The sequence below is a fragment of the Coffea arabica genome, chromosome 10c (genome assembly GCF_036785885.1).
Source record: "Coffea arabica cultivar ET-39 chromosome 10c, Coffea Arabica ET-39 HiFi, whole genome shotgun sequence".
NCBI classification, from domain to species: Eukaryota; Viridiplantae; Streptophyta; class Magnoliopsida; order Gentianales; family Rubiaceae; genus Coffea; species Coffea arabica.
Genome location: NC_092329.1, coordinates 5,983,606 through 6,054,653, shown reverse-complemented (window position 1 = coordinate 6,054,653; position 71,048 = coordinate 5,983,606). Strand labels below are relative to the sequence as shown.

General features: G+C 36.5%; 6 protein-coding genes across 7 annotated transcripts; 2 read left to right on the top strand and 4 right to left on the bottom strand.

The window, feature by feature from the left end:
• The first annotated feature begins 13,357 nt into the window (after nt 1-13,357).
• LOC113714660 (uncharacterized) lies at nt 13,358-18,034 on the top strand. Of its 2 annotated transcripts, XM_027238640.2 has the most exons (13): nt 13,358-13,671; nt 14,340-14,508; nt 14,648-14,728; nt 15,178-15,260; nt 15,340-15,455; nt 15,557-15,667; nt 15,933-16,042; nt 16,143-16,452; nt 16,552-16,629; nt 16,706-16,756; nt 16,891-16,980; nt 17,347-17,424; nt 17,699-18,034. In XM_027238640.2, the coding sequence occupies exons 1-13, from the start codon at nt 13,662-13,664 to the stop codon at nt 17,744-17,746; spliced, it is 1,335 nt and encodes a 444-aa protein (XP_027094441.1). In that variant the 5' UTR covers nt 13,358-13,661; the 3' UTR covers nt 17,747-18,034. The 2 variants fall into 2 exon arrangements, with proteins under 2 accessions (XP_027094441.1, XP_071925184.1); XM_072069083.1 differs by lacking the exon at nt 16,706-16,756.
• Nucleotides 18,035-19,517: 1,483 nt separating this feature from the next.
• On the bottom strand, nt 19,518-39,509 carry LOC113715006 (uncharacterized). Its single transcript, XM_027239155.2, has 17 exons — nt 39,084-39,509; nt 37,433-38,172; nt 33,298-34,976; nt 32,128-32,339; nt 31,308-31,983; nt 31,145-31,226; nt 30,253-30,300; nt 29,582-29,783; nt 26,116-26,673; nt 25,537-25,696; nt 25,378-25,439; nt 24,906-25,000; nt 24,069-24,182; nt 23,196-23,261; nt 22,694-22,791; nt 21,226-21,665; nt 19,518-20,725 (listed from the first exon to the last, which is right to left on the bottom strand). The coding sequence occupies exons 1-17, from the start codon at nt 39,409-39,411 to the stop codon at nt 19,662-19,664; spliced, it is 6,624 nt and encodes a 2,207-aa protein (XP_027094956.1). The 5' UTR covers nt 39,412-39,509; the 3' UTR covers nt 19,518-19,661.
• Nucleotides 39,510-45,831: 6,322 nt separating this feature from the next.
• LOC113715004 (uncharacterized) lies at nt 45,832-47,475 on the bottom strand. Its single transcript, XM_027239152.2, has 5 exons — nt 46,762-47,475; nt 46,404-46,664; nt 46,228-46,293; nt 46,035-46,100; nt 45,832-45,924 (listed from the first exon to the last, which is right to left on the bottom strand). The coding sequence occupies exons 1-5, from the start codon at nt 47,392-47,394 to the stop codon at nt 45,832-45,834; spliced, it is 1,119 nt and encodes a 372-aa protein (XP_027094953.1). The 5' UTR covers nt 47,395-47,475.
• An 8,407-nt stretch (nt 47,476-55,882) lies between these two features.
• LOC113712482 (adenine phosphoribosyltransferase 1-like) lies at nt 55,883-60,600 on the bottom strand. Its single transcript, XM_072068903.1, has 5 exons — nt 60,102-60,600; nt 59,113-59,205; nt 57,748-57,897; nt 56,946-57,004; nt 55,883-56,266 (listed from the first exon to the last, which is right to left on the bottom strand). Exons 1-5 carry the CDS (start codon nt 60,562-60,564, stop codon nt 56,219-56,221), a joined length of 813 nt encoding a protein of 270 aa, XP_071925004.1. The 5' UTR covers nt 60,565-60,600; the 3' UTR covers nt 55,883-56,218.
• Nucleotides 60,601-62,701: 2,101 nt separating this feature from the next.
• On the bottom strand, nt 62,702-64,838 carry LOC113712988 (protein Asterix). The gene is made up of 3 exons (XM_027236677.2): nt 64,550-64,838; nt 64,325-64,425; nt 62,702-63,116 (listed from the first exon to the last, which is right to left on the bottom strand). Exons 1-3 carry the CDS (start codon nt 64,697-64,699, stop codon nt 63,050-63,052), a joined length of 318 nt encoding a protein of 105 aa, XP_027092478.2. The 5' UTR covers nt 64,700-64,838; the 3' UTR covers nt 62,702-63,049.
• Nucleotides 64,839-69,356: 4,518 nt separating this feature from the next.
• LOC113711139 (zinc finger protein ZAT10-like) lies at nt 69,357-70,482 on the top strand. The gene has a single exon (XM_027234312.2). The coding sequence runs from the start codon at nt 69,509-69,511 to the stop codon at nt 70,295-70,297; it is 789 nt and encodes a 262-aa protein (XP_027090113.2). The 5' UTR covers nt 69,357-69,508; the 3' UTR covers nt 70,298-70,482.
• The last annotated feature ends 566 nt before the right edge of the window (nt 70,483-71,048 follow it).

The window sequence follows — 71,048 nt, the reverse complement described above, 5'->3', positions numbered from 1 at the left end:
CGAAGGCGAGGAAAGGATGATGATTCTGGGGGCTCTGAGGCGGGCCGGAACTGCAGATACAGAGGAGGAAGTGTCGGAATGATCCGACATAAAATTGAACGAAGGAGAATGGAAGGGAGAGATGCTGTGAAAAAGGGGACTTACTGATGGCCGGAGTCGGAAGATTGAAAGAGTCGCCGGAGTCTGGGCACTGGGAGTTGGAAACCTTGGAACTTCTGGGAATGCGAAAATGCACTAAGAAAAGGAGAAATAGCAAATAGAGCGGACGGAATTCTAGTGACCCCTATTTATAGGGGGAAGAATGGGGGGAAAACGGTTGCTTGAAATCGAACCGTCCCATTTAATGCTGGTACGGAAATCGAAGAGGTGTGACAACCGAAAGGACGCGGGCGCGGCGTTCCTGTGACAGCACTGTACCAGAGGTGACGTTGGCGGAGTAGTGCGCGGCGCCGGCCTCCCACGTGACAGGGTCAGATTAGGTCTGCCTGACAGTCCTACCTAATCTAGGGGGCTAGTGCAGAGGCCCTGTCCTGGGCCCAACCACGTGGCAGCCCGGCTACGGCCGAGCTGGGCCGCGGCCTCCAGCCCTTCCACAACCGCCTTGGGCCGCCTCGCCGCTAGGGCTCCAAAGGGCTCTGGGAGAGGACCCCGGAAAGACCGGAGGAGATCCCCCATAGGTCGGGATCGGGAGCTATTCCGGGGAAGTCTCGCACCGTGCGGAGGTGGGACTCTCTTGACAAGTATAAATGGTAACTTTCACCACTCTGACACACACTACGCACTCTGACTACACTACCCCCGTGAACCCTACTCACCGGAAAACTAACTTGACCGTCGGAGTGCCCTCGGGGACCACCTCGGGGCCCCCTTTGTGAGATCACTCCTCTCTATCTTGCAGGCTTGGGACGAGCTCTTCCATCAGCACTCCGAGCTCATCAGGTCAGCTCGGTCAGGGGAAGTTCCGTGCTTCTTCAGGTGCACTTGTGTATCCACTAGCCTGTGGAAATCCCAATTCTAAAGATAAACAGCTCTAAAGATATGCCATGCATGTATTCGATTTTCCTGATTTTTTACGCACCCTTCTGTTCTTAAACCTTTGTCACTTTTTCGTATTTCTTTTTCCCTCATAGGCAACCCTTTTTCCCAATTGAAAGCTTTCATTGTCTGATTTTGCAAGGTGAGCTCTGTGGTTTATAAACAGCTCTAAAGATATGCCATGCATGTATTTGGTTTTCCTGATTTTTTACGCACCATTCTGTGCTTAAACCTTTGCCACTTTTTCGTATTTCTTTTTCCCTCACAGGCAACCCTTCTTCCCAATTGAAAGGTTTCATTGTCTCATTTTACAAGGTGAGCTCTGTGGTTTATTTCTACCTTTCCGTGGTTTTGTCCTTGTACTGAAAGGCTTAATAAGTCGAAGTGTTTACATGATTATAATAGTTTAGTGAGCCATGTTAATGAATATGTTATGGATTCTTACTGGCATATTAGACGTACAACTATCTTTCATTTGTTTATTAATTGCCTTCTACTACTAATTTGATTGGGTATGCATTTTTATTGAAATATTCTTATTTATGTATAGCTGAGCTTTTTTAATGGGTTGCCGACGGAAATATGCAAACTTAGAAGAAGCGTATACAGAGAAGAATGCAAGGAGACGGGCAATATCGTCTCTATGTTGATATATCATGCCAGAAGTAGGCCCGGGGAGGGGGGGAAGGGGACCAAAATTTTGCTCGTTCCATAACCCACTCATGGGTTTAAAGATAAGAAGAAGGATTATCCAGCTATCCCTTAAAATTTCAATTAGATACAAACCTTTTGAGGATTGTTGTTTCTTTCTGAAAACTAATATGTCGAACTATAGGACCACAATAAAAGGCCAGAGTACCAAGAATGGAATCAATTAGCAATCCTCTAAAAAATTAGGTGATTTTTCACATAAATTACCATTGCTTGACTACAACAACAGTAAAGTTTGAAGCACAAGTACAAGAATTCTGGGTCTGCTTAGCAAGAAAAATCTGCAAGCCAAATATATAAAGAAACCAGAAATTGAATACTATCTATCAATTGCTTGCAATTTTGACATACTGTAGGTCAAAGCCACATGTTTTTTTCATCAAAGTATAGTTTAATTTCCTAATCATGCAAGTACCACAAAAACTTTGAGGAAAAATACATACAAAAAAGTGGCAAAGGTTTAAAAGACTACCTCATGCAGTGAATAAGGTCTCTGAATTCCAAATCTTCTCCGAAATAAGATCAATAAGTAGTTTCCTCCAAAAAAACCAGTGAGATAGAAAGCTATGAATAGGAGCTATTCGGTTTGGTGGATAATCGAATAAGTAGTTTGGTCATTTATAAATCAATATTGAATGGTCCCTACTAAGATTAGCTGTAGATGCAGGGATACTATTGCTTTGCATTTGCGAAAATAGGGATAATACATTGCAGTGAATCTGAGTATGATATATTTCTCTAGGTTGTTCCTAGCTATTGTTTAGTAATTCCTAAGTAATTCTCCTACTAATGCATTCCCACAAATGTATCAGAAATTGGCAACAAGTCCAATCAAATACTTAGATATTTCGTAGCAAATTCAAGCGGAAATCCAGGCATCCTCACGGGATTCAAATGGTAGTTAAGGTCCAATTAGCTATTAAGGTTATAAGGTAAAATATACTACATGTTGCATGTCTCAAGATTACTATAATTTGTTCTACTTCAAAGAATGCTTGACAAAAGAAAAGAAGGAAAAGTTCATCGTCATTGATTAATGGTCTCTGCACAAAAAAAGAGATGCAAAGAAGAAAAATGATGACGATGATGTACGTGCTACACCCAAAAATTGTTGCAATGAGTGCAAGAAGTTTGGGAAGACACGTTTTATTGTAAAGATTACTACAAGAAACTACACCTGTCAATATGATATTTTTTACTACAATTACTAGAAGCATATTCGTTTTACTACATCATGAATAATTCTCAATTTCTTGACATTTTTTATTGCGTAGAAATGTGATGATTGTTCTTTTAAATTATTGATATCACCATTGTGTTTATTCACAATAAGTTTCAAGAAGGGTTTTACTTGTTTAAACTTATTTCATTCTTGACTAGATACAAATAGTGCGTGCATAATTTTAAAAGTGATCAGCGTCACCATATTTATGATATTTGTATGTAATTGTACATTTTCAAATGAATGCATCATTTATTTATAGTATCAAGAATTCGCAAAGATTTTAAGGTATTGACTGATTATCTAAGAGAAAATTACAAATCAAATGAGTAAATGAGTAACAACAATATTCAATTTACATAAAGTCAAATTCTCCACATTTATTTAACAACTATCATGTATTAATATATAAACATTTTACATTAATCCACTTGCCTTCATTTGATATTGATTAACATAGACTCAGGGCATCCTCACGCATCGCGTGAGGCTGAAAAAACTAGTAAAGGTAAAAGCCAAGGAGGAGGTTCCAATTACTAACAGTTTTCGAACATTGCGACGTGATACTGTGATAGCTAGCATGAATTTCATTTCTTTATACATATATTTAAGAGAAAGCCAGCATTGATTTGATTGTAAAAGAAAACAAGATAATCAGTCTCAGCAGAAAACAATTGGAGGGCACAATAACACGACCGGAAGTGATGTTTATTCTTTTTAGCAGAATAACTGTACATCTTAAAGGGCACATCCAACTTTTCTAAACCCACTCGAATATTTTGTTTAGTTTTCTAGGAAAAGTTCAATAGTTTGAATAAAAATTGTGTTACAAGTTACAAGCGAGACAAAATTAAAGCTGGGATTTTAATAATGGAACTTCTCCCAAATTGTTTAGGCGAAAATGCAAGATATCATTTTCAAAAAGGAAAAAACAAATATGTAAAGCCATACGAGCTGAAATTGTGCCTCTGCACTACAGGCATATGGTACCCAGATAAACATGGCGGTTCTTCTCCAACTAGAACATAGAAGCATGATGCCCACTACAAGTCTGCTGTTCCCATTTTAAAAGAGGAAGAAAGAGAAGAAGCCGGGGGCTGGGGAGGGGGGGGGGGGGTGGTGGTGGTGGTTGGGGAGAGACACCTGCAGACACTTTTCTTTGCAGAGATGTGTTTGGACGTAGATACCTAAGTTGAAGCTGATTGGATCATGTGAGATGGCACACTGATTTTTCATCTTTATTCTTATTATTAGAAGCACAGAAATTAATTAAGATTTATGAGGGAGTAAAAAGTAGAAAGATATCAAGAAAATGCGTGCGTTTGACTGAAAGAACGTTTTACAAGCAAAAAACAATCACCTCTTTGTCAGGATCATGCATGAGCCAATAATTTTTTTTTGTTTCAAAAAATTAATATACTTTTTGAATTTATTCTTCAATAGTTTTATAAATCTCTAGCATTCTTTTTGCGCATGTTCACAAACCCACTCTGTTTCATAGAATGTGCAAACCCAGGTGTATCACGAAGAAGAGATGATCAATCGACACCATGAACATGGTAAGGTAAGATGTATGTAAATATATATATGCAATGTTTTTAAACTCATATGGGAGAATGAGTTGGAAGAGGGTTGGTTTGCGGTTTGACTAGTTGGACCACTTTAGGCCTTGTTTAAAATTTATTTTAAAGATTAATCTTTCCTCCACTGATAGTGTATACACTATACACTATCAGCGTTCAATGAATGATAATTATGCAAAGTTTGAATTTAAAATTCAATTTTTGCACACATATCATGAATCCAACGATGATAGTGTATACACCGTCAGTGTAGAAAAGATTTACTCTTATTTTAATGTTAAATAATGTGAATAAAGCTGAAACATTTATTCTCAAAAATAAAAAAGTTAGTAACCCTAGTTTAATCGCCCGATTCTATTGGTTTTTATCTATTTAATTAAACTTTGGGTCAACTATTGAATCAGATCGAAAATATGACTGGTTCACGATTCAATCGATCGAATCAATCGGCCAATCCGATTTTCAGAACACTGAATATGTGCCGAGGGGATGAATTTTATGTCACGCGTTTCAGAAGAATAAAAATGAGGGATTGATTCACTAGAGTTATACAAGCTCTAAAAACCAGTAAGTTAAAAAAAGTTTGTTCAAGGCTTTATTGTTTCTTCAATCTGTCTGACGCTTCATTCCCCAGTCACTAAATTCTAACGTATATTATCTTCCATCCTTACTGTTCTTTTTTTTGGGGTGGGTAGGTAATTGTCGCAGATCTTTAGATGTTAGAGGGTGAATGTTGATGCAGGACGCAGGCACACCATTTCATACCGTGTTAGCTTACTACTTAGTGAACTTGCATTCTTAGTTGACATAACCAAATAGCTTTAAGTGGGGAAAAAAGCAAATAGTACTTGAAGAATAGAAATTTTGATCAAATCAAGCTGCTTTAGAAAATCCCGAAGAGATGCATTCAGAAAAATCCCAAAAAGAGAGAGAGAGAGAGAGAAAGACTGGCTTAGAAGTGCAAATTACAAGTTTTTTTTTCTTTTTTCATCCTCTCTTCCCTCCCTACACTTTTTCTACCCCTAACTATTAAGCTCAGAATTTAATCTCTAAGGCCCTGTACAACTATGAACCACTAATGGTGGAATGAATACTAAGGTACATTCAACAGTGACAATCGATCATTTTAGTCAATGCAGAAATACAATTGGTCTGGAATTAATAATAAATCTGTCAAAAAAAAAAGCAACTAATGAACATAAAAGACAAAATCCTTCAAAAAGAAAAGAAATATACAGAATATTAATTACGGAATAATTATGCAAAATAAATTGAGTCCATCTGTGAAAGGTGTCTGTCTGAGAATAGAAAAAAGACCCATGCAGCTTGCAGATTCGCGGGAACCCAACACTAAAAGGTTTCATAAAAGTACGCAGACAGCAGTACCAACAAAATTTATAATACATTATATAAAACAGACGAGTATGGTCTATACCTGGAAACTCGAAAAGATCGAATCATTGCTACAAAGTTTTTTTTTTTTTTTTTTTTTTTAAAGAGCGTTTCTTTCCTTCCTGCTGATGGACGGTGAATTTACTCACTTTTCATCCTTAAACTTTGTGACCAAGACACATTTGATCCCCAAACTTTTCGTTAGAACATATTGAGTACATGAATTAACGATTTTTTGCCATATTTAGTCAAAAAACGGGAATTTACTCAATTTGGACGGTGAAGACCACGTGGCCGTTAACAAATGTTCAAATATCAATTTATAACCAACACAAGTCAGCTTTTTGTGGACATTACACAATTCCTTGAACAAGTTGTCCATTTTGGTATTATTTTAAGTTCTTACTTAATGGGCATTACCTATTCAAAATACTAGCTTTTGTGGACATTTTACTCTCAAACATTCAATTTATAATAAATATATAAATATTTTTAAGTAAAATTCAAAAAGTGTTACAGTAATTTCTTTCGAAAAAAAACTAGTAGGTTATCTATTTAACATAAATTAAATATTTTTTTAAAAAAATATATCTCATAAAGTACCAACTCTTTATGGCTTTTCTCTATTACATAAACCAAGTACCAGTTTTTATGGGCATTTTATTTTGAATCATTTAATTTATGTTAAATACATAAATATTTGCAAATAAAATTCAAAAGCCGTTACACAAATATTTTTACGAAAGGAAAACTAGCATGTTTTGTATTTAATATAAATGAAGTATTTGAAAGTAAAAAAAATTGTCCATAACATACCAGTTCTTTACGAGTTTCTTTCATTATATGAATGAAGTATTAGCTATTTATGAGCATTTTACTTTGAATCATTTAATTTATATTAAATACATAAACGTTGATAAGTGAAATTCAAAAAGTGTTACACTAATATTATTACGAAAGAAAAACTAGTAGATTTTATATTTAACATAAATTAAATACGTGAAAGTAAAAAAAGAAATTGCCCACTTTTTACTAGCTCTTTACGGGTTTCTTCTATTATATGAATAAAGTACTAGCTATTTATAGGCATTTTACTCTGAATCATATAATTTATGTTAAATACATAAATGTTTGTAAGTAAAATTTAAAAAGTGATATACTAATATTTTTACGAAAGGAAAACTAGTAGGTTTTGTATTTAACATAAATTAAATACGTGAAAGTAAAAAAAAAAAATTGCCCATAACATATCAGCTCTTTATGGGTTTCCTTTATTACACGAACAAAGTAATATCTATTTATGAGCATTTTATTATGAATCATTTAATTTATATTAAATATACTGGATTGAAAAAACTTTGATGAATCACTCCATTAACTCTGCTAATCTCAAGCAGCTTTTCACTTCATTAACTCAGTGGGAAAGGGGAAACTTGGAGAAGAAAAGCAGTGGATTAGAGAAAGAGTCAAGTGTGGACTTGTGTTGGCTATAAATTGATATGTGTTCTGACGAAAAGTTTGAGAACCAAATGTGTCTTCGTCACAAAGTTTGAGGATGAAAAGTGGATTTTTCCTGAAAATCAGTCTTTCCAACAAATTCTTTGGGTTCTAAAATTTAAAGTTTCCATGCCTCTCATGTACCAAATGCCATGATAGTGATCAAATTTACTGGGCAGAACTACAAAATTTAACCAAACTTGATATGCAACAGGATACCCCTGAATGATAGGCTAAGAAAGTAAACTAGGGGGAACCAAAGGACTCCAACCATATATAGAACTGATTTGTTTCGACAATTAATTATGCAGTTCTAGTTAGGATATCCATTGCTGTCATGTGTTTGGATAGTGTATTATCTGAAATATTATTTGGAATAATTACGTTGTGTTTGGATTGCATTTTCCGTCATTTTTCATGGAAAAATTACTGTAGCGATTTGATATATGTGAGGGAAAATGTGATAGGAAAATGTGATTACGGAAAACGACAATATTTTTCGACAGAAACAAGCAATCCAAGCATGGCCTACTTTTTGTGATATGATGTATGTGAGATAAAAAGTTGATTGGGAATATAAAAAGGTAGGTTGGAAAATGTGTTTGTGATGCAAGCAAAATATTATTTGGAATAATTTTGGTATCCAATGGTATTACTTCTAGCCTCCTGCTTCAATCTAACTTCTCTGAAGTTTCTAGTTTGTATTGTCATTCTGTGAACAATGGTTAGATAGGATTCGATTGTCAACAGCGCCTATTTGCATCTGGGATGGATTATATATTTTCACGTACTTCAACTTGATTTTACAATTGAACGATTTCCCAGTTTTTAGTTATTAGCTACCAAGTTGGTTCTAATACAGTGTAGTATTTATGCTTAATCTACAAAACTACGTAATGTTCAAATCCTTTATCACCATCAACTGCTGCTGCTTAAAATTATGGCCCATATAGGTTGGTGGGACAAGTTCAATCAAGCGTCCAATAGAGAATGAAAAAGGGTTGGATGGGGGGAAATAACGACCCGAAAAGATGGGACATGGAACTTGGGCAGCGGGGGAACAGAAGAAGGTGCCGTACATGATGTTGACTGGGGACTTGAAAGTTGTCCTGACAATGGAAGAATGGGTACTGCATTCAGAACAGAACTCTCTCTCTATCTATTGAGTCCTCTCTTTCAGAAAAATCATCATCAGAATTTGCTTGCTTGCTTGCTACTATCACTCTTTTCAAGTTACTAAATCCCAGGACTACACTGCTGGCCATCTCTTTCAGCAAAACCCCCTCTGCCATCCTTTCCTTGTAGCAGTAGCATTTCATTCATTCACTTCACCTCCCCGGGGAAACAAACCAAGAAAGATGATGATAATTGGTTGGATTCCCAATGTTATGTTTGACTGCACTTGATCTCCTTTCAAACCCTCCTCTCCTACTCCCCAAAAAAACACTTCTCTCTGGGCAGTGTGCTGTGCTCACATGGGTACTTCCCATTTGTACCCCACCCAACATTGCTCTGCACCCGCCCTTACTCCCCCAGCTCACTCCTATAGATTCTTGGCTCGGGGGGGTGTCCCTTCAATTGGAGGGTCTTTGGAATTGCTTTTGCTTGCCTAGAATTTCATTAGACAACAAGAAGTTTGCGACAAGAAAGAGAATAGAATACCACAACCACCATCTCATCATTAAACTAGACATACATCCATTTTGGAAAATCATGCTGAGTGATTAAGGCAGCACCCCCTCATGGTCAAACACTATTGACAACGTGCCTTTTACTGAGAAATAGGCTCCCGTGGGTGGTGCACAGGGGTAAAAGGTGGGGAGGATGGTTTAGCAATAATCGCTCATAGGTTGGTGGCCAAAATTTGGCAACTCGTAGGGGGGAAAAACAGAACGTAAAATTGAAATGATGGCATGTAATATTGACAAAATTTGAGATGTATAAATTTACGTGAATGATAATTTAATATCCTATTAGTTACAATATTATACAATTAATTTTCAATAAACTATAATGTGTTTAGAAAATGATACATCATTTCTCCCTAACTACAATTAGTTTACTTTGGCGGCGAGTGAAATGTGCCATGCATGAGATTTACGGGTTACATATTTCTTTGACCTCAATTCAACTTTTATTTTGTGAGAGAGAGTGAAATTTGAACCCCTTCCATTTCTCTTATTCTGGAGACTAATACTGTCACGATACTGGCTCTGTTTGGATCCTATAGTTTTTCAAAAACTAATTTTTTAAATACTATAAAAATTTTTAAAAAGTACTCTAGAAAGTACTTTAAAAAGTAATCTAAATTTTTTTTAATGTTTAAAAAATATCTCAAAATATATTTTAAAAATTCTACTACTCTTAAATATTTCAAATTATTTTCTAAACATATTTCAAAATATACTCTAAAAACTCTGCTACAATAAAATTTTTCAAAAAATTCCCAAAAAAGCTAATACTTTTACTATTTTGGAAAAAAAGAGTCGACAATGAAATTAGAGTCCGCCGAGAAGGCCTTGCTCCAATTGTTGAAATTGAAACTCTCTCTTCTCTCTCTCCACTTCTTAAATCTCACCTTCCTCCTGCTGGAATTTTTTTAAAAAAACATGAAATTAGAGACCAAACATACTTCAAAGATTTCGAAATGCATTTATAACTATTCGACCAAGTCGTACGTACTAATTCAGTTCAGCGCTTTGAGGTACAACTTTTGAGAGACTAATCATTACAGGAATTTGTTTGGTTGTTGAAAACTCAACTACAAATTCGACATCTTTGGCTAATCTTAAGTCACACAATCATGGAATACTTTCGGCATGTTTATAAAGTTACAAGCGCCTTGAACCTATTAAACAAAAATTGAGCGAATTGAACTAAAAGGACGTCCACAATTCCACCCGTAACCATCAACTTTTGCTTGGAGTACAACTTCAGCACGGGCCTGTGGGCTTTGGTTTCCCATTTCCCAATATGATAACCAACATATATCTCAAACGTATAACCCTGAAATGGTTCTGGGCTGGTCCAGATTGTCTGGTACAAATTTGAGAAATTCCAATGCACCCACTTATTGTCCAACGAGTTTTTGGATCTAAATCGTGCGAGACCTGCCGAATAATTGTTTACGGCACTTAATTGGAGGGTACAATGGACTAATTCAAACAATCATTCAATCAAATTCAGTTTTTTGAATGTGATTGTGCTAGTTTACCGCGTATTTGGACGGTACAATGACACGACCGGAAATGATTTTTTATTCTTTTTAATAGAGGTGGTAAAAAGTTCCAAGATCCAATGGGTTTTCATGCCCAAATTTAATTTGAGCGGGATGGGTATGTAAAATATAAGACTGTGCTTAATTGAGAATATCCAATAATATTCATTGAAAAGATAGGTCTAATTGGGACTCCACGAGTCTTACTTTCTCTCAAGACCTGAAAAGATTAATTTTTCTAGATGCCAATATCCACCCAACAATTTTGAGACATTTGATTAGCAAAGTTCGTTACATCCAAATTGAACTTGAGAAAGCAAATTTATTTTCAAATCTCATGAAATTTGGTCCTCGAAAACTGAATTTATAAAAAAAAAATCAATTGACATAGGTTTTATTATATGATTTTTCTACCGTGCAAAAAAATTAGAACTAATCAACTTCATCGTCATCTGGACTGTACAAATATGTATAAGATCGTCTATTAGAGGAAACATGGGTTGCATTTAGTCATAGGAAGTAAAAATTTGGACAGGTACAAAACTAAATCATCAAACATTTGAGGAGAATCCATGACTTTGATGGTTGATACTTTTGCCAAGTTAAACAAACTTAGTAAATGATATTTAAAAAGGTAATTGAGACATTTGGCTTTAGAAAAAATAGTTTAAAAAATAAAATGGAATTTATTGGGTATTTGGGCTGCATTAAAATGGGTCCAACCCATATTGGTCCCATGATTAAAGCTGTCCAAAAAAGGGTTGATGAAATCAACTGGGTCTGAGAGCCCATAAAGCTAAAGTTTCTTGGGCTTTCTGGATAATCCGTTTATCAGATCCCCAAATTAATTCTGCAGTTGATTGATGAATCTGGCAACAGATACAGACCGGTGGTCTCTACCGCAGGTGCTTGACACCAAATTTAGCCAACTGCTTGCGGGTTTCGAACCAAAATTTATGTTCAATCCAATAAAATCAACCACAACCCACCATCTTTAAACCCTCGTCTGGTGTTGCTTTCAAGCAAATCACTTGTCAAACATGGCAACAAAACAATCTTTGATGAAGACAACTATTTAATTAGACAGATGAATTGTCTCTAGCCATGTGATAACAACATGTCATTACTGATATCAAAAACGTTGAAAATTTGTTCTGTGTAGCTATAATTGGATGGTATACGAAAGCGATTTTCTTTCTTTCTTTTTTTAATTGGTAGAATTGAAGACTATTACCAAGAATTGGCTGCCGGAAGTAGAAACTAGAAAGCAAAGCAAGAACTGTTTGTATATTCCTCCTCCAGTAAATTCCTGTACCACCGAGTGAGCCATCCAGTTGCGTGGCTGACTCAGGACCAACAGCGAAGAGCACGTGCTCCTACCATGTGGCAGCTCTCCAACATCCCGATTCAACCTCTTGAACAACTGGCCGAACGTGGCATATGGAACCAGCGTTCATAGTTGAGCTACTTAGGTCGTGCTTGAATTACTTGTTTCCGTCGGAAAATATTATCGATTTTCGTGATCACATTTCCCTATCATCTTTTTCCCTCACATATATCAAATCGCTACAGTAATTTTTTCATAAAAAATGACAAAAAATACAATCCAAACACAACCTTACTATTCGATGTTGAGTTTGCGTTGGATTCGTAAGAATTCATTTGTCATTTAATCAAATTAGGTTTGAATAGTATTTTATATTCAATAAGTTTAATAAAATATTTATTTAAATTCGATTCAATAAACAAATAAATCAAAATTAAATAAAATTTTTAAATTTATTAAAATAATTGAACAAAATTTAAACACTAGAATATTTGGTTTAATTAATTTTGTTTCCATTCCTACCGAGCGTTCCACAACATCATCGGACCCGTCTCTAAGCAACGGTCCTGATCTCTCCACGTCACCACAACCACTTCTCCCCACACGATCGCCGGACCCCGAATATTCCAAACCAGCCAACGTGAATAATTCCATTGCTCCTCGCCGCAGCTTTTCCATTTTGCACCGTCTCGCAATTTGTCCCACTCGTTGTAAAGTTATTACTACTTGTTACCCCTTTAGTTTAGAATTGTGTACTTTCAACCTGGCAAAAACATCCGAAATTTGACATTTTCGTCTCAAGTTCCATGTTAATCCATTTTTTTCAGCTTACACTTCCTGCTAATAACTTATGGACCATAAATTAGAAGACAAACTAAACTAGCCAATAATTGAATCAAACTCTATGTGATAAAAGCTCATTTTAATTTAAATCTATTAACTAACTAATTAAAATATGAATAGAATTTTGTGTTCGATAAAATTTCAAATTTGACTTGAATTTAGCTCGATTCCTATAAAATATGAAATTTACATGTATAAAATTAGAGCTATTTAAGTTTGAGCCGAATTTTAATTTTGATTAAATAAATAAACATTCTTGAATACTGAAATGTGCCAAAATGAGAGACTGATGCTTGTCAAATACCTAACTAGTTTGTGGCAGTAAATAATTATCAACATGTAAAATGAAAATATATCCTTTCAAATGTGTAAGATCAAGGAAGGACAGATAATTTGTAGACATGAGGCCCATTTGTGCAATTTTCCATCTCCATTTTCCCCTAACTGGAAAAGTAAATATTAAGTCTTTTTTTTTTTTCCCTTGGTGTTTAACTTCTTCTATAAAACCTGTGTACCCTCGTTCAACACGCCTCGCTCTTCTTCCTTAAAAATCATCTGAAAAAGAAAAACAACGTCAGAATCCCTTCCTTCAAAATCCTCCAATCTTTTTATCTCCGAGAAATTTTTCATGGATACGTTGTTCCTCGAATTAATAAAGTTGAAGAAGTTGAATCATCTGGCCAGCAGTTCCTTTCCTGTTTCTAATTCTCAATCTCAGCCATCCGATCTTTCTGTTTCAATAGCTTTCCACCGTCCAATTCCAACTAGTCAATCTTGTTGTGCTTTTTGCTTCTGACGCTACTTAATTAGGAGCTCTCATCAATCATCACCACCATGGGCAGACGTATGTTCTTCAAAATTTTTTTTTTAAATTTATTCGTTTATTCTGTCTTTTTAGTTTTTTCTTTTCTGGGTGTTACTTGAATTGTTTTTTCCGGTGGGATAGTTTCTGATTTTGGCAACTTGTCATTGTGAGATTTTATGAAATAATCAGGCAAATATATGATCATTTTTCTTTATTTTTGCTATCTTGGGCGGAAAGACCTATGCTAGTTCTGTATGTGCCCCAGATAAAACTTACCACTTTAATTTCAATCTTTAGTTTGCAACTTCTTAAGGTTAGATTAATCAAGTGATACCCTCTCTTGGTTGATTTTTTTCGTAATATTTACTAGAAATCTTATTCAATTCTGTTACAGATAATAGCTGCAGGTCCAATAGGGCTGCTGAAGTTCATTGAATTGTGTTTTTTTTTTTCTGAAATTGTTTGTTGTTTATTGGTGCATTTTGTTCATGGGGTAATGTCTGCTGCTGGGAAGTCTGTTGCCATAATTTTGCTTGTAGGATAATAAATGTCACCACTTTACTAACTAATTGCCTGTTTTGGTTGATGCAATTTCCTGTTTTGTGTGCTATTAGATTGCCCAAGTTGGCAATTTTTTTGCTTTGATATAGGGTTGTTTGTAAATTGACATTGATATTGAAGGTGATTATGTGGGTTTGAAATTGTAGGGAGTTCACAAAAGAAGAATGCAGCTATGCTGGATAGTGATGATACTGATAGTGTTAGCTCCTCATCTACTGTCCGTTCCGATTCTATGGTTGTGTCAGGCTCTGAGGATGTTCAATTTGATAGGGAGACTTTTCTTGATCAATGTTTAGATGATCTTTATGAGAAAAGGTACTGGCTTTCAAACTAATCATACAGATTTTCATTAACGCTGTGCACTTACTAGAGTTTGGACATTGTGACATGTTGGCTTGTGGTGACTTTCCATTTTATATGATGTCTGAGATTTGCAATTATGGTATGTCTACAGGGGGTCTACAAGGGAGAAAGCATTGGCAGCTATTATAGAGTCTTTTAATAGCAATTTACAGCATGAGTTTGTGGAAAAGAAGTAAGGCTTTTCTTAATTTGTTTGGCTATTACTGGGTTTTTTCAACTTTTGGGAACTATGGTACTCTATTGTATGCATCTATCAATTGGGTGTGGTTTAATTGTTGCCCTTTTATAATTTTGTTAAGATATAGGGATTTGATATACTGATGTTTTATGACTTTTTGCTGGTGCTTTAACATATTTCAAAGAATATGTATGATGTTTTATTTGAAAAGAGATGTGGTTTTCGTGAATTTTGCTTTCTCTTGGACACATGATAAGAAACTGCTTCTACATTGTTTTTTACTCCAAATGCTAGAATCTTATCTTACAATGGGGATGGGAATATGCGAAAGAGACCTTTTTTGTGTGGTTTTATATTTTTCAGTTCAAGATTTTGGATGTTGTACGTTTGTTCAAGTGGCATTCATATATTTTTCAAATTCTCATAGTTATGTTGCTTTCCAGGTTTGCTACACTGTTGCATCAGTGCATAGGTTCCATCAAGCGTGGTTCTGCTAAAGAGGTTGCTTTGGCTGCTCACGCTATTGGTAATCCTTGAGCTAATCATCAGTTAAATTGCTCTTATGTCTCATCTGCTTATTATTGAACTTATGTCGTTCTCTGTAGGACTTTTGGCTTTGACTGCTGGACCTGGAGACAAATCGCAAGAAATACTGGAAGACTCAATCTCTCCTATTTCTGAGGCCCTCAGATCTCGAAGTGAAGTATCTAAGATGTCTTCGGTCTGTATATTGATGGATAATATTATTTGGACTTGGGATTCTTAAGTTGAATTTTTTTGCTGTTAAAGCTGATTGTTTTTATGGACCTTTGCTGATTCTAGTTATTGGAGTGTCTGGCAATCATCACTTTTGTTGGTGCTGAAGAGCCAGAGCAAACGGAAAAATCAATGCAAATAATGTGGCAAGTGGCTCATCCAAAACTGGGTCCCAATGTATGTATGCATAAACTTTCCTATTCTGTTTAAAGTGGGATTCATCTTTTTACCTACTTTATGTTTCCCTGCTCTGCACATACCTGTAAATTGGGCATGAATGTGCATATATTCATTATCAATTATAGTTTGGTAATAAACTTCTGGTTTGCTATTATATGCTGACATGTAGAGATTTTTTTTACCTGGTGTTGTAGGTATAGAATGTTTTTATTTAGTGCTGTAGATCTAATGCTTATTCTTATTTGGTTTCTTTACCGTTCAGGTCAAAGCAGGTAGACCTTCGCCAGCTATGATAACCACAGTAGTGTCTGCTTGGTCATTCCTGCTTACAACTGTGGATGGTTGGACGCTTAACCAAAAAAGTTGGCAAGAGTAAACCTCCTCCTCCTTTCAGTATTATATTTATATTCTGGAGTAATTTTAGTGAGTGTTGCAGGTAGAAGAAATTATATTCATTTTCTTGATTATGCAGGCCAATTTACTACTTTTCTACTTTACTGGAAAAGGAGGAGAGATCTGTGCGCATTGCAGCTGGTGAAGCTCTTGCTTTAATTTTTGAGGTGGGGAGCTTGGAGAAGTTTGCGGGTGAATCTAAGGGATCCAGTGATGGCTCTAACAGTGAAGCAGACAAATCTCGGGAGCTGGTGCATATTCAGGGTCTGAGGGGTAAAATCTTAAACCAAGTGAGGAATCTTTCAACAGAGGCTGGTGGCAAAGGTTCTGCAAAGAAAGATCTCAATAGCCAAAGAAATACATTTCGCGATATCTTGGAATTTCTCGAGGTGATCTATCTTTTTTCTTTGTTTACTTCTGTGGTGGTGATAGTTATCCATCCTAAGGATTAAAAACTCATTTGATGCTATTCTTTAAATGCTAATCAGGATGGATATAGTCCAGAAACTTCAATGAAGGTTGCTGGAGAGTCTTTGAGCACAACTTCGTGGGCTCAATTGATCCAGGTTCACCCTGCTCTTTCTTTTTGGAATGTCAGACCTGCAAGCTTTGTCAAAGCTGACTGTTCTTTTGTTTTGACAGTTGAATTTTTTAAAGCATTTTCTTGGGGGAGGATTTGTGAAGCATGTGCAGGTCTTTTTTTTTTTAATTTAATTTGATCCCTTAACTCATTTTTTGCCTCAGAAAATAATTGGGCCATATAAATATTTTGTTCTTGATAGATGTTTATTAGGTTTCCTAAAATTTGGTCGTTGTTGTCCAAATAGGAAAATGAATTTCTTCATGACGTTTTTGGTTTCAATCCAAAGAAGAAATTCATGTCAGCTGCTGAGCATCGTTTATCTGCCAGTGAAAAGGTGACAATTTTCTGCCACTTTTATTTTGGTATAGATGTTTGCTTTCTAGATCTACTACTATTGTCTCTAAGAGTATCAGATTGAGTGAGTAACCTTAAATTATTCATCTATTTTCAGAAGAGTAGTTTGGGTCATATATCTAATCAATTTTATTGATTAATTTGTACTGTATTTGAATTGCCATGATGAATCTGCTACTTTTCACTGAACGGGAATAGAGATGCTGGGTTTGCTTGCTTTTCGCTACCTCTTTCATTACCTCCTGTCTATTGGGTGTGTGGGTGCGTGTGGCTCATTAGATATTCAGGCACACGTCTCTGTCCTGTGGTATTGTGATTAACTGTGGTTTATTTTGTCCTTCCTCAGAGGCTATACAGATCACCAAATTCCGGTCTTAATAAGGCAAGGACTCAGTTGCTGAACAAACAGAGGATGATATCCCAGGTAATACAGAAACTTCTTATCTGATTTGTTAATCATGGAAGCCACCGTTGTGTTGTTTTATAGTGTGTGAATAACATGGTATTGGTATTGGATCATTGGCACGTTACTTTGGTACAATGTAATCTGTTTAAAATTTTGGTGCTTTGTGTTGGGAAATGTGTCATTTGAGGGAAACTTCTTTGCAGAAACACATTATAATTCGTTTCTGGTAAATTTGGCATCTTAATACGGCTATAGTTGGTTTGTATTTTGACGTCGTTATGCTCGTATGCAGGACAAGAACACCGGGCACTATGCTGTGTGTTTCAACGAGATGGCTTGAGATTCAGTAAATCATTGAAATTACATGTGGCCAGCTTCCCGTTGTACTCCGTTCATTGTTTTAGTAGTAATCACATAGCGTGCTAGTTTCCCATACTGGATGTGTTATTCTTTGTACTAATTAAATGAATAAGGTTTTAATGTAGTAGAATGTTGGGCATAACTGCATTTGATAAACTGTTTACTGGGATGAACTATTTTGTCTCCCAAAGACAGAAGTTGCAGTGAAAGTGCAAGTCTCAGCATTTTGACAGTGCAAATATCAATGATGTTGTGCTCGTTTGATCTCCTTGCTCGTATTGCCGCATGATCCCTGTTTCACGATTCTAGTATATCAAGTAGTAGATTGTCGGGATACAAAATAGATCAGGTTCCATTTTGCCCGGTGGGGGGGAAAATATGCAAGCCTCAGCCGGCAGAAAAGCAAAAGCATAAATCACCGGAGATTAGGTGTATAGGGCAAAGCATCCTTTGTCTTTAGATACGGATGCTTACAGCATTAGTTACCAAAGAGATTGAAAGTCAATTGCCAAAGTACCTCTTTAGGGAGGACGTATAATCCACTTTGCCCTCTTCATTGTTTGATTAGATCGATTCACGCTTCCAAAGTTTCAAATTTTATAGTGCGAGACAATCAACCTCGCAACCCTACATTGAATACAATTAATTGTCGTCGTCTGAGGAGTAAATATTTCAAGGGAAGAACTAATTGTGTCTCAATTTGTGAAAAAGGTCTACACATGATAAGATCATCATTGTCCGCAAGCCATCACTAGGAGGGTATGTTTGTCGCTCGATATGTATGGATGCGCGCGGCCATACCTTTCTTCCCGAGTTATCATTTCATTTAGGTCGTTTCATCGAATCTTAGAGCATCTCCAACTACGTAGCATCTCCAACTGCGTGGAATAAGCGGTGTAATGTCTGACAGTTTAAGGGTTGGTTACATGGCTATCCATTGTGGCTGTGTAATACCCATTACACGCATCATCAAAATGATGCGTGTAATGGGTGAGCTATCTATTATAAAATTTAGCCGTGTTCATTTTTTTGCAATTGTGGAGTCCATTTGCAACGTTCATTTTTTTCCAACAATCATAATTTAATTTTCTATATAAACACACAACACACTTTTTTTTTCATATCCCACTATTCTATTCTATTATTTCTTTTACTCTCTCACTCATTTTCCTCAACCTTTGTGCACAATTTTTTAAAATTTCAATATTTTGTGATTATGGATGAAAATTTTAGTAGTTTTACAAATATGTTAAATGCTCCAAATATAGAAAATTAATAATATTATTTTTAGAAAATAAAAAATTCAAAAGGTAAAAAATTTAATGAAATTTAATACTTTATTATTTAAAAATAACAAAATTATTTTTAAAAACTACTTTATTTATTTATGGGATATGAGTCATGCATTATTAAAATAAATATTTAATTTAATAGTGGACCCATACTATTATACTTTGTGGAGTGTAATCCATTATGAGTGAAAGTGTAATAAAAGAGGAGAAAATGGAATGCTGACGTGACATGTGAATTACATTCTAAAAAGTGTAAATCATTGTGGATGTATTTAATGGACTTAAATTATGAAAACATAGTCAAATTGGTTTACTAAGTGAAGTGCATCATATTGGGGGGAAAAAAAGTCGTATTGATGCAATTGGACAATGCACGGGGTAAAATAAAAATTATGTATTTCTCACGGGTGCATGTTGTTATTAACCCATTACCAGATGCAGTAACTTCCGCGCAACCAGTCTCAAAACACCAGAATCAGTATGCTATTGTTCCTGTAAAATATGAAATTTTCCCTCACTAAAGAAAATTTTATCTTCTGTACAATTAACTATACAACGAGATCTTATATTAGTATCACAGAAAAGAGGGTATAGTTGTACGAATCAATTCATTACTCCAGAAAAATGCTTCCTCGTAGCTTGATCTTTTCGGTAATGGCTTCTTCCACCACCTCTCCTTCCTCTGCCCCTGAAGTTCCCCCTACCACCTCTTCCTGCACCTTCATTACTATCAGGTCCGACATCAGTTTCTTCATTAGACTCAGCCAACCTTCTAACTGCACCCAATGGAATATTCCCGCCACGTCCAAGACCAAGGATAGTTTCCTTCTGGACTTGACTGACTAGTTTGGCCTCATTATAATTAGCAACGGCGATAGAACCTTCCACTTTATAGCTGTAGTTCTTACCATCCTTGACATAAAACTGGGGCTTTTTACGAGAGTTCCATTTTGAGGTAGTGTTTGGAGCTGAGCTATCATTATCAGCCGCCCTTGCTTTTCCCTTATCAGAAGCTAATTTGTCACCCAAAATCTCAGTCTCCTCCAACCCTGAATCACCAACACTAAGGCCCAGATCATCAAAAGAATCATCATATTCATCTTCGTACTCTAGTTGTGAAACAAGAGCGGAAGTTTTTTCTATGTACTTCTCATCCCTGCAATCCAGGGTCTCCGTCTCCGGTAAGTCAGTAGCAGTCTTCCTGATATACCTTCCTATAGAAGATGAGGAAGATGAAATTGATGGACCCTCAGGTTGATAGGCTACAAGTTGACTCATGGGGGTTGCAGATTCTACCAGTTTACCTTTTCCCTTGCCCATCGTGCTTGCAGACACAGCTGATTTTCTTACTAGACTTTGCTCCAATGATATGTCCAGGGATTGAAGATCTTCATGAAGGGTTCCCTCCAGGATCCTCTGAATCACTTCTTCTGGATTGTGGTTATATACTTCAAGACAAGCAACTAAGAACCCTTTGCCATAGTCTGGGAACAAATCTTTTATTTGACTGATTTTTGACTCCAAAATTGCATTGTCTTCATCAGTCTGCACGCTACCAACTGTTCCTGAAGATGCTGTGTGCGATGCATCATTTGCATTGGTTTCCAGTGGATGCTTAAGGATACCAGAAAGAAACTGCTTCTGATCATCATCCAAAGACATCCATCCTGCAAAAGAAAGGGGAAAAAACAGTCGAAGTCTCAAAACATGCTGCGTTTGGTAAGACGTTTATGCACACTACCATGAAAAACAAGCATTGGAAACAACAAAATTGATATATTTCGTGAGAGACCTCCGGGAATTGCTTAATGATTTTCAAACACCAGCGGGGAGAGAGAGAGAGAGAGAGAGAGGGGCATGTTTATCTCTGTCTATGGTAAGGTCTTCCATGAAACTATGTCATCCTTCTCTGGGAATATAACAGACACTGCATTGCAACAATAATCTCTCACATGCATAAAACTGAATATGCTACATGTAACAGTATTAACTGTCAATTCCTAAAATTTTCCAAAAATCACCCTCTGACATGAAATCCTGAAACATATAGCTATATTTTTGTATATACCTTCTAGTGAGGTAACTCTTAATGTCATCTGATAATGTCTCATAACTCTAGAGGAAGCCAACCATCTAATCTAAAACCTCGTTACACATAGAATTGTACCTGTGTTTTGTAATAACACAACTCTGCTCATGATCTTGTGCTCCTTCTCAATATTTTGGAGAAAAGTTCCTCTTTTTTCTGCCTCAGTTATGCTTGAGAACTCTTGGCCAATATCTCTTAGTGTTTGTACCAAAATGTCTGTCCTTATGATAGGGTCATCCACATTTGCTGGAAACATCTTCATAGATGCCGGAAAAGGACAACTATTTTCAAATGCCTCATCACTTAAATAACAGAAATACAGTAGTTTCCAACCAAATTTTACTATTCTCGTTGACAACAACTTCAAACTGATTAAAATATCTGAAAGCATGTCACCAGATGTTTCCTGTATTGCGTCATCTCTTGAAGCCAAAATAATGTGAAAACCCCTCTGCAATGATGGCAGTAGTGAATCATGTAGTCTTGCAAGAGTAGTGAGCAGCTCCTCATTTCCATGGCTGTAGGGAGAAGGAAATTACATGACTTCTTAAAGCATGCAGATAGAAAAATTAGGCATAAAACTGCATCATGATTGAACCTATCAACAACTATTTTCTTCCTTGTTGATGACTACTGGTAATTTCCTTGGTTAAAAATGTGGGAGAAGGAATTTCCTTGGTAATTTCCTTGGTTAATTTCCATGGCTGTAGGGAGAAGGAATGGTTAATTTCCATGGCTGTAGGGAGAAGGAAATTACATGACTTCTTAAAGCATGCAGATAGAAAAATTAGGCATAAAACTGCATCATGATTGAACCTATCAACAACTATTTTCTTCCTTGTTGATGACTACTGGTAATTTCCTTGGTTAAAAATGTGGTTGACTCATTAATGCTCAACATAGATGGGGAATTTGAAACCAAGATAATTGGGGAATATGTGGGTTCACAATATTACTAAATTGCAATGAAGCACAACATTTTTTTTCTCATCCTCCTGCCATGTAACGTCATTCAGTAAATTCCTTTGTCTATGAAGAGCAAAAATGTAATGCATCTACTAGCAAAATGCTGAGGCAACTTTAAGCAAGCTTTAGTGGGGTCATTCTTATCATGTTCAAATTTGTTTCTAAAGCAGAATTGTCTCCTTGACTAGTTCATTCAGCCAGTTAGCTATATGGGTTACCCAAAAGTATCTCTCTGAAGTGTGAGCAGTCATTTGTGTAAAAATTTTCTGCCACTTAATAGAATGCCTAAAATACCCTTCTTCATCTCGATTTTAACTGACCTACTTCCCCTTCTCTGTCTTAATGATATTTAGAATAAGTTAAAAACTTCCTTCAAACTGCTAGCACAAAATAAAAAAAAAAATCTTTTTTCACACTTAACTAATAACATATACATCAAAAAATATGGACACACATTGAGTTTGCCAAAAACATTGGTTATTGTTATGATTGCATTAGCCTCGTACGTCTAATTGAAATGGAGTGCATCTACAATGTTTGAATGGTTGTACGAGGGGAACTTCCAGAGTGAATGCAATACCTCATATCAACAGGACAACAGAAGAAGACAGCTGCATACTTGTATGCAGCAACAAATGCATCCATATTGACAACTGCATCATTTATAAAATCCATAACCTGCAAATGATAGTAAGACAATGATGAACTATTAAAAAGTGGTGACAGATTGGTACTTCTAGAAAGTGAGGAGAAACAATGACAGCTTCAAAATAACCACCCATTTGAAGCAAACATACATTAGCTTTTGGTAACCAACTAAACCCTTTTAAGGACTGAGGATGGTCCTCATAGAATGGTAAGATGCTTTTTCTCTGAAAGCTCTGATGAAATTATTCTACAATCCCCAAGGGAAAAGGAGGAATTTCTCAGTGCTTCATTTGTTTTTGTTTTGGTTGTCAATGAGAAATTTTCTTCTTCTACTTGTACAGCAAAAAGGGTGTTGTTGGCAGGGGTAATGGGGAGTGGAGGGTATTGGAAGAGGACTACCCTAAAAATCTATGAAGAAATGAAGAAAAAGCTACCTCTAAGTAGTCTGCACGAAGCCGACTAACTGGTTGATCCTGTAAGTTACCTGTGGCAAAGAGGACCTGCAAATGGACATGCATCCGCATCAAATACATAGCATAACTCTTCAACACAAATTACTCACAAATCAGGTAAACAAGAAAAACTTTGCTAGAATAAAATTTTTCATTTTCTCCATCACATTGTACAGTCCTTCAACAACTTTGATTTAGGAAATAAACTTTAAAAATCCAATCCAGCTGGTTGCCTAGAATTCAGTAGAAAAAAAATTGAAGCACTTTGAGGACCAATAAGGGCATCTAATTGACACTTAAACTAACAATCCAAATGGGATTATCACCTTTAGATCCTAAACTTTCAGATACCAATTTTAACTCCACCAACTAATCACATTATACTAAACACTACCCAGCGCTGAAAAAAAATATAACATATGTATACAGATGAGAAATACATATGACTTCACCACTCTTATGAGAATCATAATTTTCTCCTGTCACCTAAAATGTCAACTAAATGCAGATGAAAATCATGATTCACCATACACTATGTGCATGTGGCAATGGGCATATGTTGTGCGTTTGCACAACCATGCCCGGCCATGAGCAAGTATACAACAGGCACATCATATAAGATGCTTTTGCTAAATGTAATGTTCATAACCAATAAAGAACCATGCAAAGATGGAGAAAAATTAAACCAGGTCCTGGGAAAAAACATCTGTTATAAGTCTAAGCTCACCAAAAAGCAGATTGAAAAAATTTAATGAAAATGTTTTGTCATAATAATATCATAAAAAATGTATTGTTCTTAGCATCTACTCCACCTTCCAGGAAACATATAAACGCAAACAGAAGAAGAAAGACCACCTCTAAAGATGAGCTACAACGTTGATACATTGTCTGGATGAGGGTCAGAAAATGTGACAAAACTGCTGTAAACTTATCATGCATCCACCACTGAGCTTTTATTGCATTCACAACCTGAGGAACATCATTAAACACAGCAACATGAGAGAGGAAATAGGGAAAGAGCTACCAACTCATACACCACAGGCCTTTTTCAACATGTTTGCAGGCACAACATTAGTTGTAAGATTTTAATATCAATATACCGAAAACTCATTGATGCAAGATGCAAATAACAAACTAAAACCAGAAATTCAACCAGCAAATGTGTTTTTTTACAGAAAAAAACCAATAAATTCAGCTAATGATATTATAGGGAAATCTAATTAAAACGATATGACAGGCTGAGTATTTGAACAAACACTGCATACAGCATGGTACAGATTAAAAAGACATTTTCAGCAAGGAAGAAATAGCATATAGCTAACCAGCAAAACAAATGAGGGTAGCCCAGAAACCAATAAACAAAAAACACAGTAACTAGAGTCCAATTACAAAGAATGACATTAGGCATGCTTTATGCTAAATGATGATGATGACACAGAGATACAGAACCATTAAAAGCATCCAATATCATGTAAATAAATACCCAAAACACAAAAATGCTTCATAAGAAAAAAAAAACCCAGCAGTTTTCCAAATTTGGCAAAACCAGAAGAGAAGAAGAAGAAGACTGAGTTGGGGTCCCATGAACAATTCAGAACGATTTATAGCCTGCATGATGTAACAGACAGAAGCACAATAGCAAAGGATTGTGAAGAAACAAAATTGTATACCAGTTTAATCCCACACACTTACCAATAATCTGGTAAGATCTTCATTCTCATGACCATATATGGCACAGATATCTAGTAACTTTGGCAAGTCAAGCAACTTCTTGTCCTGCAGAAGAACTACAAATGGAATTAGTGAACAAAGTGCATTCCAAAGAAGTCCAGCATATGTCAAAATATAAAACTACTACTTGAAAACTCTGCAGCTCAGTGTTTTCAGTGCCTATATAGCACATTTATATATCTCAACAACCAATGGAGAACAAATCACAAACAGGGGGAAAAATACCAAGACATGCTCTCTTAACTACCAAATAGCGTGTGATGCATTGGAAGGCAAAAGAATCTACCTTCCAGTATGCATATAGAACAGCATGCTATAATTATTTTTTTTTGGGGAGGGGGGGGTGGGTTTTCTCTAAGTCACCAGCAGCACATTCGTATCCAACAACTAGGGCAACATATCATTTGCAAATGCTTCTTACAGAACCACATACCTGCATGATCTTTTGAACTGAGACTATCAGCTGTCTTAGCACCAGGATCCCGATTTGAAGATCTGGATGGTACGATATCCGAATCAATCAAATCTAAAAATCTCCACCTCACAGAATGAAACCTATCATAGAAATTTAACTACAGCATTCAAAACTCACATTCTATACAAGACCATAAATACACGGCGACACAGCTCAAACTCCCCAACAATGACTCCAGCGACTATACCCTTGGCTCCACGATATGGGAAATCATACCATCTGCTCTTGTACTTCAAGAAGCTTTCTAGAAAAGCATGCAGAGAGGTGTCGCTGGCCACTGTGAAAAACAAAAAGGAAAGGGGTCAACATCATTACGAGCACGCTTAGCATAAGTAATTATTCATATGTGGCATGCCAATAATTTCTAGTTATATGACTAATATACTAATTCCATAACAAATTCCAACAGCATTTCACAATTCCTTGACCTTATTGCTGAAAATACTCTTTCAATTGGCATTGTAATTTGTCAAAAATGTACAAAGCTAAACCTTGAAAGAAGATTGAATTTGTCACTATTAGCACAAAGGGAACCCTGCCGGCTCCTTCATTCTAAGGCAATAGTTTTTCATCCTACATATTTATCACCATTTAATAAGACTCTTCTCAATTCAAAATGAACTAATTAAAAAAAAATGCAAACTGTTTACTAGCAGAAAACAAAAAAAATTTTTTGAAGAAAGACAAAATGGTAACCTTCTTTCCAAAAATCTCTGGGCTTCAATTTGAGCAACCGAGACAACTCCCTGTTCAGAAGATCCACCACCCGCTGAGACTCCACAGGGTCCACTCCACCCTCATCAGCCCCTAGCCCAGATGCCACCGCCTCATCTTGGGGCAAGTAATTAACATAATTGCCAGTCTGAATTCCAGTAGTACTATTATCAGAAACCCAGTTCCCATTCTCCCCCATCTTAACCTTACTATTCCCAGAAGCCGCCGTTGCACCGCCACCTCCACTTCGGCCGGCAGCAGCGGCGCTGGATGTTGCATCGGATTGGCGGGAAAAGGATTGTCTTAAAGAATTGGAGAAGGTTTGATCTGCAGATGATTCTTTCTTAGGAATAAATTGCTTTTGAGTTTTATGAAATCCCTTTTTGTTACTTTCATTCCTGTAATTCTGATTGCCGAATCTATTCGACATTTTTGTGAGCAAATTCAGAGAAAGGGGAGACAGCAGAGAAGGGATTCGGTACTGAATACTCGCAGTCGCCAGCAACATATATATAAGTAGCAGTCGCCACCTTGACCAATCTACAAATAAAAAAGGGGCTAATTTTAGAAACCTCCCTTGAATTTCTAACAATTTCACTGAGCTCCTTGAGGTTTTCAATATTACACTTACTTCCCTTAATGATACACAATGACTATAATAACCTTCATAATTTTTCAAAAGACAAGCCATTGATAAAAAAGGAAAAAGATAACAGAAAAAGGATAATGAAAAAAGGAAAACAATTCTTTTTGACCGAGCCATATATTGTGGCCAAACTATTTTAACCATAACCATTAAATTATAACATTCTATCACTCAAGTATGCTAATCAAGATAGATGTTTCCTTCCTTTCTATCACTCAAATATGTTACCGTTGTTGATGATGATGGAAGCAATCATCACTATCAACAACTCAATTGTTCATATCATTGAGCACAAAAAAACTACTGGATTACAGAAAAGTAAAATTTGATAAATTGTACTAAAACTACTATCCCAAACTTGCACTTTGTTGATGTTTTGCCTAGTTTCTCTTAATAGACATCAAACTTGTTCTCAATAAAATTATGTCAATTTAGAAGAAAAAAAAAATGTGGGTTGATTTAGAATGACCAACCCAAATGTTGAAAGTATGGGTTAGAATGATTTTGGTAACTGAGGGCTTGGCCGTTTGAGTGAAAAAAAGGTAAGAATTGTGAGTTTTATGACTAATGATTTGGTAAGCAATATATGAAAGAAACCTATAAAGAGGTAAAAATTATGAAGGTAAGAATTACGAAGGTGGATTTTGACATCTAAGACAAAGAGTTTGTTCACAAGAAGAAAAAGTGATAAGAGTTTGAAAATTTGGGTGGATGTAGAAAACCATAGGGATGGAAAATATCAAAATATTGGCTAAATAATAAAACTCATAATTTTGGTAGTATACAAGTGTATTATTGACTTTTTAAAAATTTTAATGATTATTCATATTAAGGAAATTTAGATGAGGCAATTTTGGGCGTTCATATACTTTTTTGGTTTTACATCATCAAGGTGAAACCCAAACCTATGTTTTAGGAGAGGTATGTGTAATTTTCAAAACGTGAGGAGAGCTATTTGAAATTACTAAATTATCCCATAAAAAAAATAAAAAGTCCCCTGAACAACTTTTTTTCTTGTTTTATTTTAGTTTTTCTGAAAACTTACAAAAAATAATAAGTTCTCCAAAAAAAATATTTTGTTTAATTTTTGTAGAGATTGTCTAACTAGTGCCCATTAAATACTCATTAAAACGGATTTTAGGTATTCATATTTTAGAAAAATAATGTTAACTAGAGAAAGCATGTTCATATTTTTGGAAAGTAATGCTAATGAGGAAAAACATACAAATGCAACAAAAGATAAGTGTGATCTAAGTGTACTAATGAGTGTGCTCTTGAGCACCCAATAAAAAAAAAAAACCATTTTTATATGAAGGTTAAGAATGTGTGTGAGTTTGGCTTAGTTATTATTCCATTTAACATAAAATACAACATTACTACATGAGAAACTAACTTGATCTTGATTGATAGTGAATTTGTTTAGTTTATTCACGCAAGACTTTTGATGAAACTTAGATTGTATTTCATCATATGGACCAAATTTTACTAGAATTTAAACATATTGGATTTGCACTTGTTTCTCAAACTTTTTTGTAATTTAAAAAGGTAAACTTTGGAAGTTCGCTCTAGTCCTATTTTTTACCTGGAAATTAGTGCAGGAGAGAGATGGCTTTTGAAACCCCTAAAAAAAAAAAAAGGTGGATTGACAAAGGAGTGGGTACCGCATGCAATTTTTTTTTTCTTTTTTTTCTTTTGGTAGGAGCATATAAGGGCCTTTGGTAAGAACAAAGTACACCGTCATGAGCGTGATCATAATACCTTTTCCTGGAATTTGTGCAGAAATTTTAAAATTATCTTGATTTTCCTTCAACATTTTTAATTTTACAATTACCTTTGAAATGGCAAAAATGATAGAGAGGCCAATTAACCATAAAAGCTACTACTTATTAGCCAATTGTTACTCCAACGCTGCTTCAAATCCTAGGTTCAGGTTGACGTCCAAAAGAGGTTATAAACAAAGACTGTGGAACCGTATTTTTAACATTAATGGGGTACTTTCACTATACCTACACGTACCGAGAACAAATTCTCAACAACCAATTACAGTAGAGTGAGGATAACTTGGTTGACAACCTGATTCTTGCGGTAGCAATAAAATTTCAATCATTTCATCCAAATTTTAAAGTTTGAGGGAACTACAGGAAGCATTCACAAAACCTACTTAATTCTGTGACACCTTTTATCATTTTCGCAGCACAAGACTATGAGATCAATCAATTATTCGCTAACGTGGAATCTATGCTGGCATACTGGCACAGGGGAAAGAAATCTAAAGCGGAACCTTTGTGGCTGAGCATATCACAAAGCTAAAGATGGAAAAATTAGTCATCCTCATCAGTCATCCTGTGGATGATACACATTCATATACAGACTTCTACAAACTTAAAACAAGATGTTTAAAGTTTAATAACATCTCCTTGAGCTGCTTTCCCATCCAAACTCCGAAGAGATTAGCTATGAACCAGCAAAGTTAAGCTTGGATAAGATAACATATATGAACACTTTGGAACATAAGATTTTATATCTAGCAATGCACCAAAAATAGGCAACCTTTATCAACATCAGACTAATTAATGCTTACAAATTCATGAAGATATTACCTAGCAAAGGAGTTCATCCAGACTATCAGAAATTTATGCTGATTTACAGGGTATTGAATGAAACTACGATATTTCATGCAAAAGTTAATCAATGCCAAAATTCTTGGAGAATTCAGGCATCTGAAATATACTAGTAAGAAACATGTCACCTAATAGAAGTCAATCTTCCTTTTCCTTCCTTACCTCCACCACTCAACAGGTCAAACCCATTCAAAGTTTGTTTCTTTAGGCAAGACCAAACCAAGAAGGCAAAGTGAGGGATTAGGAGCAATAGATAGCATGGAACACACATCGGGTGAATACGGAAGAATGAAAAGAAGCCTTGCCCACATGGATTTCATGGCTGGGATTTTGATTACTCCTGCACATTGCCTTTGTTGCAAGTATACTACAAAATCTTGAAACTGCACAAGAATACAAGTATTCGTGAGACCAGACAGAATAGTACCCTTATAGTAGTCAATGAATTTACATTTAGTTAGTCAAATTTCACCAGAAATCAAATCCACGAAGGTATTTGACACAATAGCATAAAGCTTCTGCAAAATGAGAATCTCATCTTGCATCAAGATGCAGTATCATCAGCTAAGCATAAATTGGAGGAGATGATGCCACCAAATAAGAGGCATGTGCAAGCACGAAGAGTTTTCAGTGAATCCCATTAATACCTTGCCACATTGAGAACTTTACGGGTTGTCTAATTCCACTAACTATTTAGAAAGCTAAAATCAAGAAAGTTACCATAAGCAAGGGGGTTAAAAAATATAAGGGTATGCATTTACGATAAATCATGGTAAATTGTGTACAAATCATTGCTCCCGTGTACCTGGTTTAAACATCCATATTTTAAAAAGCAGAGAAGGATAAACTTACACCCTTATTGTCGTCCTGAGAGGAGGGAAGCAACCAGCATATTTCTCTCTGCATCACATTTATAAAATATAGTACTGTTACATTTCACACCAGCTTAAATAATCAAGATATCCAGGATAAAGGATGAAAGAAACAAAGACTTCGAATAACTGAAATCATAGAAATAGCCAAAAACTTGCCTTGTGCAGATCTCATGGGATAAGATACATATTTGCAAGAGGATGTATAGAGAAGCAAATATAAAATGGGGAACACAATTCAAGTCTCTTGGAGGAAAGGAAGGAGAGCTGAGAAGGCCATTATATAAAATTAAGTCATGTTACAACTCCAGTTAACTCGGCTTTGTAAAGCTAGTTTGTGAAGTAACTAATGACGGAAAAAGAAATAGAAAAAAGAAAAAAGAGTTTTTACCCATAATCCAAAATCTTATGACCTACACTAATTTGAATCAGCTCAAAAAATTTCAGATAAGATGACGTGATTAGGCATGCGCAGCCTTATTTCCATCAACTAACCATTAGAAGGAAACAAAATAAAAGTGATAACAATTAGAAAGGAAACTCCAGATAATTCCTGAACATTTAAAAAAATTAGTTTTAGAAACAAAAGCAAACAAAAGTACCAGCCTCATCCGTGATCTTCTAGCAGTCAGACAAAAAGATTTCAATACACTTAAAACACTTATATCTGCCAAACAAATTGAAACTACCTACTTTTGATGCCCGGCTAACATACAAGACCAAGACAAAGCTTAGGAACTGAGATATTGTAGAAGGCAGTAGCGCTACCACAATGTATGTGTGTTTATGGGTGCGCCAGTGTGTGTGTGAGAGAGATAGAGAGAGGGAGGGAGGGAGAGAGAAGAAATTGAATAGCGTGTTCAACAACTCACTCTGTGTGGCGGAGTATTGGAAAATGTTGTTTTGACATGCCGGAAATCAGTGCGCTTTGTCATATCTAATTTAATAGGCCATCTGGACAGACAGCAATAAGAAAGTTTCAGAAGTCTTTCAAATTCAATTTACCAAATAATCAAGTGGGAATTAGATATGTACTCTGTTGGCTCCACCATCCCATCTGAATACTTGCAAATATCAGAATCAACTCTCTGTGCATAAATTGTACAGTAATGTATACCACTTTTGCTCAAGGTTCCCTGCCACTTGTGTTGTACATTAGACTGCTTACTATATTCTGAACTAGAAGATACTGAAGGTGGAAGTGGAGGTGGAGAAGTAGGCGGAGGAGGAGCGACAGGTGGCTGAGAATAAGGGGGTGGAGGTGGGGGTGGAGGCTGGGATGGAGGTAATGGAGGCTGGACATCGGGTTGAGAAGGGGGTAAGGGAGCTATGAGGGGAGGTGGTGTAACTGCAGGAACAGAAAACATCTGATCAAATGAAGGCATTGAGTTTCCATGAAATTGAGCTAACGGAGTCACAGAAGCTGGTATAAATGGTGGTGGAATTGGATTGCGATGAACATTCGGCATTACACGAGGTGAAATTGGATTTATAGGCATATGGTTGTTCAAACCACGCACATCCCATGAACTATTTGGTGGAAAATTAAGAGGTCGGAAATAAGGCGCTTGAACTGGTAGTGGTGGTGCAATAGAAGGCCCAACAGTTGGTGCAGATATATGCGGAATGCTTCGTGGTCCAGAATGCAGCTCTGCTTCTGGCTTTCTGTACATCCACATCTGTTCAGCAGAACTTGAAACAACATGACCCCCTGAGCATGAACAAGAAAAACATAAACACTGAAAATATTTTACTCTTCTCCAGCATACGAAGGAAAATAAAGGATTACATGTAGTTTTTGTTCAATATATGCAACCATCCTCTGCACATAAACTTATAAGATAACAAAAACTACCTCCATGAGAAGGATCCACAAACAATGCTTCAGGAGTTATTGACCGAACTTCATGCCTGCCAGAATGACCAACATGGGCCCAGTTTGACTGAAATGCATGTCCACCTTGCCTCATGACTCCATGATTTTCTGGCTTTAGTCTGGGTGATGTAAGCTCCAGAGCATTGCCATCAGGCTTTACCAGGAGCTGGGTCTGGAGCTTTCCAAGATGACTGTTGAAAACATTAGGACATACTTCTGTTAGGACTGTAGTAGTTGACACCATACATATATGATGGAAGGAAGAAAGAATAAGTAGAAGATAATCTGTTCGCGCCCAATATTATAACAACAGGACCGATATCTTATTACTTGACAAAGCCAGAGAAAGGGGTTGGAGTTAACTTTTCTGTCGCTTTTTGTATTTCCTTTAGCCTCACACTAATGGGTAAAATGGTGCCACCACTTGAAAAAGTTTAGCCTCACTGTCCATTTGTTTCTTTTCCTCGATTAATTCCCTACATTTGCACAACTTTGAGTGCACCTATACCACTAGTTTTATACAAAGCATGAACTATAGTATGATGCTTTAGGCTAATCAAAATATGAGTCTAGCAACTGCTTCATGCTGAAAGGCAACGGCACCCATGAGTTTCAGAAAACATGAATTTATTTCCTTCAGTCCTCAAATTAAAGCATGAAAGGATGAGATGCCTCCAACAAATGCATAGATATGTCAAGGAAAAATGAAGTGCCACCCAATTAATTTGCACATGCCTGCTATTCTTCATTTTTTATGGTGACCAATTATAAAATCTAATCTAAAAGAGCTCGTTTCAACATCCCTATGCAATCAATAAAATGTGCCTCACTGCACCAGCAAAACTGAGGCTATGTTTTTTTTTCCTTTTGTTCCTTCATTTTCTAACCGAAAACCATTAAACCAATTCTTGAAAGTCTCAAAACCAACTGATAACATGTTGTAGGACACGGTTTGCTCAATAAAATCAGCATTACAAATAAGATGCCTCTTATTTTAAGATTGTCTTTCTTTGTATTAACCCAAAAAAGTATAAAGTGAATGAGCTATACCCCTAAAACTCTAGTTTCAAGGATAAAGCAGAAACAGAAATTATCAATCAACAGAAAAGGAAAATGATTGAAACAAAGAAGCATCAGCAGTAATTTAACCTGAATTCAATTTGGAAGAATATCTCTGGACAATCACGAAGAGTGCTTAGAAGAGTTCTTGCTGTTTCTATGCTGTTGCATTCAACAAACCAACAGGAACCTGTAGATATATTTTGTCTTGTCAACCTGACAATAGATCCAACATTGTTGATCGCAACATTACAAAGGGCCAATACTTCATCATCAGTGAGAAAAATGGGGTTCATTTGGGGGATATTAATCCAGAGAATATTCGTTGGTAATTGTTCTTTTGTGGAAGCAATGTGATGATTTCCAGATAAATGAGTGTCAGGATGAGCCAGGTTTTGAGGAATATTATACTTCATTCGTAACTGCGAAACCATAGAAGACAAACGTGATACCCTGGGCAAATAACCATCAGATGGCTTTTCGGACGGTGCTTGAGCATCAATTACATTATTACCATAATACTTATTTCCTTCGAAATGCATCACATCAGCAGGACCTCCATGTGACTGCGGAAGAGTGATACCACTTTCCTTGCGCCACTTTCTCAGATGAGCCATGGCAATAGTAGCTTCATCATGTGTATCAAATTCCATCAGCAATGCACCTTCACCAATAAGATCAGTTGCCATGCGAGGTCCCTTATGGAGTACTTTGTTGACTTCATTCATTACCTCATCCCTGACCCATCGGTTTGAAACATGACCAACGTAAACATGGCAAGTTGAACCAACAGCAACCCCATTTATATCCCCCCTAGTTCCAGACCCTGTATCTGAAAACTTTATCTGAAGACTAGCACCCCAAGTTGAACGTCCTCGCATATTCTCCCTGGCTTTGAAAGCATCAAGAATGTTTCTGTACTCTATTAAGGCAAATCCTTTGAATGGAGAATAGATGAACTGGTCTATGGGGCCAAACTTCTCAAACTGAGACCTTACAAGCCCTTCAGATGCATCAGGACCTAAAGGACCCAACCAAAGCTGTTTAGAAGCTGCAAAAACATCCATGGCTGCCGGGTCACCATCAGAGTACCAAACCACTTTACTCATTGAAGGATTTCCCAGTGACAAAGGATTCTTAGGTGAATCAAAAGAACAACTCATGGCTTCACTGACAGACCTCAAGATAGGAGAAGAGACGTCCATGCTCAAAACTTGACTTTTCTCTCTTTGGACACCATGGAGTGAACTCCTTGAGCCCCCCGGTGTTCTTGTGATAGGCGAGGGAATATGTCGGTTCAACAAGTCTCTTGGAACAGAAGACCTAGAATGGGATGAATCTCCTGGGCCCCCAAAATCAAAGTCCATGGACCTTGACCCTCCACTATCAATGGAGGGACTTGCACTTGAATGGTAATCGACTGAGCTGCTTCTTTTCAAATGTGAGCTGGAAAATCTGCTAGTCATGTTGTCTGCACAAGGTTTATCATAAATTATCGAAGTAAAATCTTTCCCACTAACTTCAGATGATGATTCTGGTTGACTATGTTCCCTAGAAACCAAGTACTGACTAACATACTTGGATTGGCTACATTCACTCTCGTTATCATCGGCTTGGGTTTCTTCTCTATTTACTTGTTCTGTGAAAGATTCAAATATTCCATCCAAAAGAGAAGTAATTTTTGAAACAATCTCTGAAGCTACTGATGCACGTAACTTTCTGTACCTAGAGAAAATCCAACTTTTCAGGGATGAGTCTTTCCCAAGAACCTGCACAGAAAACGTCGGAAACAGGACATGAGAAGGAGAACCATAGACTGACAACACAGTCGCAGTTATCATTGTGGCATTCTAATTTGACTTTTTTTTAAAAAAAAAAAAAAGGATTCCACCAGTTGCATTTGATGAGGATGTGTGTAAAGACTAGATCAATCATTTCATGGATGGTCATAAACTGAAGACCAAAACATGAGGAGATATTTTGATTTACCAACCATCTGACAATATAACTTGGCAATTCAATTGGGGAACAAAGAATACACAACAAGAACAAGAAGTGTAAAAAATTAAAAATAAATAAATAGACAGGCACATGGTAGAAGTTTATATCAACAAATTAGGTCAAAGATGCATAACTTAATATTCTCTATATCACAAAAAAATAAATAAAAGAGTGTCTGCTGGGAATAGTTATCAGGGTGATTGTCTAATACAATACCAGAACAGTTGCCTAGGGACAAATGATAAGATCAACATCATCTACTAAAGTGTTGAATCTAATTTGGTCCATCATTAAGTAGGAGAATAACTGCACTGCTATGAATTTTATATGATATTCACCCTCTATCTGCATCAATTGCTATTTTTTTGTAATCTTCCACCACAGCCACCACATACTATTTCCATACTATCTGCATCGAATTCTAGCTATTTAATAGGAGGATCAGCAACAAAATCAGCACAATCAATGAAATATAGTAAAATTAAAAACTGACAGATAAAACATGGCAAGTCAAGAAGTATAGGTACAGCAACAAATGACACTGGCAGCAAAATTCAATGGCAGCAACAGATGACAATGGCAGAAAAATTTTAAGACAAACGAATGGCCACAAAGTCATCAGTATCAAAGACAAACACAACGGCAAGGAAGATAGAAAGCACGTAGACACATCTCAAAGACATCTGTACAACTACTACCATAGCACATGCAGCCCATTTGTGTCCAAAAATCATGATTTTCAGATTTCAATATTGAAGTGTAATTGTTTCTGTGCTAAGTCATAGAGTTATTCGATGAATCATTATACATGTATATTGTAATAAATCCCAACTATAAATAGGGGACTCCAATGTATCATAGATACAAGTTTTTTCCTTATCAATAAAATTCACCTTCCTTTTCTTTCCAAACAACTTCATTAGTATAGTTTACAATTCACTCAAAGATCCTGTACATAACCAAGCAAAATCTGAATATTGCTCCTGTCAGGTATAAAGCTGCGTACTTAACTGTTGTAAGTTTTTTTTTTAGCTTTTGTTTATTACGAATTCCTGAAAACCAAGCAAAATCTGAATATTGCTCCTGTCAGGTATAAAGCTGCGTACTTAACTGTTGTAAGTTTTTTTTTTTAGCTTTTGTTTATTACGAATTCCTGAACTCGTGTCCTGGTTGTAGCTCTGAACTTGTATTGACAATACTCTGGAGTCCCTTATTTATAGTTGGGACTTGCTACAACATGTACAATCTACGGGTCATGTCATTTGATGATTCATCCAAAAATTCTATGACTAAGTAAAGAAACAATTAAAGTAAAGCATTAAAGTTCAAAAACCATGACTCTTGAACACACATGGGCTGCATGTGATACAAATGTAACTGTGTTGATGTCTTCAGATGTCTCCACATGCTTTCCATCTTCCATGTATCTGAATTTGCCTTTGATACTGATGACTTTGAGGCCATTCATTTGCCATGAATTTCTTCTGCCATTGTCATCTGTTGCTGTTTTATTTGTCAGTTTTTCAGTTTTATTATTTTTTCTTCGATTGTGCAGATTTTGTTGTTGATCCTCCTCTTTTCTGCACCTCAGATAGACCATAACCAACACACAAAGGCTCCATCCATGTAGTTTTCAAATAAAATGATAATAACGAAGATATTCAGGTACAGTTTCCAGAATTTTTTCCTTTTGGGCTATATGATAAGCCAACATTGATACTTCAACTACCAAAATAAGTAAAGAATAAAATATTCAAACAGAATACAGCTCTTGGAAGTTCGTCAAACTAGCCTTTCACATAGATTTCAGAGCACCTGAAACCAAGCCTGAAAGTCCTCTTGATATTGTCTTATATAAATCTTTCAATACCTTGAAGGTGCAAGTCTGTCAAGTAATTATAGCCCTGAAACTAGTGGTGACTTTGCTTGGATAACCAATGCAAAAGGGTAATTTTATATCTCCAGAATCAGGAATAGATATGGAAAGCCATCCATAGATTCTAATGGGCACGTTCCATCCCCTGCTCTTTCCCTACCAATCCTAACGAATATGGATACAAACAATATCTATCTTGATCTCAGGTTGTAAAAAGGCTTCAATGTTGTTCACAGACATGACTCGAGCAAATCTAAGTTTTGCACAAAAGGGGGAAAAGAGAACATACCAGAATTCAACATAATATTGGTACCAAATCAACAATCTAAAGCAACACTAAAAACTCACCAGGCTTAGTATGCAGTTCCTGGAAACTGCAGAAACATTTCCGGGAACAAGGTTGCTTTCTAAGTGTCGATAGGCACCAACATTGTTGCCTTGACAAATTTTTCCCATGGAACTTAGAGATGGCTTTTCATCATCACTTTCATGAGTCAAATTATAAGAAACAGCATCATCAAGCCTGTTTGTCAGTTGACGAAGAAAGTAATGTCCTCCCATGTTTGTCGCATCTGTCGCAGTAGAGTCGAAGAGCTCAAAGCATGCTGAAAGTGAATGTTTTGGGCAACTAAAGAATAACCTGAGGAAACTTACAGCACGAAATTTAAGTAATTTCAACAATTTTGAATCTCCTTCATCCAAAAACTTTTCCTTGAACTCAGAAGTGAATTCTTTGGCATCTTGGATCATTAGAGATTCCTTGTCAATAATTTGAAAAATATCCTTCCCCTCAAAAGAAGATATGAAGAAGGTAAACACACTCAGAAAAACTGCCGAACAAATGCCTTGAATAACCGATGATGTTGGTGCTTCCTTTGCAGCAGCTCCGCAGATATCAACCAGACCAAAAATACATGCTTCGGCAGTTTCAAATGCAACACCGTCAAAATCCTCCCCATTGCTTATCAATGCCAAGCTGCAGTTGTGCATATTAATAACAACCTTTACTGCTGCTTCAAGTGCAGTAGGACAATATGATGCATATCTGGGAATCAAATCAGCTACTATACGTTGTACACTTGTACAGCCTGAAAGTCAGCATTAATAATTCACAAAGTTAATGTAAACTACCTTCCTGCCAAAACCTCACAGAGAAATGTACTTTTTTTTTGTTTGGTAGGACTCAACTAAAAACATAAGAGCAACTTTGATGTTAGACCATCATGCATATACATTTAAATGCTGCACATATTCAGCCACTTTATTGTTAGACCACTTGGCATGATATTGAACTCTGCTACTTAGCTCAATAAGAGCTTATTCTGAAACACTGATCAAGCTACTTGCCTCTGCAACAGCTTATTCGGGATTGCTTTGTCAAGCAATGAAAACCACGCTCAAGCAAATTTATTTACTTCTCAAGCTGAGGGAGACTGATAGGCATGCTACTCAAATATTATTACGAGCCAATCAAGCTATTCGTGCTATACTCCTGCTTGACTCAATAAAAACTCATTTTAACCAGCTGAAAAAGTAACGAATCTAAGCTCAAACACAACTTTGAGCTCGTCAAAAGAATTAAAAAAAAAAAAGAAGCATAAACATATAGTGTTGGTTTGAATTAGGCTGGTTTTGCCTAAGCGGAGCCTAAAGTGAAAATTAGCTTGAGTCATATGAGGTTAAGTAGGATTTCATTTTCAACACCTCTCTCACCACTTCTACCACATTTTTTCCTCAGTTCTTACAATTCCTTCTATGTTCCAACGCTTAACAAATCGAACCTTCAGGAGATAATAAATGAAATTTAACTCAATGCGAAATTGGCTCCGGTTATTCCAAATACAAAATACCCTAAACTTAGTTAGCCTAAATTCCTTTCCAATCTAACATCCGCGTTTAAAACCGAACAAGAAAATTAGCAAACAGAAACTTAGGTATAAAAACGTAAAGTTCTCAAAATAAGAGGGGCTAAACAGTAATGATCAACTTTATTCCTAACCTCGGGAAGCAGTGATGAGATACAGATAAGCTTGTTCTAGTTCGGGCAAGTGACGGGGCTCCTGCTCCTCTTGGGCGATGCAGCATTTGATTTGCTTGAGGCAATTGTAGACTTTACGAATTTCTTCGAGGTTTCCTTGTCTTCGGAAAATTTCTTCCTGCGTTAGAGGCTGAGCTGGCGGCGTTCCTGGCGGTGGCGGATGTTGTTGTTGTGATGGTGCTGGTAGTGACGGTGGTGCAGATGGAGGTGGAGGTGGAGGTGATGGTGATGATTGTTTAAATTGTTCGAATATCTTCCGCTTCTTCAGCGGCTGCTCCGCCGAAGTCATGGTGGCGCAGAATGAATGAGAGAGAGAAAAAGAGAGAGAGAGAGAGAGAGAGAGCTTGGCCTGCTATTAGAAGATTAATACGGGTTCTGGACTTGGGGCTCCGAATCTAAGATTATCACCAAATTAATTGGAATATTTGGAATAAGGATTATCGTCAACAATAAATTATTTAAAATATTATTTGAAATAATTACTATAATGATTGTTGTGATGTAATGTATAAAAAATAAAAAATTGATTGAAAAGATTAAAAAAAATAATTTATAAGATATGCTTATGATTCATACAATTAATTTTTGAACAAATAAGTACTATACAAATACAATTTGTAGACAAATAGTTTTTTCCTTTGTAAATCAATTTACTTCTTTACCCTTATTGCCATACTGAATCATATATACTGATTGTGCATTTGTACTTGTATGTCAAGTAATAATTATCAAGTAATAAATATTTATCATTCTCTGCAAGTATACAAGTCGATACGAGTTATGATCGATTCTATAAGGAACAATTGCAGTTATTAAATCTTGTAAACTTACTCTTTTACTATCTGAACAACTAAAAATTAGGTAAAAGTTATACAAGAAAGTATACTTGATGAGATGAAAAGAAACAACAATTGAGGATCAATAAAAGACACTTCCTAAGGTTTTTGACTCCTCTGTTTGCTCTAGATTCGAATTGATTAAGTTGATTGAAACTATTAACTAATATTTTACCAAGGAGTAATGTTCTAGTGTATTTTAAACCCAATTTCACCGGTGAATCAAGTATGCATATATCTATCACTTACCCATTTTCATGGTTGAATAATTAGATACAAGATCGTTAAGATGTGTGAAATTACTTTTTAAAAATCTACCTAAATGTATCTCTACTTTCATAAGTATACTCTTTAGGGTTTATGAATCCAAATCTATTATTGAAAATAATTTTCATTGCTCCTAACAATACATTAGATGGTTTGCAATTAGCGATCAAGTAATCACAAATATAAAACATGAATACATGAAATAACAAGTGCAATAATTAGCAACAATCAACCATAATCATTGCAAATCCTGATACAAATACATCCATCTCAATTTTATGAGAAAGTAGTTTAGCTATGAATAGATTTAAGCAAGTACAAGCATTTATTTCTCTTGCAACAAGATAATAAATGAATGTAAAGAAGTAAAGAGTTAAAAATGAAGAGCTCTTATTTCAAATGTAGTGATAAAGCTCCTCCATGCTCCTCTTACTACTCTGTCTTCAAATCTTTCAAGTACGATAGAATTTCTACTACAAATCTTGCTATGAAAATGTTGGAAAATTTCCTAAATCTCTAGGTGTTTTTATACAAAAAAGTTTAGCTACTTTGCTCCTAATTGCTCTCAAGAGTCAATAAAAAGATGTCTAAGAGTTTCCCAATTTGTTGTAGAAGTTAGTACATACAGATGGTCAAAAAGAAGTGAGAAAAGTGTGCAAGTGGATAAACAAGCTGCACCAATTAACACAAGGATCCGCGAGATGATTAGGCCTGTCAATTGGGTCTAATGAGCCGAACTTTCATAGGTTCGAATTCAACTCATTTAATTTGTAACATCTTCGGGTTTCAGGCTATAAGTTTCGGGTTAATAAATATGAAACTCATACTCAACTCACGTAATAATCGGGTTGTGAGCCTTATTCGGGTTTAACCTAAATTCACTTATTACTTCTTAATTTTCTTAATATAATTACTATAATTATTAAGTTGTAAAACTAATTTAACATTTACAGGACTACAATATTAAAACTAAACAAGAACAAATAATAATTCTTAAAAAGTATATAAACCAAAAAAATTTCAACAATATTTATATTTAATTTGTTCAAAATACATGAAAAATAGTAATAAAACATGCGGTCATAAACCAATACATCTTCAAAAGTTGAAACTTTTTTATAGCCTTATAATTTGAATCCAAATATGTTTGATGATTTGTGTTTCTAGACCAAAAAAGAAATCAACCAATATTATACTAACACAAAAATATACTCAACCAATAAGAAAAGTTAGAGATTTAGCTATGCATTACTAATATTGGCTTTCAAGAAAGCTCATAGAAGAGTCTTCAGATGTATTTTTATATTTTGTAATTTAGATATACTTAGTATTTAGTAATAATATATTTGGATATATAATTATACAAAATATAAAAATTATATATATAGGTAATTAAAGGGCTGGACCTATATGGGGTTTGAGTCTATTAAGGTCCAAGCTCGACTCATATTTAATTCGGACCTAATTTTTAGACTCAAATTCAAACCGGTTCACTAAAATATCGGGCTAACCGGACTTGTTGTGGGGCTGAACGAGTCGAACTCAGGTTGGCTCGACCCCATTGACAGTCCTAGAGATGATCTGCAAATGGATCCATGTTGAAGTGTCGCGGATTTGCTTTGCTCTATTCAATCCCTTATGGATACTATTTTTTTTAGGAAGTTATTGTATTTAAAATGATGGTAGAGAAAAAGCGGAAATGTGAGTAAATGTACTTATGATAATGATAAAGAGAAAGAAGGAACTTGAATAGTTTTAAAATAAATTTAGAGGGTATTTTTGGTATAATATTAAGTGACATTAATTGTTTGTACCAATAGGAAGCTCTTCCATTATATATATATATATTATAGATGTCAAAATCATTTGTTCGAAAATTTCAACTAAAGCTCATTCTTTGTACTTCTTTAAGAGGGAAAAGTAATAAACTCAGGGCACTTTATCCTTTGATCATTCATGTTCATTCGGTAGAAAAATTGAGGCTTTCTGTCGTTCTTTCCTTACACTATAGGGTGTGTATAAAGAAAGGGATTATCTTCCTTAAAAGAAATCCCGAACCACAGTCAGTAAATCCTATATGATTATACCCCAACAAACTTGATAAAAAAAAAGGCAAAAAAACCATTTGGCCCCGCTGCACCATCTCTTTCCAACTCAAACACATTCCGCTTCACTTCATCCTTTGACGGTATTGCCTATACTATTTGGCATGAAAGAAAGAAAAGGAGAGGATTTCAGTGGAAAAGAAAACATAGGAGAGTAGAAGAAATTTCAAAATTTTCATTAATCTTGATTTCATTTTCCTCCATTTCCACTCACTTTGAGATAGAAAGTAAGTTAATAAAAAATAATTAGATCTTATCTTTTCCTTTTTCTCCCTATCCTTTCTTTCTTCTCATAAAAAATTAGCCCAAATATAGAAAATCTTATCCCTCTATTTCTTTTTATTTCCTTTCCCTATCATTCCCCCGAAACAAACAACGGGCCTGTTTGGAACCTGAGTTTTTTGGGAGTTTGTCTAAAACTTTACTGTAGTGCACTGTAGAAGTTTTTGAAAAAATTTTATAAAAGTTTTTGTAAGGTGAAAAACTTTTTTGTAGAAGTTTTTGGAATGTGAAAAATTTTGTAGAAATTTTTGTAAAGTGAAAAACTTTTTTTTTCTTTCTTTTTATCTTTTTGTTTCTTTTTCTCTTTCTCTTTCTTTTTCTTTTTCTTTTCTTTCCTCTCCTCTTCTTCTTCCTCTTCCCCGTTACCTCTCCTCTGTCTCCCACCTCCAGCAGCACCTCTGTTTTTTTTTTTTTTTTTGCTTTTCTCCTCTCCCTTCCCCATCACCCCTTTCCTCCCCTCTCCCTCACCACCCCCAAACTTTTCCACCATTCCTTTCCTCTCCCCTCTGCCTGCCACCCCTTCTGCCCACTCTCCCTCTTTCCTCCCCTCTCCCCTCTCCCTCTCCTCCCCCTCGCACTCCGATGCCCGAGGAAGGCCGGCAGCTGTGCATTAATTTTTTTTTTGTTTTTTCTCTCCCTCCCTCCCCTCCCCTCTTCCCCTCCCCCTTCTCCGCAACCTTCCCCCTCTCTGCTCTGCAATCTGGGACTAGACCAGATCGCAGGCCCCCTCCCCCTCCCCCTTTGCGATCTGGTCACGCAACCAGATCGCACCTAGCAAGAGGGGGAGGGTGGCGGGGGAGGGTGAGGGGAAGAGGGGAGGGGAGGAGAGAGGGTGAGGGACTCAAAAATTTTTTTTGAAGTTACCGGCATCGGAATAGGTGACCGGCGCCGGGAGAGGTGGTGGAGGTGGTGGCTGGTGTGGTGGGTTGGGTAAGGGAGGAAGAAAAGTTTTTGGGAAATTTTTTGTGTATAGATTTTTGAAGTGTGTAGGTAAAAAATTTTAGAAAATTTTTTGGGGTTCCTGTAGTAAAAGTTGCTAGTAGCTAAAAAACTTGGTAAAAAACCAAATAGGCCCAATGCATCAAGGACTGAAAGTTGTCATCAAACTTGTATCATTTCAAGCCCTATCATGAATTTCAAAAAGCCCAATCCTATTATTCCCTAAAAACAAACAATTTCCTGAAAAGTTGTCATCAAACCTGTATCATCGATTCATTTCAAGCCCAATAATGCATTTCAAAAGGCCCAATGGTGAAACAGGCTTATAGACAAGACAAACTCCATAGGAGCCACCACTACAATTTTCAGAAGTTGAATTAAGATAAAAACTAAAGAGGTGCGGTTTATGTTCTGGCGTTGGAATTGGAACGGGAATCATAAACGCCACTACTATGGGTCTATTTTGCTCGGGTGGCTTGGAATCGATTTCATTCCACTAAAAAGTTAATTAATTCGAAACTAGAACAATACCCGATAACAGAGAAATAATAGGGGCAATATCTCTAATGTTTCCTATTAAATGATTTCCATAGTAATATACTACCAAACAATAGGTATGACTTATGAGTATCACAGGGACCAAACATCCTTAAAAATATTCTCCACTCTAGATGAATTTCAGTTTAATCATAAAATCTGTTAAGGTGTCTGATTGAAAGATCCCTTTTTCCCCCTAATGGAATAATCAAAATAAGTTTCGGAGCAACAACACCCGTGGGATGGAAAAGGGCAATCCACGGTAAGTCTTCCGACTGAATTTTAGCTTCACTTGAATCGTATATTTTTTATAGTTTGTTTAAATCTTTGTTGTAACTTGCAGTAAAATTTATAGAAAAAACCTTTATGTATTTGGATGTTTAGAAGTAGATGAAAAACTTTAAAATTTTATTTTGTTTTTCTTTTCCTTTTTCCCCCTTTATTCCCTCTTTTCTTCTTCCTCCCTTCCCACTATTGCCACCCTCTCCCTCTTCCCATTACCGCAAGCGGTAGTGGCGGTAGGAAGTGGTGGCGGACCAAGGTGGGAGCTGTGGCGGTAGAAGTGCAAATGAACTATGCTTCGCATTTTAAAAATTTTGTGTATTTTTAGAAAGCACTTGTAGACAAAATTGTTTAAAAAAAAAATTGTTTATCAAAGACATACTAAAAAAACAGGGGCGCCAAGTTAGTATAATCACAATATCGAGGCAATTTATGTCAAAATCCACCTACCCTACTAAGATCTACAAGATAGATCTATCTCCAAATTAATGCCACTTGATATTATTTCAACCCTTTTTCACTTCTCCTTCCTCTTTTGTAAGACTTGTAGTGTCTTTGTGTGTGTGTGTGTGTTGGGGGGGGGGGGACCTGCTAATCATACGTTCTAATGAATGGTTACCTCCACCCTAATGATTGTAAAGTGAGAACAACGGTATAAAAATTGATCAACCCTTTTGAGATTCATGAAGGGAAACTGGCATATTTTGTACAAGTACATACGAATTGAATTTACGAAACTACAGACCGAACTTCTGAGTTTTTTCTTTTTCTTATTAACTGACTTGTTCCCAATGCTGAACAATTGAACGTGAAAAGGTATCATAACATAATCTATTAAACTTGTGAAATTCAATGCTTTGCTCTTAGAAACTTTCAAGGGCTTTGCAGCAAACTAGAAATTGCACGGTGAGAAGCGATTAAAACCATAATTTCAAGCTCGTAATGCTTAAACCAATTTTGTCACATCCAAATTTTCATATCAAGGGGACAGTTATTGAAGAGAAATGCAAAATTTGCTGTCATAAAATATGACCATCAATTAGCATTAGCGACAGGTGTGTTTTGTTGAAGATCAATAATGCAAGCAGGAATAATATTTTATGACTCTTCACATTCATTCTTTACATGTAGCATAAAATTGAGTTGTTCAGGAATCAGGATCATGATTGCAAATGTGCAGTTGATTGAATAGATTCATGAATCTTAATCTTTGGTACAATGGAAGTACTCTTTGAGAGCCATGTGCAACAATACTTTAATTGCAAAAGCTAATCTAAAATATGTAAGTTATTACTCATGATCAAACATGAGACTCTGAGAAGCAATTACAAGTCAGATTGTACAGTCTTTTTGCATTTTTTTTTCTGCAATTTTGTCCTTTTCTTTTATTTCTTTCTCCTCTGGCAGCAGATAAAGAATTAAAAAAATGAAAAAAAAAAATTGCAGCAGCTGCTTCCTGGATCATAGGGTGGGGAAAGTCCTCCCATACAGACCAATATCCAGTCCATTGTAGACAATAGGAGCATACATCCACATATCATCTGAGCTCAGTAACTGCAGAGACACGAGAGCATAGGACTTAGCCAAAATTGTCATCAAACTAGATAGCTAAAAGCAGGGAAGGAACTTGACAAATTAAGACAGGATTGTCGGATTGTTCTTACCTTAATCTGAAGCTGCAAGAACTTGACATAGTGGACTGCCTCTTCAAGCATTGTGCTAATGTCAACCTGTCAAGTACAATCAGGATCTGTTAGGCACTTTTTTCGTCCAAATCCCACTAAAGCAAGATGATACCTATTTCTTGTAGTGAAGAATATGTGAATTAGGCACTTTCAATTCATTATTGAAGTTTACCTTAGTTCCATTGGGGATAAGATTCTGCAAGATTCTCAGTCTTTCATTTATTCTTTCTCTTCTCCTCTGCAATACAAACAATCAAATCTTTAGTAAAGAATCCTGTAATCCAAACTAGATCATGTTTTCATCATCCTAAATTCTGAATATTTATACAAGGCTGGTGAATTTCTTACCCTTGCATAGAGGCTTTGCGGATCAGTTGCAGACCCCCTGCTGGCCCTTGTTTTACCATTCAAGTTGAGGGCTGGCCCTTTGTTATCTGAAGCTTCTCCTCCATTTGACTCCTGAGAAGCATTAGAATCATCCTCTGAGCTGTAAGAGCAGGAGCTCTGTCCATTCTGTGCACCATTAGCCTCCTCTTCATCCTTGTTAATTTGCTGTGCCTTCTGGTTCTTCGTGGATTTGGGCTGCACAATCCTTTTAGTTTTCTGAACCTGCTCAGAAACCAGAGTGCATGAGTAACAAAGACTAATCAAAGATGCCCGCAAAGAGATATTAAATTTACACATCCAGCTGTAAAAGTTTACTCACATTTCTCGGAACTCGAGATTTCTTCTTAGAATTTTCAACAGGTTCTGCTTCAGTTTGGAGTTTAGATTTCTTGAACTTCCTTTTAAGCAGCAATTCATTAGCTGAATTGCCATTGCTTGCTGGCTGAGTCTCTGCATTGTTCATTTTTTCACTACCCATCACTTCCCTTGGAGAGATAATGTCCTCCACGAGACCATCAAGGAAAACTGGAACTGAGGAGTTATCATTTTTCTCATCCATCGCATTAAAATCCATGGACTCAGGTGTACCATTTGTTACTTGGAAAACATTAATATCACTAGCCTGGTGGAATTCATAGCTCAGATTGGGAAAAACAATACTAGTATCACTTGCATTACTACTGCTACTGTCTTGAGAAACATTTAGGAAGTTACTATAATCAATGGTATTATCGCAACACAAAAAACTCTCACCGACCCCTGCCACATTTTCAATGTTAGCATCACCAACGGGCCAGAAATTTGCTGCTGTCTGGAAGAACAAACTGCTGTCAGAGTCATTTGACAGGGATTCATGCCCATGTTGCTGTATCATGAACTCTGCATCTTCAGTGGAGAACATTCTGCTCAAAGACTCCCATTCTTCATCAAAAAAAGCTGCCATTGGCTCCATGTTTTTAAGTTTCTTAGAAGTGGAGTTAGCAGCCTTTTGGGAAAAAGAAACAAAAGGGAATGTTTGTTCACTAGTACCGATACTGATGATGATACTCGGTCACGCTTGAAATGAACAAAAAACTGGGGACATATATATACTAGTATATTGTTACAATGGAATGAAAGAATGTTAGCTGGGGTTTGACTTGAATATTGAGTACTCAAAACCTAGCTAATCATTCTTTAGGGGAGGTCCTAATGCTTTGTAACTAATCTCCCTCATGAGTCACTAGTCCACCGTGGCCAAACCAGGCAAAATACAACTCAGAAGGGGGTCCCACAAGTTCTTGCAATTATGCATTAAAATACTTTCATTATGTCAATGGGCTTAAACCATATTAAGACTCAGCTTAAAAAAGCATTAGGGTTGACGGGAGGGTTAACTGTCGTAGTCTTATGATTATTAACATTCATTTAGGTGCGACTAATTATGACTAATCAGAAGTGATGATGATAATGCAAGTTTCGACCCGAAAACTAGCTAAGACTGCGAGTTACGGAGAATGGAAAGTTGCACTGATGGGATTGAGACAACGTGGTTTGGTACAGGGAATACTATAAAGTAGAAAACTCAAGCAGAAAAATTGTTTCAAGGGATGATAAACAAAATCAGGGAAGTCGGCCTGATCGTGGAGCTGAGTATGACATTCCTTACAGTTACAGGCCTCCATATCAGACAGAGTAACCTCAAACTTCGGTTCTTGTCCCCCGGCCTGAGACTGCCGAAACCCGAAAGGGCAAAAACCTAACCATTGTCTCTACTAGTTTCAGGTTAAACATTGATGCAAGTTCGCTAACTTATTCCTTGTGTGACTTCTGCATTTTGCATGAGAAGATGTATTTCTTAGCTGCTTGATTATGGAACGCAAAAGGGCTAATGTAATGTGATTCGAAGTTCAAATGAGATTCTGTCTTGATTAATGTCGTTTAAACGAATGCATTAATCTTCCATTCACTAGTGGCAGCATTGCATGCATTGTTCTATCTGGCCTGTCTTGATAACATTTTTTGTTCTTCCTTAAAACTATTCTATTCGCAGCGCAGATTGAGAATTTAATTCTGGAATAAAGAGCATTATGGGGATTTTCCATCATCCATCCAAAGTTTAAAATCTTGGTGAGACATAGTCATAGTTTAAATACGTCGTGCAAATGCATAAAATCTCCCATTCCATACAGCACAATGCGATAGATCTCTCACTCTGGCCTCTCTTGATGGAATTCTTCTCCCTTCATATTAAATCTATCTGGCTTATCTTGATGAACTCTTCTTTGTGAGTATTAAATCTGCACCATATCAAGATTTTAATCCTGTCTGCAGGTTGATTAAAATCTTAAATTCGACCCCATGCATCCGTCAAAAAAAAAAAAAAAAAAAAAGAAGAATCTTAAAATGCCAAGCAAGTTTACACAGACAGGAGCGAATCATGGATAGAAAAGAATTGTGAAAATGCTCTTGGGAAGGACAGTATCTACTACAGAATTAAAACCCAGCTGTAACATCTTGGGAGTCTGGTTTTTAAGATTAAAAACACTTTGGGATATCCCAAGAAGCTTAGCAGAAAGCGATTCAGATTACCTGAACATAGTCATTAACTGCTTCATTCACCCCCCGCCCCCCCATTGATTCCGCCGATTCTCACGCTTCGATCCTACGCGTCAGAAAGGGACTGGGAATCAATCCCTCTGAATTTTCGTACTACACAACTAATCTATAGATCAAGTACAAAAACATTACAGATTTTAAGTCTTCAATGTACCGTGTGCGAAGAACAAGTGCACCGTCCAATGCACGATCTCTCATCTCTCATTCTGTCTCAGAAAAGGGGAAAAAAAGCAGCAACTCAATTAGACATTCGTATGTGTACAGGCTTGAGAATAAAATCTACTAATATTGGAATTTCAAAAAATCAGATTTGGTTCTCTTGGGAATTTCTGTGGTGGGATGGTATTTTTTTTTGGCTGGCCGGCTTTGCAGCTTGCACGACTGGAGGAGGTATTTTTGTTCCAAAGTAGGAGTTAGTGATTCTTTCTTTCTAATAATAAAGAGTCGTCACTTCGTGTATGCATGAGTCGCAATTTTGTACCATTTCATTTCATCTAAAGCACTTAGGGGCAAAAATTCAGGTGACAGCTAACTTTGTCTTATCAAACTACCAACATTAGGAATTTGTTTTGCCTTAAGCCATTTATCGAAAGACACGTGTTTTGCCTCTAGCTACTCTCTGCCTCGCCTGGGGTTGTTGTGGTTTTTAATCTTTTTTTTTTTTTGTGAGTTACTTTCTTTTGATTCGTTTGAAATCATAAACTCGTAGAGGGAAGTGTACGTCAACTCTAAACTCCTCTAAATTAAACCCACATTTTAAACATCAGTGTTTGACATTTGCACCCTTAGTTGCTGTAAGAATTGCCTTTTGCAAATCTCAAAGAGAACTCACTCACAACAAAGGAAAACGTAGAGATTGTAGAAAATTTCTCTCTTTATCTCTCAATTCCTCTTCCAAGATGAAAAATGAAGGGCCAATGTTGAAAATTTCGCTCCATATCTCCCAAATTCGCTTACAGGATGAAAAACGAAGAAATAACTTGTTAAAGACAAGTTGGCAATTGGTCCCACGAGTGTAGGTGCGGGTTCAAATTTTATAGTAGCTTGTAGTTAGAAAATTTTGGAAGGGTATGATATAGCATTCGTATGGTAAAATGAAAAATGAATAAGTGACTTGTATTTAGGCTCAAGGTTCAAATTTTGCAATATCACACCTTGCAACAACAAAAATTTTCGAGGGTACAAGACAGTATTCATTTGGTTTAGACGGGACTTTTCTTCTAATCCCTTAAAATATATTTTACATAATTAATGTATATAAAACACTTGAGCTTTACTACACGATGTGCTTATACAACATGCATAATTTCAGAAAAAGAGAAAGAGAAGGATTTCAAAGTCAAATCAGAGACGTTACAATTATCTTGCTATTCTACTTACCCTTGCACAATTACATGCATATAACATGTAGTTGTCTTTTGAGATATAGGTCCATTTCAGCACTTTCTGTTCAAATTAGACTTGTCTATAGAGTCGTTTTGTAATTTTCATGTTGAATATGAACTTAAAAATGGATAATTTTTTTTAAAAAAATTGAAATAGAAGGGAACGATTTCTATTTCCCTTGTTCGGGATTCATTTTCAATTGCGCTCACTAAATCCCTCAAGTTACAATTAGACACACATTACAAACGGGTTGATTTTTCTTGGCTCGAGAAAGCTGTTAAAACCAGTGTGATCAACACAGGCCGGACCAAAACTTGGATTAAATAAATTTTCTAGTAATACGTAAATTGACTAATATCTTTTTTTTTTTTTCAGTAGAATACATAAAACTTGACAAGGGACAAATATGCAGATTCAAAAACTTATATAAATGAACTTGTTCAACTGAAATAAACCATTATAACTTTAGGAAATGAAATTGAAATCATTGGAGATAAAAAATGAGACCAATCTGTCCAGTCAAAGCGTAAACCATGACAACTGGATGTTAATTGGAAAAAAATTTTCTTGATTACATCATAAACATGTTCCCAATCATCTTTTTAAGTGTTACTAATAATATTATTCTAAAAATCTTTTTCAAACAATCTTCAATCCAAACAGACCCTTTATACTACATCACTTGATAAAAACTTTAATTTAATGTTTGGAGGCCAAAAGTTTAATGATTTCAACATTTCTTTTCTTCCATAAATATATCATTCCATAAGATATTCAGCCACATTTTGCTTCCAAGAGCAGGAAATATTCAGTTTCATATTTCTGGATCGCTAGCGTTGTCCGGGGCTGCGTATACCTTTTGTTTAGTTTAGGTGTTGAAAGTACAATCAAGGGTTTAATTAATTGTTAGTTTGCGATTAGCGAAGATTTCAAACACTTTCAACATTAGTTCAAAGAAATTGGCTACTTAATTTGAAGACACATATTTTTATTCTTTTCATAGACGCGTCATTGCGCCCACCAAATAAGGTTAGTCATGAGCAGTTTTATTTAATAATGGATTCACATCCTTTGCAATTCTTTTAGTTATTAGTATCCATATCATCTCTAATGACCTTTCTACTTAATCAACAGCTATTATTGTTGCTTAAGAAAAAGGTATCATAGGTACTGTATTTGAGTCTTTACAACCAACTGCAATTTCATTTTTTTCTTTTAATCTTTGTTTGCAAAGTTGGTGCCTGAGTTACATGAGAAAACTCGACTTTTAGATTCAAATAGCCGAAACTATAGCCTGTGCCGACATGCGACTATTGTGAAGTCATACATAACATTCCTCAAAAAGGGAAAAAAAAAAGTCTTACATAACACAATTTTAACATTTGAAAAAAAATAAAAAAGAGATAATAGATTCTTTATTTTTGTATTTTTTATATGAAGTATATTATCGTGCCATCTATTTTCTTTTACTTATTCATTGTTAAAGTATGGTATAGCTTTGTAAAATGAAATACAATATTTCAACAATACAAGTTTGTTCTGGTTGTTATGGCACTCGTAAAAATAATAATGCCTTCTGGCCACGTCTTTTCTAACTGTAGGAGTTGAACTAAGATTAAGCTAGTACAGAATTCATAATTCTGCCAATGATTAGAGGCAAAGATAGGATTATAAATATATATCCTTAATTAAACCATACTTAATGTTAGTTAAGCTTATCCCAGTTCTTCTGAAACGTAATTATAGGACTTTGGGCGTCAAAAAGTCTTCCAAACTTCATGTAGTATGTGATATCTTTATTCTACAAGATCAAGATTCAATATAAAAGAAACTGACTCGATGTTTAAGCTAAAATAAGATGCATGTTTGGAGAAGTAGGCAAGAAATAATGGAACAGAAAATAGAAAAGATAAGTTTATTAGTATGACCTAAACGAGTAGGCAAAAGGGGACCATTTCAAGTTCCAAGTCAGCCCTAGATGGTGTAAAGAATAATTTAATATTCTTGTTGGTTGACTTGCATAAAGTGTAAAAACAGCTAAACTCAAATGTCTAGGAGCATTATTTTAGAATTGCAACACATAATTCATAACTACCGAATAATTTATTGAGAGGATAGTGCTTTTATTTTTAACCCACAATTATAAATGCATGTTTACTTGAAAGTACAGCTCAATGAGTCCCAGCACGCGTCAAAGAAATGGTACAATGGATGCAAATCATCATTACGTTTTTTTCAACTCATCCAGCTTATTGGAGGATTTGACTTTGGATTACTGTCATGTCTTTCTTAGTTTTTGGTTCGTAATGAGAACTGCAGGAACGAGTCATGCTTTCAAATATCGTAAACTAAATGAATAATGGCTCATTTTTCCTTCATTTTTTCTTTCATGTTTCATCAAGAAGCAACTTCAATTGTTAATACTGCATTTGCATATTTATGTATCATGCCTCAACTTTTTTTTTTTTTTTTTTGTCGACACAGGGGTGTCCGGAACCATTGGGCCCGACTAATTTCCTGCGGCTGTCAGAGCCCCGCCCCAAGGTTCACAGCGCGTTAGCTCTCTCGGGGGTCGAACCAATGAGCTGCCCCTAAAGAGGGGACTACGGAAACCAGTCGATCTGCCCGGGGGCTGTATCATGCCTCAACTAGTCAGCACTATTTTTGTTCTTCCTGCATTTCTGCCTTTTGCCCAGTTTCAAACGTTATTTAGAGCACTGCAATTTGAGGTTCCCCAGATGCATTATGATTCGGAAAAACAGGAATTGATTATAATGCAATATTAGAGGTGTCTGTCTGCTTTGTAGAAGATGTTAAACCATTCTTGCAAAATATGTATGAAAGAAGAAGGCCGCTAAAACCATCTTAAGCTGGTTCAAATTTCGGATGAGCTAAGCAATATTATTGAACTTACTCGATACAAAATCATGAACCATTTGGTTCGGTGTAATAAGGAAGTTGAAATGGTCATCTTCCCTAGCAACATCAAGACAGCTATATCTGCAGGTATGCTTGCTTAGTCAACTCTACTGAAGTACCAATAATAGTACTATAGTGTGTATGGTATGAGAGGGTCTTCGCCCTTCACACACACACCAACGCCACGTCAAAAGTTTGACTAAATAATTTTTTAAGTAACATATCTTCAAATCTGGGAAAAAGAGAAAAAAATCGGGGAAAAATAGAAATGAAATATCCTGTCTAGGAGCTCCTCAATCTTAATGGAGACACCAACCTTTATTTATTTTTTGGGTCGAAAAATGTATTTAAGAAAATGATAAAAACTTTCATCATTACAAATTTGAAAATTGATTGCTCTCTATTTCTTTCTTTCCAACAGTTTTTGCTATTCATATATAAAATGTTTTTTAGTCGGAAGAACTTTAAAAGTACTCTACTGACCAATGAACCAATCTCAGTGGTTTATTCATATACAAAACCTATTTCTTTTCATTCTACTGGAGTTTCAGATGTGTAGCACCATATAGCATTCGAGCCTCATTAAAAAAACCAAAGGGGAGAAAAGGTGGAGTAGAAAAACCTTTTTCATTAAGAAAATTTAAGAAGAGGAGTGATGAGGAGCAGGAAGCATGAAGGGCAATGATCAGAAAGGTGTGGTGCAATTGCAAATCGATTTTTCATTAAAAAACCGGAATTTAAAAACCCTTAACCAATTTTGATACGATCATAAAAAACAAAACACTTAACCCTTGCTAAAAATGGAAACTGTTGGAAATTGGAATCTGTCGTATGTAGATGCATTATTTTCCCGTTGGTGGAACCCCCTGTTTGACACTGAAAAATGTCAACGCAGTGCAAATGACAAGTCAAACTAAAATGCGTTTTTTTTTTTTTGGGGACAAAGTCAACTGCAGTAGGTACGCCGTCAGAATTAGCACCGCCTATTCATATTTTTTTTAGGAGCTGGCTACGCTAAAAGTTCGGAGGTTGTAAAGATTTCACCAGATGAAGCCTCTGTAAATTTGTGAATCAGTTTATTGAACTGGTTAACGTTGTTCAATGACCTGTATGGCGTCCATTCGCAACCGAATTGCCGAAGCAAAATTTTGGAGGCTGCAAAGATTTTACCAGTTGAAGCCTCGAAGCCGGTAAACTTGAACTAGAATAAGTTGTTCAATGACCATTGTGTAGGGTATGAAAGTCATAGTATAATAAGGAATACAAAAATTTCTAAACTCTATTACAAATCGAAATATAGCATTTTATTTTTCAGTTATATATCTTGTAATACATTTTTCTAATTTTGATGCCTTTTCCTTGGACGAGTATTTTTTTTGTTCTTATTCTAAACCCATTTTTCTACTATTAATATTCATTTAGAATTCGAACTTGAACCCAGGTCTCGCAACTGTTGTTGAATCGAATACACTTTTACCTTTTTTCTTTCCTCCCTTATTCTAAAAAGGGCAAAAAGAGAAAAGAGGAGAAGAGGGGTTAGTCACAGATATTTGATTGTATCTTTAATCTTCTTCATCCCTTCCCATGCCAATAGCTAGAACTGAAAAAAGCAACCAGCCAATGCGAGGGATAACGAGGGAGAATCACCAAAAACCAATGGGAGTGGAAGCCACCTCAAGAAGGAACAATAAGGATCAACACAGATGCAGCCATCTTGGCACGAATGATCAGGTCAGGAAAAGGAATCATAGCCACGAACTGGACTGGGAAACTCATTAGATTAGAGCACGGGGTATAGTTGAGCAGAAGAGAGGGGAGGCACTAATAGAGGAAACTTTAACTGGTAGACTAGTTTTACTAATGGCAAGGAGGCAGGCTGGAGTAAGATAGAACTACATTCAGACCTCAAGGAAGCCATTGACAAGATCCAAGCAAGCAATGTCCAGAACACCAGAATTGCTACGATCCTGGAGGACATTGAAGAACTGGGCCTGAGCTTTGAACATTGCTCTTTCACTTCTGTACCTAGAAGAGGTAATGTAAGCAGTCATACGCTAACAAGTTATGTAATTAGGCTAGTTAATGACATTCAATGGGAAAGAAACTTTCCGGTGTGGCTAACAGAATCCGTACAAAAGGATATGAGGGCAGTTGCTCCTTTTTATAATTAGCTCTTATATTATCATGTGTGCGTGTGTCATAAACACACACACACACAGACATAATATACATATGTGTGTGTGTGTGTGTTCTGCTTGTTGGAAACAAAAAAAAAAAGAAGTAAAGAAGCAACCAGCCAGCCAACTCTCCGTCTGGTTGCCAAATGGAGGGTCTTAAGATCCTACAGGGGCAGGAGATGGGGGCTGCGATCCCCCCATACACTTTTGACTTCCCCAGTTTTTGCCGACCTCCAGGCTTCATTCTCCAACAATTCCTTGTAAATGTCAAAAAAAAAATGAACAAAAGAACAATCAAGAAACAATTGCACAACAAAAAGGGACACACAATCACACCGAGTGAGAGATCTTCTATAGCGGTGCCAAGAAAAGAAAGATTGCATAGCTGATTGTCAAGTATAATTTGATCAAAATTAACAATGAAAAGGATGTTCTATCGTCTTAACACCAGTAGGAAGACTCGAAAGTCAAACATCCTTCTCCCGTGATATGCCGCATAAAAATCATCAGCCGGTCATAGCCAACTCGAGCTTTAATGTGTTCCACCAATCAATACGAAAAAGTGAACCCACTTCAGAAACAAGATTCACTTGCCTTGTAATAGTAATTTTATGTCCTTATTAATTCTACAACTAATTTATTACATCAGAAGCAAACTTCCATATTGCTCTTCCATGACAGCTTCCCAGACCAAATTCAACTTATAAGAACAAAAAGTGGTTTGTCTCCTAGCCGGTCCCGACCCTACAGTTGAACAAAATGCAGCATCAACAGATTAATAACACTGGAATTAGGGTACACAAGAAGCAAGGAGAGTACACAAAGAGACAAAAGCCATAACAAAATTAGTAGTTTCTGCCACTGACTTATATTACGTAGAAACTAAGAAACTTCCAAAACCCTGGTCAATAACATACAAGCACTATGGCAGAGAGTGCCACCCCAATATACAGTGACAATCTGATGTTCATAGGTACTATACTATAATCTGATGTTCATACATTTACTTTTAAAAACCTAATTGTACGGTGGTGTAGGCTTGTACCGCATGAAAAGATGACCAACTTACAATACCAATGTACCACCAGGATGTGCAAACCTAGTAAACTTTTCCACACACAATTACAAGGCATGATGGTAGAGTTGTAGATATTATTGTTACCCCTTTCTAACAGGTTTAGATGTGTTCAAACGGTATACTGACTAGTAATTTGTTCTGAAGTTACAGAACACATAAGCAGTCATTGATTTAACAGGCTACAGGAAGACAAGTAGTTTCACACCCGGATCTACATAGTATTTTTCTCAAGATCCCTGTGTCTATTCAATTGCAAGTCCCAAGCAATTTGTCGTCTCAAAATGCGTTAAGCTGGCAATGGCTTAATAACAGCTAATATTTTTGGATTTTATCAAAGTTGCATACCTTGAGTTCGGGCAATTCAATAACACATGCGCATTCAACAACATGAACTCCAACGCGCTCTGCAAAGGAAAAGCAAACTACATTTGAACATTGGAAATCCTAAATGACAAGAATAATTTTTTTTACAGGGAAAAAACTAGCCAAAAGGTATACTACCATCGAACATGTCATTTGTTGTTGAACAATTTTTTAAATGACAGTCACCATATTTCAGAAACAACGCTGTATAATTTTGATAGAAACTTCAAATGAGTGTTTCTTTTCATTAGAATGCAAAACTGAACAAGTTTATCACCATTCTACCAAGTTAAGCTTTTTAATGAAGTGGTCGTACATTGTTATGAAGCATGCAAAGATCCAAGTTATGATACTATGAAGTATGAACAACAATAAGTTAAATAGCCCAAAAATCTATTTCATGTTTCCTAACTCTCAAAGACCATATCTCCAATGAGCATAGTTGTCCAAGCAAAACGAGCACATAATGAAAGAAAAAAAAAAGCATCCCTTTGTGACCAATCATTTTGAGAAATAACAAACACTACAAACTCTCACTTTTAGCCTATTGGCAGGGCTTCAGTCAGTAGATTCGTGTCAAATAACTAGAAAATTCATTCTGCCCACCCCTTCCCCTCCTGTCCCAGGAAAAGCCAAACCTTCAGTGCAGGGGAATAGTTACCTCTTATCTTTATTATTGCAATGGGCTCCAAGTTACATTCACCCGATAAGAAAAGAAAGCAACATTAAAAGTGGGAAAAAAAATTTAAAGCCCATCCCAGCTTTTTATGAAGGTAGCAACTACCAAGTAGCCTGATTGCAGCACTTAGTGTTCCTCCAGTTGCAATGAGATCGTCTACTACCAGAGCCCGTTCTCCAGATTGTACAGCCCCTACATGCATCTCCATTTTATCTGTACCATACTCCAAAGAGTATTCTTCTGAAATAACCTCTCCTGAAAAGACATTCCATCTCCATTTGATCGTTATATGGTACAAACACAGTTTTAAGAAGCTTATAGTCAGGGGATGTTAATATAAGATATTCACAAACATGGATAACAAACAAACTGAAAGATTGCATTAGACAGAAGATTATTTGCAGCAGAAAAAACAGGTCAATTACAGAAAATGCCTCAAAGGAATAGCACAAAGCTAAATAATCAGATAACTATATAATAGTCATATTTCGCTGATAAGCAGGGTATGAAGATGATTCAAAAGAAGGTTTTGAAACATGGAGATATTGGCACACAGAGAAACATAACCAAAACCTTTCCAGCTATGGTAATAACAGGAAAGAACATATTCTCCCACAGACATGGAGAAACTTAAATGCATCGTAAAATGATGTTTGACTAGTGCATGCAAATATAACTTTGATATAACATAGAATCCTAAATTCTTTGTATAACAAATATAACTTGGATATGATACTCCAATCACCTGGATGAGATGGAAACCACAAAATAGAATGTGAACTACATGAAATGTCTGTGGGAACTAAGCATTCTACTAAAGCTATCCTTCCAAGTGATGTGTTCACAAATGATATTTTACTCCTTGTGCAGCATAAAGAAGATAAAATTTCTGACCTTATCAAGTTCAAACTCTTGGTGGACTTGCTCCAAAATCAGTTAAATAAAATTTGCACAGGGAATATTATACTTCAGTGCTATAATTTGTTGTCATACAGGAGAATACATAATGACATAAATATTTTATAAGCAATTGGATAGGTCTCTATACATTTTGGATAACATACTTGTACAATTGTGTTTATTTACATGTTTCATTTTCTTTTCTTTTTTTTTTTAAGTTTAATATATGCCTCTGATTATTATAGTAGTCCAATTGCGAATATTTGAAGGTTGTCAAATATCCTATTCCTCCTTAAGATACACTCTCAATTCAGAAAAGACAAATGAAGAAAAGTAAACATTCCTATTAATTCCATGTTGCAGACTTGAAAAAACAGTAATTATAGTAATCCTAAAAGTATACAAAGGGACAAAAAAGGTAATGAAAGCCATTATTTCCTCTATTTCTGGATCTTTAATTCATTTCGTCTTTTGTTTTCTTCATATTTATGCTCTCCTCCACAACTATATCAAAAAAATCAGTATAAAGTAATCACAGAAAGGATGAGGACAAAAGCATCAAGGATTTACCAGGCAATTTCTTAGGTTTTCTCATGGGAACAAACTTTGCCCCCATAGCCAAGGCAATAGGAGGGCCAAATATAAAACCTCGTGCTTCAATACCTGAAATAATTGTTTTCCATCAGTATCGAATGTACGATATAAATATGAAGCAGCAATGCAGACACAGGCAAAGAAGGAATACATTTAAATGAGAAAAATGAAAGAAGAAAGTGAAAAGGACATATATGGCAATGACTATCCAGAAAAACCAGTGAATGACTCGTTGAGATCCCGCAATAAGCATAATGCAGGCAATCTTCAAAAAATAAAGTAACAACTTGAAAGAAAAGCACGTCAGAAATGATCCAAAGTTAACATTTTTTTAGTTACACATAACACGGTTAGAACAACCTTCAACCTATATGATCCAAACAAGATCTGAATCAACAACCAGTTCATATTGTCTATCATATTGGACCTGAATCATCAATTAAAAGCAATGTTTGTACCCTTTATTTTCCAAAAAAAAAGGGTACAATAGACGAGCGTGGGGAATAAACAGCAGGCAAATAGAGATAAATATGCCCCCAAATAGAGGTCTTTCTCCCCTATTCCTGTGTAGCAGCCAGTAAAGTACGCAGATTATGCAGCAAGACTATACTAGTCTATAACAAGATTTCCTCAGAATTGGCCATTTAAACCAAATTGTCTATCAAAAAGGTTTTTTTTTCTAGATGGTGCACAAAATCTCTATGCTTTCTACTTAGTTCCTGTAGGACTCATTTTACAGCCCATTACTCCTAAAATTTAAAAATCCCACATGAACTACAAATTATGTATAGAACTGCAAACGGTCAACTACAAAAACTGAAAGGCAAACCATCCATAAAAAGAAAACGACAAATAATCAGGACTTGACAACAAAGGAATAAGTACCAAAACTCTGAAACAGTATTTGAAACGACAAAGCAAAGAGAAAAGAAAAAAAGAAAAGAAAAGAAAAGAAGGCAACTGACCGGCAACAACATTGATATTTTGGTCTTTATATCTCTCAACAAACAGATCGATAGCATCCTTAAAAGCCCTGGGATCAAGCAACAACGTTGTTATGTCCTGAAACTGTATCCCGGGTTTTGGGAAATCTTGTATGACCCGAATAGTAGATGCAATACGAGGGATTCGGTCGTCTGCGGCGTCAGTGGTAGAAGATGCCATGTGTACTTTGAATGACGTCACTTGATCTCTCTCGCCACCAGCTGCTGCTACTGAGTTGGTGTGCTCAGCTCGTCTGGCAGTGGTGGTCGTTGTGGTTGAGTTAGGTAATTCTATTGTTTTTACAGAAATGCCCCTGTGGAAATATCTTTTGTAGGTTTCTGTGACAGTTTTAGGCCCGGAGAGTTGGGCACAATGGGGAGTAAATCCCTGGCTATGTTCATTGGTCGGGTATATAAAGGACGAGCAAGGACCAAATGAGAACATGAGTCAGCAAGAGAAGGGGGTTGGTTTTAAAGTAGACGGTGGCCAATTGTTCATTGGTACCTCTCCTTATTATTTTTTAACGTGTTTAGACAATTTGCTTCGTTTGGATTCAAAGTATTTTAAAAATATTTTATTATAATAATATATATTAAAAAATTTTTATTATAAATATTTTTCGTGATATTTTTTATTATATTTTGAAGTATTTTTAAAGTTTAAAAATGATATTTTTTAAAAATTATCACCACTACTCACTACCGCCACCACCCTCCTCTCCCCCCTTCCTCTTCCTCCATCTCTTTCCTCCTCCCTTTCTTTCCTCCCATCCTCCGTTCCTCTTCCCTCCCCCCCCCATTCCTCACCCCCTCCCCTTCCCCACTTCCGGATTTGGCCGAGGCCAAATCGAGGGCTCTGGTTATGACATCGTGGCCAGATCATAGTTTTTCTGGTCACGATCTGGTCATGGCCAAATTTGGGGGGAAAGGGGAAGGGGAGGAGTAGGTTGTGGTAGGAAACTCCCGAGGGGAAGAGGGATGGAAGGGGAAGGGAAGAAAAAGAGGGAGGGAGAGGAAAGAGGAGAAGGGAGGGAATGGGTAACAGTGGTGGGTAAGTGTGGTAATGATATGTGGCGATAATAAATGAAATAAGAAAGTAATGTAAATTTTTTTTTTTATATATTTAAAATTATTTTTGATATATTGTATGGATGTGATATTTTTAAAAAAATTATTTTTTATATATTACTGTAACATTGTGTATGAAAATTTGTTTTTCAAAAGATGAGAAATCCAAATAGTACACAGGAAACAAAAGGAAGTCTTCTATTCTGTAGCTTCAGCACCTAACTTGGCCAAAAAACCTGCTCAACTGTTTGCTTCCCTAAAGTCTGAAGACCTCCCTATTATTAGTAGCTGCTGGAAAACTCTGCACAGCTGGATCTCTCTCATTAGACGGCGAGTAGGATAGATTTTGTATCAATAAATTTTCTTTAAATTAATCCTTCATACACCACCTTCTATGTATTCAATGTAGACGCTTGAGGGCATAACTAGGCATTTACATTCAAATTCAGATTTATCTATGCATATTAATGCATACACCGATAATATACTTTGTTGGATTAATATCTGCTACTTGACAGTGTAAAATTAAGGAACATGAGTACGTGACAGTTAATACTAATTTATTTTTAAATTTTACACACGAGTCATATATTCAAACTCATTAATATATATATATATACATTCAGTGTTGCCAACATTAATTCATATTCTAATGACACACTAGTAGCATGCATTTTCCCTAAATTTTTCACACTCAAGTAAGGCATTGACTCTTTGAAGCCGATGTAAACAAAATATGGCGAGAGGATGGGAGTGGTACAAGTGTGTGAAGAGAGTCGCGCTCCTATTTTCTGACGATTAATAATCAAAGAAATACTTGTTGCAAGTTGCATCTCTGGACTGGACAGCATGACGCATGCGTGATGAATTTCATGAACCACGCTTCAAGTTGTCACTTCAATGCATCAGCAATTCTGTAGTATTACAGTTTTTTTGTATCGCTTATCCAAGTCTAGATGAGATGATTAGTGGATCAGATTCGTACAAATCCTGTCCTGGCCATTTTAATATCTGTTCTAGGTCCCAAAGTGAACCGTGATTTAAGGAAAACGGTTACCCGTCGAGGAACAAGTGGAGTTCATGATCAATTGAGGTGATTCATAATACAACTCACAAAGTCCACGTTAATTCAACTTTAGTTGATTTAAAGAGATGAGCAAAATTGAAAGGTAACTAATATCTTGCTTCTTCTTCTCTAACGGTATCCCATATTGGCACGATTGACTCACCATTCACAAAGAAACCTGATGATACAACCATGCTTGTACTACCGCCTGACTCAATTGGAGTGATAATAATAAGAAGAATCTCATCATTAAATATTCTCCAACAAGATAAAATGTAAAAAGCTGGTAATGATATCCTCAATCCGTCGCCTTCCCAGATCATACAAATGTCCCACCAAATTCCATTGCAGAAAGTTCCTCATTTCCACATATAATCATCAATTGTTCACATTCATAAATAACTCACACAACGTGGCACTAGGTTATTTGGTTTGAAATATCACCCCGTTTTGTGATGTAGAAACCATGAGTAACCTCACATAAAACAAAAACAAAAATAAGAAACACAGACTGTAACGTAGCAAGACCTAATACCACTATCAAGGTAAGTTAAAATTTCACCTCCCTGTTACTTGTTTAATCAAACATCAGCAGTAAACCTCTATTTTCTCAGGCCATTAAAGAAATCTCCAAGTTCCCCCAAGGAAAATAGCAACTAAAACATACAAGGGTTGATGCACCCCCACCCTACAAAAGAAAGCAAGAGAATGTAGAGCTTTTAACCCACAAAACCAAAGAGTGAGTGATGTCTTTACCACTTCCAGGAATTGTTTGTTGAAACTGCAATAGCTGATTTCATCGTTTTGTGCTTGCCTTAGGTCCCATCCCCAAATAGTTTGTCACCAAGCCCATGATGCCAAACCTAGGTAAATTGGCAAACGCAGGGATAGGTATGCCAGCAGGGTTAGGTTACAACAAAGAACACACACTATAAACAATAACCAAAATAAAGCTCAAAACAAAATTGAGACTCTATCACACAACAATACTATCTTGACCGATCAAATTTGCAAATTTAAACAACAGCACACACTGGCAAATGTTAATTACCACAAAACCTGAGATATGGTATCAGTTATTAGCAACGCTACATCCTTTAACAACATTGCCAGGAGTATGAGAATCATCCTAAAATCATTTAGTATGCTTAATCAGGTTATCAATGTAGATGCTGGGGATGCTAGGGACACTAATACCAAGTCTGAATTTCTAGCTACCTTCACCAAGATATTCATCACTTCTGGTTTTCATTCTATAATTCAGCATTTTAGTCATTTTGTAGTCAATCATGGAGAGACTACTAAACTTCATGGAGAAACCAAAGACGATATCAAAAAATTTCACAATCCTGGTATCATTCATCTCTTATAGAAATAAAAACAACGAAGTTTTTGCTTTCCTCGAACTTAATCCCATCAAAAGGTATAAACTGATTGTTACCTAAATCATGAAAATCTGCTAAAGAACCTTTAAGTCGGCCTGTGTCCAGTCACAAAACTTAATTATTTACTCCTCAAAAGGAACTCAAAAGAATTAGGAGTAAAACTAAGCTGCGCTGTCACACTTGCACCAAGACATCCCACAACCTCCAAGTAACTCAATGAATCAAACTTACACAAACCCCAGCAAACGCATAAAATACCAGAGCAAAACATTCGCAAGCAACAAGAAATAAGCAACTAAAACCATAAGCTGAAAACCATGTCAGACCATATAACTCACTCTGACATATCAATTCATGCAGAAAACACATTCCTCACATAAGTATCCTAGTTAGTAATTTCCCAACGCAAGAGCAAAATCCAGATGCTGCTCATGAAATATCTTGAACACTTACACCACTTCAGTTGCAACTTAAGCAACGAAACATATTTAAGGAAACTAAAAAATTTTATAGTATCTTACAAATTCCCAGATTTGTGTCTAACCCAAGAGTAGTTTCAAATTAGGGCACCAATAGCGATTAAACGCATTAATCTAAGCAACTAAAACATAGATTCTTCGGAGCAGGAATGAGCAATTAATGATAATAATGAGAGGGAAAAGAGAAAGAGAGATGGAAATGCTTACATCATGGCCATGGAGATCTGTTTGAAATCATTCTCAAAATTCCTCATGTTAGCTAGGGCTTGCGCACTAAATATAATCGCTAGCCACGAGCACAACTTGTACTGCACAATGAATCACCCAATATTTTGCATTTATTATTATAGATATCAGAGAAAAATTGCAAAACCTAGAAATCGGATCAACAGATCAGTATGCAAGAGAGAAAGGAGGGAGAAATTAACTGACTCTGAACATGGCGCCGAAGACGCCGAAGATGACAGCAATGAAACCGGAGTAATCTATGGGGAGATCTTGCGGGGCCACGACCCGAGCCTTGTACGGCCGCGCCGCCGACGGTAGCCTTGGATCGTTTGGCTGCTGCGCGTGCGACGACATCTCCTCTCTCTCACTCTGTCTTTGGGTCTGAGATTTTCTCGGTCGTATTACGAGTGATCCAGAAAACGACCATACAAGTCTCACGGAGAGCGTGGCAATTTTCCCGTACAGAACCACGCTTTCCGTAGTTAGCTTAAGGTTTGACTAAAACATTTAGTAGGAGTATAAAAGGTTTTTTTTTTTTGTTTAAACTTTTTTCTGGAAAATTAGAATCCAGAACTTTCTCGGCCCATACAAACTAAAAAGTTACATACAAGTCAAGCTACTATGATTATAACATAATTTACCTTAATAAAAGCAAAAAAACTCATTAGAGGCCCCTTGGACAATAATCAATTGAGTTAAAGGATGAATCAAATTATTTGATATTCGAATTGAACTTTATTTGGTAAGAGTTCATTCGAATTTCATTCACTAACTAGTTACGTCGAGATTGAGCAGCGTTTTATGAGCTCGACTTGATAAAAGTTCATTCAAATTTGATTCGCCAACCAATCAAGTCAAGATTGAACAACATTTTATATTCAATAACATTCAAACTCAATAAAAAAAACTTGCAGTATAATTTCAATCAATAAAATTTGATCATTGTCTCATATCAAGATTCACTATTGCGAGAATACGAAGGCCCTGTTTAGCAAGTGAGTTTTTTGAGTATTTGTCTAAAACTTACTATACAAATTGTAGAAAATTTTTTTGAAATGTGTAAATTTTTGGATATTTTAAACTGTATAGTTTAAAAATTTTAAAAATTTTTGTGAGATTACTGTAGTTCAAATTATTAAAAAACTTGTAGCCGACAAATTTAGCCAAAAAATTATTTGTCAAATAAGGCCGAAATTTTATTATGGCAACGGGAAATGATGTAAAATAAAATAAAATAAAATAAAGTAGAAAGCTTTTAACACACGTGCTAACAGATTGATCTAGCAATGCAAATTGAAGCTGGTCGTTAATTTAATCTTCCATTTTGCTCTCAATAAATTTAAAGATTCATGGAGAGCCAAAGAGTAGTCGCCCGGCGGGTCAATCACTTGGCAGCCGAAATGGGCTTTTTCGGCTTTGTACAGAAAAGTCATATTCATTCAACAAATGTTATGTGTGTATCTTGCAAGCAAATCCAAAACCCAGTGGTTTTAGCTGCGACCAGTCCACCAACCAATGAAAACGGAGTGCAAAGTGAACTAGCAAGTTACTTAGGTAAGCAGTGACTTAAAATCACTAGCTTACTTGGCGCAGGCTGCCTTCTTTCTCTCTGTGCTTATCCTGTCAAGAACAACAAAAGCACAACACAAATTGGATACAATCTTTGATTTTCTCATCGTTCCCAAAGGAGGAGCAACCGCTTCATTCATTTAGAACTTCTTCAATTTGATTGAATAAATCAACCAAAGTCTTGTAAACTTTGTTATACTCATGAAAACCTTGTTTAATTTCTAATTCACGGCGAATTCTTTTATCGATTTTTATTTTTTAGTTTAGGTCTAACGACGACTTTTAAGTCTTGCAAAAGGAAAAACAGGAGAGGAAAGGACTCGAGAGTCAACCAGAAACTTCACCGCCACCAAGTTATTGTCCTCGATAGTTGTTAGTTAAGTTACTTGTATTCAGTCCCTTCCCAACATATGTGAACCACATTTTAGCATCGTACATATAAGTGTGTTAGGTTGAGATGATGACATGAATATTGAAGAAAGACAAGGATGTGGTTAGTAATGGATGGCATACGAGTGAGGTCTGTTTTGGGTCACAAAGAGTTGTTGTATTGGAAGGGCAATTCTAATTTCTAGCACTAATCAGAGTTAATTGGATGAGGGAGTTGAATTGTATGGTAAAAGTCGTCAGGGTTTGAAGTAAGGCAGTGGCAACAGATAACAGGGAATCTGGATGCTTCCAGCTTCCAGCTTCCAGGGTATGCGTTACTGGTCAAAATCCAGAAGAAGAATGACAGTCAACAGAAGAGGCCAGCATTCTCTTTGGCAATCAAACGTTGACTGGTTAAATGAGGAGGTCAACAACCGCGGTTAAAAAGATTAAATAAATTTCATAGTGGCTGTACTGTACGGGAACCATGTAGATCTCCTCCGGCGGCGTCAAAAGCTAGATGAGTAATGTTCAAATCATGCTGCTCTCTTTATCCCATAGATTTTTTTTTTTCCAATCGGCAATATATGTACTATTCGAAAAAAAAAAATACAATATTTGTACTATCCTATTCTAGAATCTAGAGGGGAGGGAGATTCCAATCGGATTGGATTACATCGGAAGATAGGTATAAGAGGGTAGAGGAAAGATAGATCTTTCTAGATCAAATGAGTACTTTGGTACACTTCTTAAATTTTCTTATATGCAGGATACAAGATTTGAACCTCCGATCTTCTTAAGTGTAGGGTACAGGATTCCCACATAGGAATAGAGTTTTACCCATTTGGATAATTGGTTCACATACAATATTTAGGCTAGTAACTAGCAAGAGGTAAGAATTGAGATATATTTATGTAATGGTTTTCTGGAATTATTTCCTTTGTTTTTTTTCCTTGTTATAAGTAATCTAGAAGAATTTCCGAATCTAGAACAACTTTCGTTTATGTAACACGTGGTCTCGTGAACATCAAAATACATGCCACAATGAATACAAATGTCAAACATCAAGTAACCCTGTAGGGTCTTTTGTATTGTCCAATTTCCTTTTCCCCCAGAAATGAATCAGCCAATAGGTGCCCAAATTCGTCTTGGTGATCGGTATCAACTCACCTGTCAATAAAACCACGCAGGCGGACAATCGGACAAGTATTAGCTTGTTGAGATTGCCAATTTATTTCCAGGTCCACGGCACCCTAATCCGGAATTAATAACTCGATTTTATTTAATGATTAATTTTTTTATGCACTTACAATATAGTAATTTTTTTTTTTACACCAACAGCTACAACAGATGCATACTACATATATATAATTTGAATTTATACCACACGAAATTATATAAACGTCAGATTATTTGTACAATGTCTAACTTTGTGCTGGCTTGTTTTAACACACTACCATCTACTTCTGGCTTGTTTTAAACACGTGGTGCATTTGATTCCCCCCCCCCCCCCCCTCCCACTTTTCTGATATGATATAAACAATATATCACGTTTTCTTTGAAAAGGTCAAGTTTAACTTTGTTTACTGTAGAAAAATCATTGAAGGGCTGAAAAAATAGAACGCATCAGCTGACAATCAAGATAAAAGAGAAACTCAGAAATAATCAATTTCACTGCATACTAGTACTACTTTTCTTACCTATAGTTGTTGAACTTAGAATTATCCAAGTGAGACTGGATATTTTAACCACTCTGAAATGTCCAAGTCGGCACATCAATTTTGCAATGTGCAAAATAGCAGCCGGCTGCCAGGGGAAGAGATGCATGAATTTACTTGAGAAGACTAGTAATCATGCAAGAGCAGCAAATTGTGTAGGATAGACAGGTGGAGAGAATTATTTGAACTAATTAATAGATGTTAGCCGACCCCAGATGATCACAAAGCAAATTCAGCCGCCTTTCACCGAAGTTCAAAGGGCTTTGCTTTTCCTTCTTTCTTTGATTCCCAAATGGCTGCTGGGCGCCGGCTGGTGACCCGACTGGAATACACGCACATATTCACATGACATCTGGTGGTGCGGTGGATGGTGGAGGGCTCATGTTGTACTACAAGTTTACTTAAATCCAAAGAAAGCGAAACTTCATTCAACTTAAACAGATGAAACCACTTATCAGTTTTGGTTTAGTGGCCACTAAAAATAGATTAAATCCCTTTTTCGACTATAGATCGAGTATTCCAACTCCACCTGCTTTAAAAAGGATTCAAAGAAAATATCAGAATACCCGTTTGATCTAATCAGATTTCACTTAAATGAAACTTCATTGGCTCGCGCAATTGAAATTGATGACAAAAAGGGAGGCAAATTTTATATTTTAAGAATTAAAATGGTGTAGATTTTATACTTTAGAAACTAAAGTGTCATAGATAAAATAGTGAGAATTCAAGTATAATCGAAGGACGTAACTTTAAATAAAAAGGGAGAAGAAAAAAGAAAAAAAGAAAAAGACTAGCACTCTTTGTAGTTTGTACCACGTAAAAGGCCGCGTGGGGGATTACTAGCGTTCATGTGGATTGACTTTGACGCAGTCTTTAGTCCAAGGGGGAATTCTTGTACCAGTTCCAGACCACTACCACTTGTACTTATTTTGGTCCACTCTCACACACTCACACTTACGTACCTAGTCTCCACTCTCACACAGTCCCTCCCTCCGTGAGAAAGCCCCACACCCCAGCAATGACACACACACACACACACGCTCACACACTAACCGACTTCACTCTCACCAAGCGTGCTCCACTTGGCCCCCAAGCAACCAAACCCCCTCGCCTCAACTAAACGTGCTCCACTCACTTTCCAATTTTTAATGCTCCCCCTTTGACCCCAAATTTCGTTTGCTTGCTTCCATTTATTTACATCGTCATCCTTAGAATAGAAGAGCGAAAATACCTTGCATAACCGTCTTACTGCTACTAGTACTTTCCTGTCACCCCTCACGCAACTTCCACTCCTTTCCTACTTTTCTACGGACTCCCATAACCCTTCCCTCTATATATATAGTCCCCCCCACCTTCCACTTCTCACTCCCATCACTCTTCCAATCACCAATTTACTTGCTCTCCTCTCCCCAGCAAAACCCTTCTCTCTCGCGACTTTTCTGTCACAACAAGCAACCAAACTTCCTTCCTGCTGATTTCTTGATTACTTTCAGAAACAATACCTGATATGGCTCTGGAAGCATTGAACTCTCCCACTACACCTACTCCTTCCTTCCCCTTCGACAACCCAAGCCTCCGCCATCTAACGGAGCCATGGGCTAAGGGAAAAAGATCAAAACGACCGCGTAGCCTTGACCATCCACAGCCCACTGAGGAAGAGTATCTAGCTCTCTGCCTAATTATGCTCGCTCGCGGTGGCAAAGTAAACTTCAACCTCCCTTCTTCCTTTCCCTCTTCTTCCTCCTCCTCCACGGCTGCAGCAGCGGCGCCAAAGGCCTCTTTGCCGCCTCCGCCGCCTCATGTTTCGACTTCCTCGGATGTTCCTAAGCTCTTGTACAAGTGTTCGGTTTGTAACAAGGCTTTTGGGTCGTACCAAGCTCTAGGTGGGCACAAAGCTAGTCATAGGAAGCTTCCTAGCGGTGGCGGCGATGACCAGCCGTCCACCTCCACCACTACGGTGACTACTACTAGTACTAGCGGCGTCGGCGCTGGCGGTAGCGGGAGGACTCATGAGTGCTCTATTTGTCATAAGTGCTTCCCTTCTGGACAGGCTCTGGGAGGCCACAAGCGGTGCCACTATGAAGGCACAATTGGCGGCGGCAGCAGCGGCGGACACAGCGGACTTACTTCATCTGAAGGGGTGGGGTCAACTAATACCAACAGCCACCGGGACTTTGACTTGAACTTGCCTGCGTGGCCGGAGTTTTGGTCCACTGAAGATGAGGTCGAGAGCCCTCATCCCGCAAAAAAATCTCGCTTCAATTTGCCAATTAAAGTGGAGAACATTAAATACTAGTGGAATTTGCAGTCTAGGTTGAAATATTCATGTTAGCTTATGGTGTAAAATCATTTATTTTTTTTCTTTTTGATTCATGGGAAAGTTTTTGTTTGTCTATGTACAGATGAACTTGTCGATAGAGACAGTGATCAATCAATTTAATTCATTTTTTCATTAATGCAATTTAGACGTGTTGTAGTGGACTTTTTTTTTTCCATTTTTTTTTTCGGGTTAATGCTTATTAGTATTATGTTTTATGTGTTCGACTTGATAATGCAAAAGGCATCATTCTATTATTGTCAATTCGCTGATCCTGAACTATTATTAAGAAGCTGACATTTAAAGTTGTGAATCTTTGAACATTGGGCGTGATCTCTTTCTTTCTATGCAGAATTATTTGACGCTAGTTCGTGTTGTTCATATTTGCACTGCACACTAACTATAATATACCTCCTCTGTATTTCATGATCGTAAAAAGTCGTACATCCAACCAATTGCATGATACTTAGAAAAAGATTCTAGTAAATCCAACGAAGGGCTTGAAATTTTGAAAAGAACTCCTTATGATTCTTGACCAAATGCAACATTATGTGTACCTAAGGATTATATATGGAGTAGTCAAATTGGCAATTTGCAGGAAGAAGCGTGAGCAGGCAGGGGAGGGGGGACAAAGAGTCGTGGTTGGTGGCGGGGCATATACGCGTCATCGTGCATCTGTATCTGTAGCAGTACTGTAAAGGGTGCCAAATTTGGTCAGAATTGAGAGGGG

What these genes read in the sequence shown, in the direction of transcription:
- LOC113714660 (XM_027238640.2), top strand. An exon ending in GATGATCTTTATGAGAAAAG is followed by an intron (nt 14,509 to 14,647) that starts GTACTGGCTTTC and finishes GTATGTCTACAG; the next exon opens with GGGGTCTACAAGGGAGAAAG. An exon ending in CGTGGGCTCAATTGATCCAG is followed by an intron (nt 16,630 to 16,705) that starts GTTCACCCTGCT and finishes TTGTTTTGACAG; the next exon opens with TTGAATTTTTTAAAGCATTT.
- LOC113712988 (XM_027236677.2), bottom strand. Translation starts at nt 64,699, where the DNA reads ATGTCGTCGCACGCGCAGCAGCCAAACGATCCAAGGCTACCGTCGGCG. An exon ending in TCTTCGGCGCCATGTTCAGA is followed by an intron (nt 64,426 to 64,549) that starts GTCAGTTAATTT and finishes TTCATTGTGCAG; the next exon opens with TACAAGTTGTGCTCGTGGCT. An exon ending in CAGATCTCCATGGCCATGAT is followed by an intron (nt 63,117 to 64,324) that starts GTAAGCATTTCC and finishes CAATTTACCTAG; the next exon opens with GTTTGGCATCATGGGCTTGG.
- LOC113715006 (XM_027239155.2), bottom strand. Translation starts at nt 39,411, where the DNA reads ATGACTTCGGCGGAGCAGCCGCTGAAGAAGCGGAAGATATTCGAACAA. An exon ending in CAGTTCAAAAGATCATGCAG is followed by an intron (nt 25,001 to 25,377) that starts GTATGTGGTTCT and finishes TTCCATTTGTAG; the next exon opens with TTCTTCTGCAGGACAAGAAG. An exon ending in TGTGTTATTACAAAACACAG is followed by an intron (nt 20,726 to 21,225) that starts GTACAATTCTAT and finishes TTTCTTTTGCAG; the next exon opens with GATGGATGTCTTTGGATGAT.
- LOC113711139 (XM_027234312.2), top strand. Translation starts at nt 69,509, where the DNA reads ATGGCTCTGGAAGCATTGAACTCTCCCACTACACCTACTCCTTCCTTC.
- LOC113715004 (XM_027239152.2), bottom strand. Translation starts at nt 47,394, where the DNA reads ATGGAGCCAATGGCAGCTTTTTTTGATGAAGAATGGGAGTCTTTGAGC. An exon ending in AATCTCGAGTTCCGAGAAAT is followed by an intron (nt 46,665 to 46,761) that starts GTGAGTAAACTT and finishes GTTTCTGAGCAG; the next exon opens with GTTCAGAAAACTAAAAGGAT. An exon ending in CGCAAAGCCTCTATGCAAGG is followed by an intron (nt 46,294 to 46,403) that starts GTAAGAAATTCA and finishes TTTGTATTGCAG; the next exon opens with AGGAGAAGAGAAAGAATAAA.
- LOC113712482 (XM_072068903.1), bottom strand. Translation starts at nt 60,564, where the DNA reads ATGTTCTCATTTGGTCCTTGCTCGTCCTTTATATACCCGACCAATGAA. An exon ending in AAAACCTAAGAAATTGCCTG is followed by an intron (nt 57,898 to 59,112) that starts GTAAATCCTTGA and finishes ATGTCTTTTCAG; the next exon opens with GAGAGGTTATTTCAGAAGAA. An exon ending in TTGAATTGCCCGAACTCAAG is followed by an intron (nt 56,267 to 56,945) that starts GTATGCAACTTT and finishes GTTCAACTGTAG; the next exon opens with GGTCGGGACCGGCTAGGAGA.